Raw genomic sequence first — 60,772 nt, 5'->3', positions numbered from 1 at the left:
GTCCTTAACGGGAGAAGAAAGGCCGGCTCTGGGTCTGGATGAACACGCAGTGATGGATTCCTCTCTCGGTTCCTGCAGCGTCGCCAGACTCACGACACCTCGTCCCCGCCTGTCCCTGCTCCCCCCCCACGCCCATCACTTTGTCACTATCTCCAGAGGTGACTGGAAAACTACACCCCACAACCCCTGAACGTGTCTGATATGAGGTGTGCATGAGGGGACTGGCCAGACACGTGCCTGGTGAAGTTTCCGGGCTGTGGGGTGCATCAGGGGAGGGCTCTGAGAAGGGGCAGGGGGAGCGGGTAAGTGTAGTGGGCAATCACACTCTGGAGCGGGGTCTCTGAAGAGCAGAGGAAGGACCCAGGCGGAAAATAAAGGACATTTCTTGGGTGCTAACTGCATGCCGGAAACTGACCCAATCCTTCCCAAGACCCTGTTCTCAGGTGCTACTCTTATCATCAACCCCATCTTACAGATGAGATAAGTGAGGCACGGGGACACCAAGCTAGGAGCAGCAAGCCAGGATTCAAATCCAGAAGGCCTGGTTCCTGAGGCCACACCCATTACACCTCTTGTCCCCCATTCAGCTCTCCAGAGACCCCAGGGTCGCTGTGGTGGGCTCTGGGCTGCGAGGCAGGGAAAGCAGGAGTGCAGCTGGGGTTGGGAGACAGGAGGGGAGGACACACCCAGCAGGGGCCCAGAACACCAAGCAGGGAAGTGGCCAGGCACCAGGAGGACAGACAGACAGAGCCACCACCAGGAAAGCAGCCAGCGTTCTGAGCATCTACTACCAGCCAGGCACAAATGCAGGGGGTGGGGATGGGGGTCTCTGGCTGCTGGCACGAGGTGATGCTATCACAACAGGGTGGCCTTGGTACCTCCCAGGCCAGGCTCTTCTGCTGAGTGCTGAGAAGGATCTAACAAGGATCTAAGTCAAGAGCCAGTATCACTTTTCCAGGAAGAACAGTGGCTGAGCTCCGCAGCTTTCTGCAGGGAGAGAAGCTGGGGGCTTGTCCGCCCTTTCTCCAAAGAAAGACCCTCCTTGCTTCCTTTAAGACTAGAGTGGACTCCATGGGGCCCCTGAGTGGCTCAGTCAGTTGAGCGTCCGACTTCGGCTCAGGTCATGATCTCGCAGTTTGTGAGTTTGAGCCCCGCATCGGGCTCTGTGCTGATGGCTCAGAGCCTGGAGCCTGCTTTGGATTCTGTGTCTCCCTCTCTCTGCCCCTCCCCTGCTCACGCTCTGTCTCTCTCTCTCAAAAGAAAATAAAGACATAAAAAAAAAAAAAAAAAAAAAGACTAGAGAGGACTCCCTGGTGAGCCTTGGGACTGGTCCCTCCTTGTCCCTGCTAAACCGGTGGCCACCCATCCAGGTCCCGCTTCCTGCTCCACCCCGGATCCCTGAGCCCGTGCCCTTAGCACCCACAGGATATGGCCGGTTCTTTCCCATCCCATAGGAGGCTTCTGTCTATGCAGACTGCTGTGCATGGCTCTGGGGGCTATGGGAGCTGAGCCAGGCCCTGGCCCTGTGCTGTCTGCTCCCTCAGATCGCCAGTGGGGGGGTTGCTGTACCCGAGGGACTGTGCTGTAGGTGCAGGAAGGAGGGGCGCTCCCAATCAGGTCTCCTACCAAGGAGAAAGCTGAGCAAGGGCCACCCCCCACTGCCCAGCAGGGCTCTCCAGCATGAGCGTCAAAAGTGACAGCCAACAGTCTCTCTGGTAATCACGTTGGTCTCACCCTCCATCCATAAAGAAGCGTGGGTGCAAATAATGGCCATTTTCCTGCAGGGCCGCACGGGAAGGAGGCCTGGAAGGGGAGGGACATAGGATTCTAACTATGGTGACAGTCGTCTGACTCGCCGCCTGGCCCTTAGTCCCTTGCTTTCTCCGACCCCCTTCTCAGACACAACCTCTGGACCTGTGCCTTGGGAGTGGCCGTTAGCCCAGTATTTCAATCTGTGCTAAGTGTGGAGCCTGCTTGGGATTCTCTCTCTCTCCCTCTTCCTCTGCCCCTCTCCCACTAGTGCTCTCTCATGGTTCATGGGTTCAAGCACGGTGTCAGGCTCTGTGCCGACAGCTCAGAGCCTGGAGCCTGCTTCAGATTCTGTGTCTCCCTCTCTCTCTGACCCTCCCCTGCTCATGCTCTGTCTCCCTCTCTGTTTCAAAAGTAAACATGAAAAAAAATTAAAAAAAAAAAAAAAAAAAAAAAAAGAATCCAGGGCAGAGTCTCATAAAACTCGGGGAAGGAACCCCAAGCGAATAATTCTGAGCACATCCGCCGAACACTCCGCTGATGCCCATTCACTGGGAGAAGGAAGAAAGGCTCCGTGAAAGGAGCCAGCAGTGATTGATGCGCCTGGGGAGAGGGTGTGTTCACTTTCGGGCTGGCGCAGGGCGACCCGACTAATGAGCGGCGCCCAGAGTGGGTGTGAGAGAGCCACAGTCAAGGCCAGGACAACCCTGTTCAGGTTCATCCCAACAACAGGATGGGGGAGGGAGGCGGGAAGGCTGGGGGTGGGGGGGGAGGGAGGCGGGAAGGCTGGGGGGGGGGGGAGGGGCGTGGCCGCCGCCGCAGAAGGAGCTTGCCTGATGGCGTGGACGCCGGCCTGGGAAGGGCCTGGGATGGCTCACCAGGCCCTTTCACACGTGGTCCCTGAAAGACGACATTGTTCCCTTCATCCTTTCGACACGACGCTATTGAGCACCTTGGGAACGCTGCACCGGGAGTCGAGGGTGGGGGGTGGACCAAACAGAGCTTCCCCCCCACCCCCACTCCCTCCCAGAGGCACACAGGCCGTGAACAAGGCCATCGTCAAACGGACAAGCCGGTGTCAGAGACTGATGCGGGCCACGGAGGCAGGGAGGGGAGCTTTGTGTTGAGGCCTGACGAGAAGGAGGCCACCGAGGCAAGGCTGGGGGCAGAACATTCCAGAAGAGGACGTGGGAAAGGGGGGCCGAGGAAGGAAGCCGTGTGGGTGTTGGAGAAACCATCTCTCCTCCTCCTCCCCTCCCCACTCTCCTCCCCACCCTCACCCGGGTGTAACTCCCACACCAACCCCCGCGGGAAGGGGACCTTGTGGGGAGGGGGCCCCATGCTGTCGGCCTGCAGCCTTGTTGGGTGGTGCCTGTCCTGCTGGTCCTTCTGCTGCTCTGGCGGCTCCCTGGCCACACACGCCTGTCCGGGACCCTCCTCCTCCTCCTCGTACCCACTCAGCCCTCCATCCCTCTGTGCTGGTCTCCCTCCCTCTGCCGTCACCCCCAGCCTCCCTTCTGCCTGTACCCCCCACCCCCCCAGCTTCAGTCAATCACCCGAGTCGGCCGCTGCTGTGGACACCTGTGCTGAGCTCCAGACAGCACGTCCCAACCCGGACAGCCCTCAACGCACACTGACCGGTGTTGGAAGAAGTCACTGTGTGTCCCCACACCGCTTCGTCCAGATCCACTTGTGTGTCAGCGGAGGGCAACCTCACCCACCAATCCCGAATCTGGGCTGGCCTCCCTCTCCCACACGCCCCACACGCAGTCTGTCTCCCAAGTACCTAGAGGTCCTTCCCTTCCCCTTCTCTCAAGTCCCAGTGCCCCTGGGTTAGGTCACTGGTGTCCCCATCAGCCTCTCTGCCCTCAGGCTCGTCCTGCTCCAATCCACTCCCCACATTCCAACCAGCTGTCTTTCTAGAAGGTGCTTCTCATCACGTCACCACTCGTGCTCCTGAACCTGCTCTCGTCCTATAACAAGATGGGACTCACACTCCCTCACTTAGCTGAGTCCTTCCCGCGGAGTCACGCTCCTCCCCCAGCCTACCTACTTCCCGGCCACTCGCCCTGTACCCCAGACCCACAGCTGAGTATCTCCCACGACGTCACGCCACTGCATGTTTCCATGTGCTCCTTCCTTGGCCTACAGCATTCTGATCCCCTTTTCCATCTAGCTGACTCCTAGCTCAAACGCTGCCTTTTCCAGGAAGTCCTCCTTAAAGTATCCTGGGGTCACAGGCCTTGCTGATTCTCCGTGCTTTATGTGTAAGTGAGTCCTCTCTGTAGTGAGAACTCTGTGCTTGTTAAGTGTAAGGGTAGTGACAGTCCTTACAACGGCTCTGCGTAGGAGTAACGCAGGTAAATATTACTGCTCCCATTTTACAGGTGAAGAAGCTGAAATTCAGACGTGCCCCAGGTTACAAGACATCATGCACAGAGGGACAAGGGACCCACGGAGAAGTGTGTTTCAGCCCCCACTCCCATCCTACCCCCGTTCCTTCTCCAGCAAGTAAAAGCAGCCGTTGGCTTGGTGAGGACAATGCTCTTAGGGCCTGGGAAGAGATATTCCACAATTCTTCGTGGGTTCAAGAGAGCAGGTCCCAAAGAACCCAGGGCAAGGCCACGGAGGCCAAGTGTCCTGAGCCCTGGGCCTCCTGCCCAGGACCTGGCATGGATGCCCAGGGAAGCTGAGGACCAACCCCTGGCTGTGTGGGGAGCAGCCTGCTCTGTAGACACCACCACAGATGGGTCTGAGCAGAGACGCCGGTCTCCTTCTGTTCCCCGCCCTTCCCTCCTTCTGTGTTGTGCGTGTAAACATTTGTTCAGAGGGCGGGCCTCGTGTTAAGCGTTCTTACCACTCACTCATTAGTTTTTATTAATTAACCCAACTCACTCATTAATTTTTATTAATTACTTAATAATTTATTGTTTTTATTAATATACTACTGAGCTTTTCTAAATCCTTAAAGAAACATTCTTTGGCCACTATAGCTGAAATTCTGAAATCTCAGTGGGATTTTCAATATCCCACTGTAGAGGAATGCTCTTTGTTTTGTTTTCAAATCATCCGAGTTAGCGCATTAGCCCGCCTGCTGGATTTCCCCCAGCTCTCCAGAGACCCTCCCCTCCAGGCTGGCCCCTCAGATCCCTGAAAGCTAGGCTCTTCAGGGTCCTGGGCATTTTGCTTCTTCCTGTAGACTCTCCATTATCTGTCTCCCAGCTCGCATTCATCCTACAGGTAAAAAAAAAAAAAAAAAAAATTCGCGTGCCGATTTCCTCTGGCTGGGCTCAGAAGGGTCAAAGCACTTGCTCAACAACCCACCCCCCCCCCCCCCCCCCCGCCCCAGCCCACCTGCCTGCAGCCCCAGCTGCCGAGTGCTCAGGAGGACAACCAGCAGGTGTGTGGCACAAGGGAGGGGAAGATGAGGCCATCTGGAGGGGGAGGGATGAGGATCCCCCCTGCTGATTGAGCCCTGGGAAGGTATGTGAGCCGACTTGATCTTTCAAAGGCATTCAACACAACTGGCCACTCTGTTCTCTTTGAAACGTCTTCTTCCTTTGGATTCAAGTTAGAACCAGCCCGTGGTTTCTTCCCATCTCTCTAGGCATTCTTTTCCTGTCTCCTTAGCTGGCTCGTTCTACTCCACCCAGCCGTTAAATGGGGGAGATCGTCGAGACCCGGCCCGCGTCTTCTCGAACTGTGCGAGACCTCAAGGAGACGAGCAATCTCCTCCCCACCACCAATTTGCTGCGGACCCACAAGCCCATGTGCGTAGCCCAGAGCTCGAGCCCCCAGCCAGCGTATCATGGCTTCTCAGCCACCCCAGCCCCTCTTCCGGTGTAGCTCATCTCCGGAGGCACCTCTGGCATCCAGCCGTACGACACAGAAACCTGGTTGGTATTCAGCAGTGGCCCCCTCGCTTTCCCGCATCCCCGCATTGAATCTGTCGTCACGTCCTGTTGATTTCACCTCCCGGTTATCTCTCATATCCACTTCTTTTCATTCCTCCTGTCACCAACCCCACCTCTTCCCTGCTCGCTGCTTGCCAGGTGCCCATTCTTGGCCCCCTCCGTACTGCTCTCCCCACGGTAGCGGGAACCCTCTTTTAAAAATATGGATCCCTTCACCTTCTCCTCAGGACGCTCCAACGGGTCCCCGATGCTCTTGGGAGGAAGACGTTAACATGGCCCTTTATTTCCTCTTGCTCACTTAGCGCTGATTTTGCACCTAAAGATGCATCGGCAGCTCAAGAGAGCTGAGCCCGATTCCCAGCGGAGGCCATGAGTGGATGGGCAGGCCTGAGGCTCTGGCCCTGGGGCTCACCCAAGCAGAGTCCCTGGAGCTTGGTTCGGGACCTGGCTGGGAGAGGAAGGGGGTCACAGACAACCGGGCCCCGTACGGCTTAACCCTGGAGCCCTGCAAACAGGCTTTGCAGCTCATTGTTCCCAGGGCAGACAAGTCACGGCAAGAAAAACGCTAAACAGAAAAATGGATTCTGGCACCAAACCCAGCAGATACCCTGGTGGCGATGTCTGAGGATCCACAGCTCTGACATCTCTGACTACGTGCCCAGCAGTTAACTCAGAGCTGAGTGCCGGCAGAAATAGACAACAAAACTAAACGGGTGTGGGCAGCAACCAAGTAGGAGTGCAGTAGACCATTTTCCCTGCCTGATAAGGCTTCAAGGTATTCCCGTGGAGACGCTTTACTCTGGGAGGGGGGCTGCAGGAGCACTGCCTGCTTAGAAATGGGGAGGTGGGGGACGAAAGATACACAGGATCCAGGAGGAGCTGTAGCAACTCTGGTGAGACACTCAGCTTTCCCAAGAGCAGAGAGTCCTGGGAGTTATGAAAGGGACCATTCAATAAACACTGGGTGTTAGTTACAAGGAGGCGAGCTGCTCCCTGGCCAGGAAAGGTGTCCAGCCTGTGAATGAGGACCATGGAGAACTAGACAAACGACCTCCACAAGTGTACCAGGTACTATTATAAAAGCAACTATCAAGTCAAATAGGAATCGACTTCTCACCCATTAGGATGGCTATTATCTAAACAACAATGACAAAAATAAGCAAAACAGAAGACAACAAGTGTTGGAGAGAATGTGGAGACCGGAGCCCTTCCGCACCGCTGGCGAGAATGGAAAATGGTGCAGCCATGGTGGAGAACGGTATGGTGGGTCCTTAAAAAAACTCAACATAGAGCTATCGAATTAATCCAGCAATTTCACTTTCAGGTAGGCACGCACCCCAAAGAACTGAAATCAGGGATTCATTGTACGGGTATCTGTGCACTCATGTTCACGGCAGGATTATTCACAATAGGCACAAAGTGGAAGCATCTCAGGCATCCAGTGACAGGTGGATGGATCCACAAAATGAGGTGTATGTACACCTATTACTCAGTCTTTAAAAGGAAGGAAGTTCTGACACACGCTCTGATGGGGATGAAACCTGAGGACCTCATGCTGAGCCAAATAAGCCAGTTACAAGCGGACAAATACTGCGTGATTCCACTCCTAACAGAGGAATCAAATTTTTAGAGTCAGAAAGTAGAAGGGTGGGGGCCGGGGGCGGGGGGTGCTGGTGGAAAAGAGGGATGGGAAGTCCGTGTTCCCTGGGGACACAGTTTCATTTGGAGAGATGAAAACGTTCCGGAGACGCACAGCAGCGCGAACGTACCTAAAGCCGCTGAGCCGCACAGTTAAAAAACAGTTGAAATGCTAAATTGGGGTTGTGCATATTTTGCTATAATTAAACGTTTGAGAATAAACTATAAAGATTAAATGGGAATGAGAAAGAAACCAACTTGATTCTCCAGGGTGTTGGGGAGAGAGCCGGCCTGGGGACTGGGGGCAGAAAGAGAGGGAGGGGGGATATTTGCATTTAGAGGTCTGGATGGGAATGATGAGGGCTTAGATCAGGACGGTGGGGAAGAAGACAGGAAGACCAGGGCAGAGAGCTGGAATGTTTGCTGAGCCTGTGGGTAGCAGCCAGATGGATTCTGGAAGGCCAGGATGTTCACTCCGGGGAAGTCTCTCAAGCATCCTTAACAGAGGAAGAATGAAGAGCTGTGAAAATTGTCAGACACTCCTCAGGTAAGCACGAACGTATTTCTGAAAATGCTGACCCTGAGAAAAAGCAAGAGCCTGTAAAGACTGATTGGTGACTGACTGATCAGTGTCAATGCTTTTCCAAATTCTAGCCCCGTACCCCCAGGGGCACATGAAACACATTTAGCTGGCACACAGGTTCACTTCAAAAGGCATAGCCATTTTAATTCTCATCCGGTCCTTTATAGGATTTCCAAGGACAAAACCTCTCAGTGACACGGCGCAAATATCCCCTCTGAAATATGTGAACTTCAGGCCTTTATTTGACAAAGAAAGTATAGGCCTTGGGTTCAGCACCTTCAGCTTGCAACAGTGGCTAGTTCAGGAGTTGATGAGTCTGGCCCACCGCCTGGTTTTATAAATAAAGTTTTATCGGAACACAGCCACACCATTCATTCGTATATTGTCCATGGCTCTTCTGCTACTATGGCAGAACTGAGTGGCTCTAACAGAGAGACCTTATGACCCACAAAGTCTAAAATGTTTAATAATCTGGCCCATTACAGAAAAAGTTTGAGGACCTCTGGTCTAGTTTAATTGCAGTGTTTTGTTTTCAGTGTGTATATTCTAAAATACTTGCTGTCTATTCCAAGTAAGTTTTCCACTGATGGTGACAATAATTCGTTGAAGATAAAAAAAAAAAAAGAACCATTTTAAGAAAATCATTAACAAGATACAGTAAAATTAACAAATCCTTGTAATGACACATTAACACATTAATATGATTTTCTATAACAAATGACAGAAGCAGACCGCAGCTGTGGCCAAATCCTGGGTGTAGCACGTGGATGCCAAGGGCTTGAGAAATGCCGGATTAGGCCAGTGGGCAATGTGGACAGATGTGAGAATGGGGCAGATAAAGAGACTGGGGACCGGAAGAGCATTTCATGAGAATAAGGGGTCCCCATCAAGGTCGCATCTGTGGCCGTAAGGATGGAGAGAGGGCTCAGGGTGTCCTAACTGGACCCACTGGGTATCAGGAGAGTCAGGAGAACAGGGGAAGCCAAGCTCGATCGAGGGGAGAAATGCTAGGGCAGGACAGTCAGTGTGGGTCCCTTCCAACCTGGGGTTTTCCCTACAGAAGCGCCATCGTGGCAGAAGGAAGGCAAAGATGTCCTGACAACCACAATGGTAACACTTGTCAACGTCACCTTGTGCAGGTTCTAAGCACACTTTACACCTGTGAACTCACGTAATCTTCCCAGTAACCCTGTGGGACAAGGGATCATTTTACAATGAGGAGATTGAGGCACAGAGAGGGCACGGGACTTGCCCAGGTCACACAGCTCGTGAGTGGCACAGGCTGGCGTGGCTATGCCCGCCCAACATCTGAGCCCTGACACTCGGGTGGTGACTGCGCCTCGGTCATTCAGATTGTCATGCCCCGGGAACTGACTCTGTGTCAGCTGAGCCTGCCAGGCTGGCCTGTCCCTGGTCCCTCGGTTCTCAGCCTGCCCTTGAGCATCCAGGTCACGCAAGCGCTGTCATCCTGGTGACATCACAGGGAGAGGACAGATCGTGATGACTTTCCACGGGAGGGACAAGGTGTCAGTTGCCAAGAGGAGGCAGATCTGTCCTTGGAGAGGACGAACCTCTCTGAGCCACAGAGGCAGCGACAGACCCCGCAGCCCGAGAAGTCTCAGAAGAGAGGGGGCCGAGGGGGCATCAGGGACCAAATCTAGAAGCCGCAGGCCAGGAGCGGGGCCCGTGGATGTGCCCCACACACTATGTTCGTGCTTCGGAAGGCACACAGATGTCCGTTTGTCTCCTTGCGTTGTCTCCTAACTCTTCACGCTGTGTGTATCAGTCTCAGAGGCGCCTGGGGGGCTCCGTCGGTTACGCGTCCGACTTTGGCTCGGGTCATGATCTCACGGTTCGCGGGATCGAGCCCCGCGTCAGACTTCGCGCTGACAGTGCGGAGCCTGCTGGGGATTCTCTCTCCATGTCTCTCTGCCTCTCTCTCAAAATAAATAAACTTAAAAAGAAAAAAAAAGATGGGGTCAAACGACAGTAGAGTAGACCCCTCATCCAACATAACTGGTATCCTTATAAAAAGGGGAAATTTGGACACAGAGACAGGCACACAAAGAGAATGATGCTCGCATAGGACGGTGATGCACCTGTAAGTCAAGGAAAGCCCAACGCTGCCAGGAAACCCCCAGAAGCAAGGAGAGGGGCAGGGAACAGATTCTCCCTCACAGCCCTTAGAGGGAACCCACCCTGCTGACGCCCAGAGCTCAGACTTCCCTCCTCTAGAAGTTTCTGTGGTTGAAGCCCCCACGTTGGCGTTCTGGGCCACCCAGGGACCTCACACAGCTGTTTCCTACAGTGGCCACTACACCTGATGACGGAACAGGGCCGGGAAGCTCTGTTAAAAGCGAGCACCGCAGACAGGGCTATGTCAATCAAGTCAAGTGAACGTTCCTGCTGGTGACCCGCCCCTGCTCTGGGCTGTGCCTGGCACTCTCAGTGTCCCCAGGGCCAGCCACGCCCTCCTTCCCCCTGCTAGTCCCATCTCCTCTTTGAGCGGCCCCACTCAGAGGGCTCCCTTGTCACCTGGCTTTCCACCAGCCGTCCCTGTCTGTCCCAGCTGTGTAAACATCTAGAGGGCCTGGCACATGGGCGGAGCAGAGACGCGGAGGTGGGCGGTGCCCAGGGCTCTCACGACCTGGGTGGTCCCTCGGGCCCCCCACCCCCCGTTTAGCCCCGCGGAAGAACGGCCACGTGTTGGCGGCAGGACAGGGTGCGCAACGCAGCCCCTTTCCCTAAGACGGAAGAGGGGTGTTTACGGTTCTGGAGGATAAATGCTAAGTGACGTGTGCTGGTTAGCTCTGGACACGAAATTGCGAGTGGTTTTGATTCGATTTTGTTCCTTTTGCTGGGGAATGTGTCAGAGTCTGTTCAGCTGGAAGTGTGTGTGTGTGTGTGTGTGTGTGTGTGCAGGCGTGCGAAAACAGTAGAAATAAACATGGTGAGAAGACCTGGGGTGCTGAGCTGGGGCTGAGTGGCAGAGTGGTCACCCGCTTCTCTCTGACCTGTCACCCGAAGTCAGACAGGATTACAGTGACCAACCACCTGATGGCCCGGGACTCAAGAGACTCTCTTTTACACATAAAAGTCTTCATGGTAAAATCGTTCGCAGGCTCACGGGACTCCTCTGCAAAGGCACCCGGGAGCCAGTGGACAGCCAGACCTGCACACATGCACCCGGGGTTCTACGGCACAGACTCTTGGCCTGCCCCCCACAGGGCATTGCCGTCCGCCCACCGTTCTTCCCGAGACACTCTCCCGGTTGGAGCTGGAGGCAGCAGATGGGAGGGCTGTCAGCCTCTCCAGCACTGGAGGTGCTCCTGTGTGGATACCTAACTGCCTCTGAGCATATATCCAGAAAAGGAGACAGACACCGGTGGGGAGTAGCCTCAGCTACTTCTCACTTGGAGATGCTCCAGATCAGCTACTTGGCCTGAGTCAAGTCTCCTGGAGCTTTGGATCCTAAAATCTCTAACACGTTAATTCTCCTCCCCCCCGCCCAGGACCTTTTTTCTGGAAGTTTCTCACTCCTCCTGGCCTATTTCACACTAGGGAACAAAGTCAGAGCTGTCTATTCATTCTCCTCGACCAGAGAAGGCAGGAGAAAGAGTGGAAATTATTTCTTCCAGTATGTCTGGGGGAAACCGAGTCCCAGAGACGTCTGGTGTGTAGGCCAAGGTCCCGCAGTGAACCAGGGACAGAGGGGAGGCCGCACACCCTGTGAGCAGCCAGTGACATGGCAACATAACCCCTCGGGGATGTGAGCGAGCAGTGTCTGTGGGACATAAGGCAAACGTCGAGTCAGTCAGTCTGGAAAAGACGCAGAGAACCAGACAGATATTTCTCGACTTCTGTTGCCTTTTGGTTCACGCCCGATGGACCACAGCCAGAGGCCAGAGGTCCCCCTGCCCCGCCCACTCTGCCCCATCCGTCTGTCCTCCCAGGTCCCCAGGTCTTCAGAATGGAGACCATCCACGAGGCACATCCACCTTCTCCGGGTCCCTATTTGGTCCCTAGAACTGACGGATTCTTACCGCACCACTTCAAACTCTATGTATGTCAACAGAGTCTCTTCCACGTCTTTTACTTAAAACCTCCCTCTGCACCAGGAAGAGGAGGGCGGACGGGTGAGGGGAACGAAACCCCACCACCAGCACAGGGCTCAGAAGCCTGCCAGGACTTGCCAAGAACTCGAGAGGCACGGGACGAGGCACGGGACAGCCCCCCTCTCGGACACCGAAAATCCCTCCCGGGGCACCTGACCCCTCCCCGGCCACGTAACCCAGCGCTGACCAGTCCCATTAGCACTGATGTCAGTGTGTTTTGGTCCAGACCGCTCCTGAGTCACGAAGCAGTTAAGGAATAGCCTGCCCCACTGGCTGCCGTGCTCATAAAGCTGGCTCCGCGTGTACTTCCTTGTGGCTCCAGACAGCCTGACGTCTCCCTCGTTCGCTCACACCCAGCGGCCGGCCGGTGCGGGCGGCAGGAGGCAGAACCGCCACCCTCCCATGCAAATCAGCCCCAGGGGTGCAGCCGGGTTTCTCCCGCTGCTGCAGGGCAATGCTCCTGGGGAGACGCTGGGGAAAATGCAACCTGGGGCGCTGTGTGCTCTTCCTGGCGCTGGCCCTGCTGCTCGACGCCGTGGGCCTGGTCCTTCTGCTGCTGGGTGTCTTCGCCTCCCTCGATTACTGGGACTTCTTGGTCTACACGGGGGCCCTGATCCTGGTGTTCAGCCTGCTCTTCTGGATCACCTGGTATTCCCTCAACATCGAGGTACCTCTTGAGAAGCTGGACTTGTAGTTTGGCCGTGGGCACAGGAGGAGGGACGCAGGCTCCACAGGCAGCTGGCCGTGAACCTGGGGCTGCTGCGCGGCCGGAGGGGTAGGGGCGTGTTTCCACTCCCACCCAGAACGCCCCACGGGGGAGCAGGTGAGTGCACACGAGGCCCGCCTGGCGGGGTGGCTGGAGAGGCTGAGAAGGAACTGGAAGCCTGCACCCCGGCTGGGGGCTCTGCCCACCTGGGTGGGCACCTATGGTGGCCACAGGCTGTCCTCTCCCCCTCCGGGGCCCATTGTCCTTATGGAGACCACAAAGAGGGTCTCCACGGCCCCCTCCATTTCTGAGACGCCAAGAGTGGTCCCGCCATGCAGAACAGGAAGTTATTCTGTCAGCTCAGAACTTTGGAGAGGAGAGCCCATCTTGATTCTCTGTTGGAAGACCAGCCGGCTGCAGGGTGGGGAGGGGGATTAGCACTGGGAGAGAATGGAAAGCTCTCCAGTGGCCGTGTGTGTCCTAGCACGGATGGAGCGGTGGCGGGGAGCCACCCAGAATGGCCCTTCTCCCTCCCTTTCTGCCCGTACCTGCAGGTGGGACACACACCACAGTGGGGAGGACCTGCCTCCACATCCTCCCTCGGGGCACCTGCCTCCTCTCTCAGCAGCGCCCCCCCCGACACACTCCCATGCGGCCACCCCCACCCTTCACTCCCACCCCCACCCGGCCACGGCTGGCCTGGGAGCCTCAGTGCTCAGGAGACCATGGCGGACCATTTCACCCACCGAGCTGCACTTTCCAGCTGGGCCAGCTGCTTGGTTGACCGCATGTGACCAAGGAGGCAGATCATCGTTAAAGATGTTTCACAGGGACGTGAAGCACCAAGGATAGAGCCGGTCTGGCCCCCGTGACCCTGAATTACGGGCAGCTCTCCCCCAGGGGACTGGAAGGGGAGCCCTGGTTGGGATAACAATCATCATCTCCCCGCCCCCGGTGGCCAGGAAACTGGCACAGCCGGGCACTCCCTTCTAGCACTGGGTGTAAGGATAAAGGTCATTGCTGGGTTGGAAGGAGGAAATGATAATCCTGCCTCTTCTGGGGGATTCCATCTGACCTTTGGAACCAAGAGACCAGAGCAGCCGTTTGAAGAGGTTTTGGGGAGGGTAGCCTAAACCTGGTCCTGGCAGATGAAAGGAAGGAAAAGAGATGGGAAGTCCGAGTGCCTGGGTCCTGCTCTGAGTGCCACCGCTCAATCACTGGGTGACAGTGGACAGGCTGCAATGGGTAGTAGCCTCATCTGTAAAATGAGGACACCATGACCTGCCCTTGTGGTTGCAATGGCCAAAAAGAGGTAAGGCAGAAGAAGGCTTTTTGCACGCAATGTGGTTTTTACAAATGTCCTATGCCCTTACTAAACGCATAGGAGAGGGTAAGCAAACTGATCCAGGCTCCCAACTGAGAGTTGGGGGTACTGAGAGGACCTGGGGTACCTCAAACTGGCAGTGAAGGGGTTAGTTTACACTTTGCATCATGGAACTTCGAAGCAAGAAGGAACCCCTAATGTGTTTGCTCATTCCCAAAGACACGCCGGGCCCCGTGCAAGGCACTGGGGATGCCCTGAAGGGTAAGATACACAAGGTCTCTACCCTCGAGGAGTTTCCCATCAAGGGAGACGTAGATAGTAAGCAAATAGTCCCACTAATGCAGGTACGATAACAGTCAGGTGAAGACTGGGAAGAGAAGGAGTATCACTTCACGGGAATGGTCAACAGAGACGCTGACCCAGAAAGCGGAGTCTCTCAGGAAGAGGTAATGGCTTGAGCAAAGGTCCTGGGGTACCAGGAAATAAAAAGACAGCAGGGAGACTGAAGGGCAGAGGAGGCAAGTGCAGGAGGAGGTTAGGGTCCTGCCTGCAGTAGGCAGAGGCCGGGTCAGGCAAAGCCTTGAAGGCCATCCTAAGGACTTTGATCATTATCTTAATAATAAGAAGTTATTAAGGAGATGTGAGCAGGGGTGGGAGCTTGACATAATTGGATCTATGTTTCCAAAAGACTACCCTGGCCATGGCATGGATGATGATGTTGTGATGGTGACGGTGAGGATGATGGTCACCAGTTCAAGCTCATCTGGGGAGCGAAATCACTTACCCAAACCACAAGGGGTCCCTAGTGTGAGGCTCCTTGCCCTTTACATCCTTTCCGCATTGAATAGAAAGAAGTCCAACAGACCAATGATGAAGAGCATGGGCCAAGACCCAGGCCGTGTGGTTTGAATCCAGTTCCATTCCTTACCAGCTTTGTTTGTGACCCGGTGCGAGCCACATCACGCCCCCATGCCCTACTTTCCAAATCTGTAAAATGTAGATGATGTTAAGGACAGCAGCCCCAGCTTCAGAGAGGATGGTAAGATTAGCCCTGCCTCATGACGATGTCGCATAGGTTAAGCGGACTAATGTGTGGACGGCACTCCAGGAGTGACGATTAAAGGCAGCAACGGACATTCCGTCACGACACTGGCGGCCGATGCATGGCAGAAGGGTAAGACCTTCCTCCGAGATAGACATACTTGAGGTGTTACGATCAATTCTTTTTTTTTTTTAATTTTTTTAGTGTTTATTTTTGAAAGAGAGAAAGAGAGCATAAGCAGGGGAAGGGCAGAGAGAGAGAGGGAAACAGAGAATCCGAAGCAGGCTCCAGGTTCTGAGCTGTCAGCACAGAGCCCTACGTGGGGCTCGAACTCACAAACTGTGAGCTCATGACCTGAGCCAAAGTTGGACACTTACCCAACTGAGCCACCCGAGCACCCGTGTTATGATCAATTCTTAAGACGGTGTATGGCATTAAAGTTTTTTCAGTAGTTACGTGAGAAAGCTGTCCCAGAACACGAGACTTTCGTCCAGGCTCAAAGGGACTTAAATGCTTGAGAACCACTGTACTTTCCACTAAACAGTCATGCAAATGTCTTCTTTTCAGTTCCCAAACTGCCATGTTCTGTGGGACCCTCAAAGCCAGTGTCCCTTGGTCCCTCCATCCCCTGTAATGCCTAGGGCTGGCCCAGAGTGACCAGTCAGTGTGGGCTAGGGCTGCTCAGGGAGGCTGCTCGCTTATGGAGCTACCCCCCGCCCCATGACTTTGGGCACATCCCATTACTTCCCTTTAGAGTAGGAGATTTGGGACCCATGGCAGGTTTGAACGGGGGTCCGAGTAGCCCCCTCAGGGGCTGGAGTGGGTGGACAGCAAGCAGGCAGGACTCGTGCAGCCCTACCTGCCACACACATACCTCTAGAATAGTGGGGTTTCCACAGTTTTGTCTACTGAACTTTCACGGAAGGCTTCCTGTGAACACGGGTTCTGATGCTAAAACGTACTTCTTCTTTTTAAAAAAAATTTTAATTTACTTTTGAGAGAGAGAGAGAGAGAGAGCATGAGTAGGAGAGGGACAGAGAGAGAGGGAGACAGAGAATCCAGGCAGGCTCCAGGCTCTGAGCTGTCAGCACAAAGCCCAATGCGGAGCTCGAACCCAAGAACCATGAGATCATGACCTGAGCTGAAGCAGGACGCCCAATCAAGTGAGCCACCTGGATGCCCCAAGTAAAACGTATTTCAGAAAATGACTCATCCCAATCCCCTTACATTCTGTGACCTTTGGCCCGGGCACAATCTCCAACCATATTCATGATTGATGGGCAGTTCTCCAATTCTCAGAATGGAGTGAAAGAGCACGGACCCCTTTAATTCAGAACCCGAATGTGCCATTCCAAGCTTGTCCTTGGACACTCCCCCCACCCGCTGCCTCCCGAGATAAGCGGGTCCCACCCCTGGCATGAGGTCTGGTATGGAACTCAGGGCAGGACAGGACAGGCTTGGCTGTCCCTCGAGCCCTGAGTCTGTGGCTTCTGTGGTTCTCCGGAGACCAGAGGGCAACCTGGGCCACTAAACCTCAAAGGTCAACCCTCCCCTCCACCCCCACAGGAGTTTCAGAACGAGTGTCTTGTTTTTATAGCCCAACTGTGTGTCAAGGGAGACAACCTGCCATTTGATTTTATCACTCAGTCGCCATATTCTCCTGAGATTTGCCTGCTCCGCATTTCACTTGCTGGGCATTTCTTGTAGATAGAGATAAGCCCCCAGGCAAAGTCAGGTGAGGATTCTTGTCCTTTTCCAGGAGGGTGCATGACTACACCACCCCCAAACACACACACACACACACACACACACTCACACACACACACTCCCTCACACCTGCTACACACACCCCAGAAACAAACACACACTGGCAACAATCAAAGCCCAAGAGCATGCAAGGCTCACAGCTCCGAGCCCAGGAAAGTGAAACCTGTCCTTCACCGTCAACTTTTTCTAACTTTCCACCCACAGAGAGGCGGGTGGACTTGCCAAGTCAGCTGGGAGTATGGCCAGGTGGAGAGGTGGGCAAGCCGGCCCGGCACACCGGTGCCATTTGCACACGCAGGGCTGGGGCTGCGTGGAGGGCCAAACATCTCTCTGATCCCTGGAGGAATGTTTAATCTAGAGGGAGAGATAAAGTAAGTACACAGGGCGTCACAAAAGCACACGGAAAATGCACGCCGCGAGATAAGCTCGGTCGGGTGCGTGGGCCCTGCGCGCCCAGGTGAGGAGATCCTTTGGTTGTGGTGGGGCAGGGGTCTGTGTGTGACTTTGGACGTCTGGCCTGGGTCCCGAGGAGCAGGAGAGAATGTGACAGGCAGAGAAGGCTCTTGGGGAGAGCCACAGGGAAGGACTGCAGAAAGGAAAAAAGAAAATGAAAGAATATTCCGGAAAGAGCGAGCAAGCACATGTGAGTGGGTCAGGGGTGTTCGTTGGAGGACGTCAGGGGCAAGATGAGGATTCCAACACCTGGAAAGCAAGGAGGAGGCTTCGCTGACTTCAGGGACTGGAGAGGGACGTGGCCGGGCTCTGTTCAGTGATAGCAGGTGCAGGCAGGTGGGAGAGAGGTGCGGGGGCAGGGAGACTGCTCAGGAAGCTCGGCGGGCAGGTAGCAAGACGCGGGCAGGAGGTTAGGGCCACGGAAAGCAAAGGAGACACAGACAGCATGAGTGGGACCAGACAGACCCAGCGGACGGCCTGTCCTAGTGTCCTGCGACATCAAAGCTTTCGGAGAGCCCTGCCATGCCTGTGAGGACGGAGGTCAGGGGAGGGCACAGGTTTGCTTCCGAGGATGCGTCTTCCTTCGCACGGGCGGAGCCTGAGATGCAAATGGTACACGGGATGAGAACGGCCCAGTTGGCGTGGAACGTGCAGATTTTAGAGTCAGAAGGAAGATCGGGGCAGGAGGACGGAGTGAGGGGTTGGAGACCCGAGTGTGGATGAGATTGTACAGGGTGAGGAGGTAGACAGAGAGGGGAAGAAAACGGTGTGGGGGAGCGGGGAACAGAAGGAAGGGAGGAGGAGGGGGAACCCTGTTTCTCTGCACAAGATCCCATTCGGAAGTTACCGTGTCTGACATAATGGAACTAACGAGGGGTGGTGCCAGGCTGTGAAACCAAGCGAACCCGCCCGTAAGGTCCACAACCTCTGCACCAGGCCCGGGGATGGCCACGTCTGGCCCGGGGGGCCAAATCTGGCCCTTCTCCCGTTTTGTACGTCGCGTTTTACTGTGACGCAGCCACTCACTCACGTGTGCACTGTCTAAGGTGCTTTATGCGGTAACGCCAGAGCTCCGTGATCGCAGCAAAGACCGTATGGCCCCGTGATGCCTCCGATATCTTCTATCTGGCCTCTTACCGCGTAGTCTGCTGGCCTCTGGCCTGGCCGTTGTTACTTCCCACGGGAGCCAAAGCCAGAACCTTGAGCCAGGCTTGCTTTTGGGGAGTGGGGGGAGGGCAGGCAGGTTGGGAAGCCCACGGAGAGGTCCCCGGCGGTAATAAGGGAGCGACACCCTGCAGGTGACAAAGAGGATGACGGAGGGCATGGTGTCAAGATGGGGGACTGACCGTCGAAGGCCTCAGAGCCGTCAACAAGGCTGTAGTGGCCTGAGGAAAGTTGACTGCACTGGGCCGTGAGCCTTTGTCCTTAGATGGTGGGGACAGAATGGGACCAGCGCTGTGCACAGAGTGGCCGCTGGGATGCACAAAGGGACCAGCACAGATTCATCCCAATCCTCAGTCGTATCTAGAGATGATGAAATGACAGGAATCAGGCTCTGCTGGCCACGCTGATCTTGCAGTAGGATTTTTTTTTTTTTTTTTCAGAGGAGGGGGTTGAGAACATTGAACAGGAGGGTCAGGAGAGAGGAGGAGCCAGGAGAGAGGGGGAGAGGACACTGGAGTCACAGCCGAAGATAGACAGATGTCTGGCCACGTCCAAGGTGGACGTGGGGTGGAATCCAGAGCCCGGGGAACGACTCCGTTAGCTTCGGGTGCAGGGAAGGGGGTGGGGAGAGGGAGCTCAGACTCGATGAGTGCCTCGGTGTTTACTGACCGATTTCTTATTTCCAGGACCTCAGCCGATGCTCACAGCTCAGTTAGGGGCTCAAACACCCATTTTACGGGTTGGGGAGACGGAGCCCCACAGTGGTTCACAACTAGCCCGCGGAAGGGGCGCTATGCAGGGGCAGCGCTAGAATCCAAACCTGAGTCCTGCTGACTCTCAGAACCACACACGGGTTTGAAATGACATAGTCAAGTCTCTGGCTGACAGCTTCCTTCATTTATTCAACACAGGTGCTGTCTGACAGAGTAGCATCAGAGCCCCGGGAAGATGTCTTCTCTTGGCCGCATGCCATCTACTAAGTATCTGGGAGGAACCAGAGGCTTGCAAAGCACCCACCAGGACGCCCGCGAGTGGCATGGATGTCAGGCTTCCGGAAGGTTCCAGTCTCCACCAAGAGTCCGGCACCCCTGCGCCACGGCTGGCCCCCCAGCCGTTCGGGGATGGCCCCAGAAGCCTTCAAGTTCTCAAACTGGGGCTCTGATGGGAGCGACCTTGCTGTGGGGTTCAGAGGCCAACTCTCGTCAAGGTCCCGTTAAGGACTAACAGCCAGAAGTGAGCACAGGAGTCCAAACGGGGCCTCCCGCAAGCACACATCAGGCCGTGTGGCTGCTGCTTCCCCTCCCCGGCTGTCTGGACGGGCCGTGTGAGCCCCTGAAGGGCTCCGCCTCACCCATCTCAGGACAGTGCAGGGTGGCCCAAGGGGCATATTCTAACACGCTGGCTGCAAAAGCAAAGCGTAGCTGATGCTGTGCGATGTGTGAGGGACGCCGCTGTCCTCCGTGCCTCACACGGTTTGCTATGAAGGCAGCCCCGTCCATTTGCACAGCCAGGCTGCCCGGGGGGCTCACATTGAGCTTTCAGTCAACGGAAGGCCTCCTCCAGGCGATACCCTGACAAAGGTAGCGAGGCCCGTGCTGTCCTCGTGTTCTCCGTTTCTCGATCCTAGCTAAGAGCAGGACTCTGTTTTTATCTTAAGTCAGTTGCGTCCAGTCAAACGCAGCCCGGCTCGGAGGCTCATCCGATGTGCGCTTGTCCCCAGGGCTCGGCCTGCCTATGTAATTTATGTTTCTCCTGGTCTAATTTTGTACTTTTTATTTATATTTCACCCCGAAAAGTGTAAGTGTTCCCTAGAAGCTGCCTCAGATGTTCTGTGCTATGAGGCAGGAACCTAGCTATAGAAGTAGGTTTGACCTTTGACCTTCTGCTTTAACAGGATGCGCCGTATTTCGGGGCGTGCATGCTCCCGCAAGAATCCTCCTCAACCGCCACAGCTTTACAGCATCCCCTGCTCAGAAGTTTAACCTGCTTCTGTGCAAGTCCTGGAATTCAACATTGGGCACAGCACTGTGGATGGAGACAGTGCCTGGGTTGTCCTGACACCATGGAATCTTCTGGAACTTCTGTGCTTGAACACCAACCCAGCCTCTCAGAACGAGGCTGGGCTCCGAAGCCATCACGAAAGGAACATTCCAGATAAGCCATTAAGAAAAAAGATTCCCCTCCTACTCCAGAAGATTCCTTGACCATCTGCACATGTAATCCTACCGATTCTCCCGAGTGGACATTTCTTTGTGTTTCCAACCTGACTCCCCACGAGCGAGGAAGCACGTCCTCTTACCGGAGGTTCTAACGTCAGCACGGAAGGAAAAGTCACCCGTGATCCACATCACCCTGAACAGCTCCTTAGGAAGACGCTGTGTTGGAGGCCCCGTTCACTTCCTTTCCTTGGTTTTTTATCCTAGAAACGGAACGGGTTTCCCTTCCTTCCCTTGGAGCCAAATGCAACAGCTGGCTTTCATCTGCGTTGTTCGAGACAGGCAAATCTTGAAAGAGGGGGAGCACACGTTCTCAGAATCTGAGGGGCCGAAGGAACTGAGATGGGCAGAACAGCGGCGGGTTCCGGCCTCCCACATCACGCCCACTCCAGGGACCTGCACGCCGTACTGGGACCTTCCCCCACCGCCCTCGTTTTTGTGCACCTGCTATTGGGCAATTTAAATGCGTGCATGACGGTTCTCCATTTAAGTGCGCCTGTTGGTTCAACTCCTGGACCGTCTCCCAAATTAGAGGGCGTGTTTCTGTGGGACGGGAGGTGTCTGACCGCCGCTTTTGGAGTAAATCTGTGATAACAGCTGTCGTGGGTGCAGCTGGCTACTTGCTGGCCCTGGAATTAGCCCCCCAGAAGAAAAGGGAGGTCCACGCGGGAGGGCGTCAACCGTCCGGGATCCCTAACGAAGAGCCAGAATGGAGAGGGGCACAGTTAGACAACGCACGTGGAAACTGGGGGCAATCCCTCTGGGGCAAGTCTTGGTCCGCCACTGATTGTGTGCCAGGATGATACTCGGGGACCCATTAGGGTGCAGAATGAGAGAACACGAGAACAGAGCCCAATCTCAGAGAGCACGAGACCGGCACTTAAAATGTTGGCGGATCTCCGGGGGCTCTTGGTAAATGCAGATTCTGATTCAGGAGGTCTGGGGAGAGGCCAAAGGCTCTGCATTTCTAACAAGCTCCCGGGTGACGCCATGGCTGCTGGTCCACGTGACACACAGAAGCACAAAGATCGGGGTGCCCGGGGTGGGGGGGGCTTAGTCGGTTAAGCGTCTGACTTTTGGTTTCGGCTCAGGTCATGATCCCACGGTTCGTGAGCTCAAGCCCCGCATCAGGCTCTGTGCCAACCTCACGGAGTCGGCTTGGGATTCTCTCTGTCGCCTCTCTCTGCCCCTCCCCCGCTCATGCACACGTGCACTTTTTCTCTCGCTCTCACCCAAAATAAATAAATAAATAAATAAATAAATAAATAAATAAATAATCTTTAAAAAGAGAAAAAGAAGAGCAAAGATCTTGAGCAGCCCCGTTATTTTGAGGATGGGCAGAGACTGAAGCCGGCGGGTGAAATGACTTTCCCAAGTTCAGGCAGCTGCAAAGCAGCAGATGCAGAACCGAAGCCCAGAGCCCAGAAGCCCAGATGCCCAGGTTACCCAGGCTGCCCCTTTCCCCTCCGTAAACTGCTGACTGGCTTCTCCAGGGCCCTGCTGAGCCTCGGGCACAACAAGCAATCAGGGCCGCCCCAGAGGAGGTGAGGCACCCTCGTGCTCAGGAGCCACTGTGCCTCGGGCCTCGACGTGGCTGTGCTGCGTGCCCAGGAACACTCTCCTGACCGACCGGGCGTCCACACTGCTCCGTGTCACTGCACATGCCAGAGCCGTGAGCGCATGAGTGCCTGTCACGCGAGGCGAGGCAAGGCGAGCCAGAGAGGGAGGAGGGAAACAGGAGGGGCCGAGTTTCTACGGGCGGGACCGCATGGAGCTGGGTTCGTCCTCCCAGAAAGTTCTCCCAAAGGGCTCTCCAGAACCATCCCTGCAGTCCCTCCTCCTTGGATGGTGGCTGGGCTTTTCCAGTGACCCAGACTCTCAGTGGAGTCTGCCACTGACAGGCTGAGTGACCTTCTAGGTGATCCTTGCCTATTAGAGGGTAAAAATAATGGCATCACACACTCAAGGATCAAAGGTGACTGGGCATTCTTGGCCTTCTGGGAATCCCACAACCTCTTGAAGGGGCAGACACCATGGAGAGCATCTCTGCTCCTTGGTAGGAATCAACTGTAGAGCTGGAAATTTCAGACCCCTGATGATTCCAGGAACTTCGCACCTGTCATTTATAAAGCTATTTGAAGTCAAGTCTGGGGCCCCAGCGTGGCTCCGTTGGTTGAGCGTCCGACTCTTGATTCCAGCTCAGGTCATGATCCCAGGGTCGGGGGATCGAGCCTCACGTTGGGGTTGGGCTCCGCACTGAGCGTGGAGCCTGTTTAAGATTCTCTCCCTCTGCCCCTCTCTCCCTGCTCATATTCTCTCTCTCTAAATAAAACAATAAAAAATAAATAAAGTCAAATCTGCCACCAATAGGCAAGTCAGCAGTTCACACAGCCTTGGTGCTACAGTTTACTGTAGGGACCCGCAAACTCAGGGGAGCACGGGCATCCTTGGGGAAGGGTGGCTCCAGCCAGGCTCGGCAGCCCACCCACGGTCAGTAGCCTTGAGGCTCCTGGGAGTCAGCTCATTTCTCGGTGACGTTACGGTGCGGTGGTGAAAGGGGGAAAGTGATCCTGAGTCGGCCGCTGCTGAGGCCAGCCTGGAAAAACCTTTGCATGAGGGACCAAAGAGCCTTCTAGGTAAAAACCAACCCTAAGGGGAAAGGGAGGCTGACAGACAAGCTCAGGGTGGTAACAGAGACTGAATGTAGGTGTCCTCACCTTTGTTCATCCTTCAACAATCTCTCTTTGTTTGTGAGAGAAGGATTGTGAGACAGATTAGACACTTTGGGGGCAGGTGGTAGGGGGAGGGCTGTGTGTGATACGGGGATTCACATCACAGCACCTAGAAGCATGTGGCATAGACTTGGGCTGTGTTAGTTCCCTGTAGACACGTGTTAGCGAGACAGTAGATGTTAATAGCTGTTTGCACTCATTTATGCTGGAAACCGAACGGTGCCGGGAATGCCGAGGTTTCGCCGTATGACCAAGTGCTCTGTCTGTGTGTAAGGACCGGGCACCCAAGGCCCTCTGGCATCCTGCAGACGGCTCCTACTGGGAGATCCTTTAGCATCTGAAGTTGGTGACTTGCCGGGAAGGGAGGGGGAGATGAGGGACAGAGTGCCACGGCCTCCCCCCACTTCTCTGCAATGCCCCCACACTGCCGGGCTTGGTTCCCCCAAACTCCCCGAGTCGGCCTGTGAAGAAAGAACGTGCATACAGATGATACTTCACAGGCTGACCGCTTGGATGTGCATTTGGCCCACCTCTGCTTCCGGTTGACAAGCGTCTTCCGGCCTTTGCTTCTTTGCTTCTCCTCCTTCTCCAAGCTGACTGCTCCCGTGTCAGCCCCCGCCACCAAATAGCCATTTTTCACCAGCTTCCCTTCCAGCCCAGGCCGCAGGCCTCTCCCCAGGTGACGTAGGCAGTGGGCCTCTGGAGTCTGTTCCCAGGGGCACTCCCCCCTCCACCCCGGCACACACAGCCTCGGCCCAATATCCTCTCGTTACGACTCCACCTTTCAGATCAGCCCTCCTGGGCCCCAGACCAATCCCTGACTTGTGGTCCAAGTTCCCACAACCACATCTACCTCCCCGACTAGAGCCCTCCGGAGTCTGAATTCTGGCCCCTGCTCAGGGCCTCTCCTTGTCTAGGCCGCCCGAACTGTGTCTCTGCAGCTGCCTGGGACCAGCAGCGTCAGCCTCGCCCGGGAACTCCTTGGAAGGGCAGTGTCTCCGGCCCTGGTTGTGTTACCAGCTCATCCGGGTTCACCTGCCCCCATCCAGGGGGTTCCAGTTCCAGACCTACAAAGTGAGAGGCTGTGGGGTGGGCCCAGCAACCACATTGACCAAGCTCTCCGGCGCATTCTGACGCACGCGTGCTCAAGCCTGAGATCTTCTACGGGGACAGATCTTTGAAGCTGAACTGGGAGCCTGGAGGCTGTCCTCCAGGTGACCCCGTCTCCTACATCTCCCCAGGCACCAGAGAGCAAACCTTACCCACCGTCACATGGCGTCCTGCCGGGCTGCACCAGCCCTAGGCGGCTCTATCAATCAGCTGTGGGGAACTCTGCGTGCTGGCCAGCCCATACTGTCCCCAGTGGCCTGTGACTAGTGTCCTTTCCTGGCCAGGGAGTTGGACTGGTTTTTCTTCCAGTCTTGTCTGCATTTCAGTCTTCAAGAAACTCAGGTTTCCCATTGCTTAGGAAGAGAGGCGGGGGTCGGGGTCGGGGGGGCGCCTGGGTGGCTCAGTAGGGTTGAGCATCTGACTCTGGGTTTCGGCTCAGGTCATGATCTCATGGTTCAGGAGTTTGAGCCCCGCGTTGGGCTCTGTGCTGACAGTGTAGAGCCTGCTTGGGATCTCTCCCTCTTTCTCTTTCCCTCTCCCACCTGGACTCTCTCTCTCTCTCTCTCTCTCAGATAAATAAATAAACTTTAAAAAAAAAAAAAAAAAGGAAGAGAGTTGGGTGTGGGAGGCTGTGGGGGTGAGGAGGCTGGTGCAGGAAAAAGGAGGCAGGAGGGAGGAGAAGAGTCCGGGGAGCAAAAGGGAGAGGCCCTGAGGGAGTGAGATGATGGGGGAAAGGATGGGGTGGGGAAGGGTGACCGAAGAGCCATGGAAGAGAGAAATCGAGTTGGAAGCAATTGGGGAAGAGAGCATCTCTCAAAGTGTGGTCCTGGGACCCTGTTTGACAGGTAGGTTCTCAGTCTCACCCTAGACCTTCTGAACCAGGGACTCTGGGAACTGGGCCCATTTGTCTGCAGTGCAAAAAAAAAAAAAAAAAAGAAGTCCCCCTGGGGATTCTGACACAAACCTCATTTTGAGAACCGCTGGGATGAACGGCTGGCTGTATTATTTGAAGCAGCCGTGCTTCCCCACGATCCTGGGTCTTTCCAGTGTTTTTGAATGTCTGCCTTGGGCACAGTGGCTTGGAAGAGAGGCCAGGATGGCCTTGATGTGACTCTCACACATACTGACCGCCTCATGCTCTTGACCTAACGACTCCCTGCACCTGCAGAGACTGTGCCCCCCCCTTGCCCTCCGTCACCCCCAATGCCCCACCATTGGTGCCACCAGCCTCCCGCAGCTCTAACACTGAGCAGCCTTTCCCCGGAAGGTCCGTGGGCCTGGAAAGAACCCTCGGGAGCCTCTGATCCTGCGTTCCTCCTCAACTGATTCAACATCAAGGCCCTCCCTCCTTTATTATTTCTTCCCTGCATCTCCCTCGCCTTGAAATATGTTGTTTGCCAAGGAGACTAATCATTAAGGAATAATTAATTCATTTCCCCATGATTTATTAATCAAACAGCCATAGATGGGTATGCAAAGAGCAGAAAACAGGTGTATTATGATTTCCATTAGAGTTCTGAAACCTTCAAAACAATCCATTCCAACTGCCACGAGCCCCGAGGGATCCGGGGAGGAACAAATGAAACCATAGACTGCAGATCTCAACCGCCTGCAAAGAGCAACCAGGAGAACGAACTCACAGGCTGTTGGGCGGCTGCTGTTCTGCCCCTTCCTGCCCCCCGCTTTCCCAGCAGGAGCCCCCTCGCTTTGCTAGCGTCCCTCCCTGGTTGCCTGGGAGGCTTGTCAACCAAGGCATCAGGACGCAGGGGCGACAAGGGGCAAGACCGGGGTGGAGCTGGGAGAGGCCTGCCTCCAACAAGGAATTTCTCGAAAAACTTTGCTCTTGAAAAGTCGCACAAATGTTGCCTTTTGCTCCATGACACATTTGTCTTGCTCACTACTTTTTAATTAATGTTTATTCATTTTTGAAAGAGAGAGAGCACAGGCAGGGGTGGAGCGAAGGGGGGGGGGGGGTACACAGAATCCGAAGCAGGATCCAGGCTCTGGGCTGTCAGCGCAGAGCCCGACACAGGGCTCGAACTCATGAACCATGAGATCGTGAGCTGAAGTCAGATGCTTAACCGACTGAGCCACCCAGGCGTCCCACTACCTTTATTTTTTTTAATGTTTATTTATTTATTTTGGGAGAGAGACAGAGGGTAAGCGGGGAAGGGGCAGAGAGAGGGGTGGGGGGGAAGAGAGAGAGAATCCCAAGCAGGCTCCATGCCGTCAGCACAGAGCCTGATGCGGGGGCTTGATCCCATGAACCGTGAGCGGAAATCAAGGGTCGGACGCTCAACCCACTGAGCCACCCAGGTACCCCTTGTTCACCACCTTTAAAATATCCCCAAGTCTTCAACTGGTTTCATTTCACCTGTGGGTTTACCTTCCCCACACTCCTGACACAGACCCCAAGGGGGTCACACAGCACAGGTGAGAAGTGGTCCTCATGGTAGGTAGCAATCCGCCCCCAGCCCCTGGAGGCTCCTCAAGCCCACGGCATGCAGATGCGCCCCAGGCCCTCCAGGCAGGAGGCCGGGCGGGTCCAGCCACACCTAGAACCCCCACTCACGATCAGGGAGCACCTCTCTTGCCCGAGCACCTATGTTTCCACGTGAGAAGGCTGAGGCCCCAGCACGTGAAACAACTCACCCAAGGCCACACAGCCTGCTACTCACAGAGCCTGGATGGGAACTTAGGTTTTCCCTCCTTGTCTGCTGCCCCATTTCTCCTCTCTGGGTGGACACACGGGGCGGCCAGTGACACAGGACTCTCTCAAGGCCCGAGAGGGCTGCTTGGTGGGTCAGGCTGTGTTCAGCGAAACTTCCGGAGCCCCTTCTATAGGATGGGAGGATCAAGGCCAGCACGACGTACTTCAGACGGCTGTTTGAGAAGAATGCTGGGCGACACACGTCAGGGGCTTTGGAAAGGTACAAACAAGCCAGCGAAGGCCTGCGCGTAGCTTCGCTCATTCAGTCCCGTCCTTTCTCTCGCCCCGTGTGCGACTCTGGGAGGCTGACTCTGACAGTGACGGCCAAGGCGGCCCACGAACCACGTGCCCCGACACGTGGTCTCTAAAGCCAACGGAAGGCATCGATCAAGGGTCGCGTCACAGTGCTGTGGGCACGTCACGGCCTTCACCCAGGACTTCAGGGGCCTGAACTGCCTCCGGTAGAGAAACCCACTTATTGCCCTCGTCATTTAGTTGATATAAGCTGACTGTCAGGGGTCAATTACCCACCCACAGCAATGGGCGGACGCCTATAAATCGCCCCGCCCTCCCCCCAGCCATGCCCCATGCCACCAGTGGTTCAAACCGGAAAGAACCCTGGTTAATTACAAACGTACCAATCAATATAGTTCTACTTAAGTTCTAGACATTTGTACTTCCATTATCCTTCATTCCCAAACCCTGCTTGGTCTGCCTGACTTGGCGAAAGAGAGTCTTCATGCTTTTCATGTACCAACTTTTCAAATGGGTTTGATAGGCGTGGTGCACAGAACAGAAAACGAAAAACAAAACACCCTGCTTCCCCACAAACCAAGGAGGCTTACAAAGAGAGCTCAGAGAAGGTCTGGGATGGAATCAGAGTATAAAAGCAAGAAAGGGAAATCGAAGAGGAGGATGGCTTGGAACAGGCAGTTAAGTGCTTCGAACCCAAACCCGACAAGCTAGCCGAGTGGCCTGAGCTTGTGGGCTCATTACTTACCTTGTCCATAAATAGACCCTATTCTGTATTATAAATAGCTTTGCACTTGAAGAGTTTCTGAATGTGCTAGAGCGGCCGGGAGGGGGCGGGATGGAGGGAGGGGGCAAAGCTCATAAATCCAGAGCCTGCCCTTCCCCCAGCACACACATGCTTCCAACTCCCTGAATCCTGGAGGCCGAGCAAGAGCCACACAAGAGACATCCACACACATCATTTCCAGCAGTGGGGGCTTTAGTTTGGAGTGCAGTCTAGGACTTAGCATAACATAAAGCACCACCATTTGGTGGCAACCCCCACGAAGCAGAAAGCTGATAGGTGATTTGACTGTCTTGCAAAGTGTAATGGGGAGTTTCCCCTCATTATTGCAAACACACACACACACACACACACACACACACACACACACACCCTGTGGTCCCTCTCCCTCTGCTGGTGGCCCTCCACCTGTCTTTCAGACTCAACGGAGGTAGAAAGAGCCTTGGACTGGCTGTGAGACCTGGGTTCTAGTTTTTTGTTCTTTGTTTTTTAAGTTTATTCATTTTGAGAGAGAGAGAGAGAGAGAACAAGCAGGTGAGGGACAGAGAGAAGGAGAGAAAGAATCCCAGGCAGGCTCTGCACCATTAGCACAGAGCCCGATGTGGGGCTTGAACTCACAAACTGCAAGATCATGACCCGAACCGAAGTCAGATGCTTAACCAACTGAGCCACCCAGGTGCCCCCTGGGTTTTAGTTTTAACCGTGCGTCTCACTGGCCAAATAACGGTTTCGCTAAACTCCCTGGGAGGCTCCAGTGTCACCTGCAAAGTGGGATCTTATACCCATCGAGTGAGATAATGCATACGACAATAACTAGCTTTCGTTGTTTACCACGTGCTAGCGCTTTGCATGGCTTATCCTCTTTAATAGTTATTATAACCCTGCAAGGGTGTTATAATAGATGATCCAGAGGTTCAGCTAGTGACAGGCAGGTGTGGGATGGGAACCACGCAGGCTGACTCCCCAGCACTGTGAGATCTCTAGAGCCCACTCGGCCTGCAGGTCCAAGGTGGACATAGGTCTACATTCAGTGCGTCGGGGTTCCGCACTATGACGCAGATTCTTTTCCCTCCCCAGGCCCCAGCATTACTGGTAGGAGCATCTGCATTTTCATAAGCCCCACCAAGTGATTCTTATATATGCCAAAATTTGAGACCCTCTGGATTAGGAGTAAATCATGAAGTTTCACTTCTGGCCAAGATGGAGGGACAGAGATGGGATTTACCCTCCTGTCTGGAATGACCAAAAACAAACAAACAAAACATGTGAAATGACAACTTACTTATAAGACGTTGGGCCTCAGGTAATGAAAGGTGGAGATACATGAGAGACGGGAAACGAATAGGGTTATCCCAACAACTGCCCTGTCTTGGTGCCCGGAGGGAGTTCCCAGGCCACGGTGCAGGTGGCGGAATCCAAGTGAAGGCCGGCAAATGTCCGAGGTGACAAGGAAGGGAGGGTTCAAAGGTAACAAGGCGGCAGAGTTTAAGAACAAAGTACCACAGAGAAGAGCTGTACAGAAAGAGATCCGCAGAGGCTCCCAACTGACTTCCTGGCAGGCACGGATTGGCAAGGGTGGGTGGAAGGAAATTACCTAAGGCTGCGGAAAGAATCATCTGAGAAGATTTTTTTTTTTAAGTTTATTTATTTATTTTTGAGAGAGACAGAGACAACGTGAGTTGGGGGAGGGGCAAAGAGAGGAGGAGAGAGGGAATCCCAGCCAGCTTCCGTGCTGTCAGCACAGCGCCCGACACAGGGCTTGAACCCACAAAACCATTTAGATCGTGATCTGAGCCGAAACCAAGGGTTGGATGCTTAAACGACTGTGCCACCCAGGCGCCCCCCATTTGAGAAGGCTGTAGATGGCACAATAAAAGGTGTTCGATGGGGCCAGGAAGAGTATCTGTTCCAACAAACCGCTCTGAAAACTCACACATTAAGGGGAATACTCGGAAGGGTCTTGCTTCCCTAGTGGCCAGCACTGGTTCTAGGCTGAATGCTACTGACAAATTTAAAGGCAAACCCCCAAAGGATCAAATAGTTTCCAAGCAATTTAACTGTGTCACAGAACAAAGTGTTCTAGTTTTTAACTGTGCAACTCGCTGGCCAAATGACGTCGTCACTAAACTACCCTTGGAGGCTCCAATGTCATCTGTAAGGTGATTTAACCATGTTACCGAACGAAGCTCAAAAATATTTAGAGGAGTACAGGAACACCCAGCACCAAACAAGTTAAAGTTCACAATGCCTGGCACCCAATAAAAGATTATGGGAGATGCAAAGAAGCAGGATAATATGACCCAGAATTCAGAGAAAATGCAATCGTAAGAAAGTAAAAGAAAACTGTACTAAGGCATGTCATACAGAAATTGCTCAAAACCCAGTGAGAAACTGAAAAGCTTAAAAGTACCAGAGAAAAGACAAGTTACCTACAGAGAAACAAACATAACAACGACAACAGATTTCTCGTCAGCAACAATGAAAGTGTGAAGACTTTAAATTTATTTTTTAATGTTTATTTTTTAGAGAGACAGAGCACAAGCAGGGCAGGGGCAGAGAGAGAGGGAGACACAGAATCCGAAGCAGGCTCCAGGCTCCAAGCTGTCAGCACAGAGCCCAATGCGGGGATTGAACCCATGAACTGCGAGATCATGACCTGAGCCAAAGTCGGAGCCCAACATGGGGATCGAACCCACGAACTGCGAGATCATGACCTGAGCCAAAGTCGGACGCTTAACCAACTGAGCCACCCAGGCGCCCCGGAAGTGTTAACACTTTAAAGTGTAGCAACGTCTTTAAAGTACTAAAGAAAAAAAACCTGACAGCTAAGATTTCTATATCCAGCAAAAATATCTTTTAAAAACCAAAGGCAAAATAGAGATGTTTTCAGAAATTCAAAACCTGAAACAATTCATCACTAGCAACACTACAGGAAATTATAAAAGAAGTCCCTCAGGCAAAGGAAAATTACATGAGATGGAAATACGGATCTACTCAAGGAATAAACGTAAAAAGAGTAATAACTATATGGGTAAATATATAAGATTTTTAACGTATTACTTAAATCTCTTTAAAATATAATTAACTGAGCCTGGGTGGCTCAGTGGGTTAAGTGTCTGACTTTGGCTCAGTCATGATCTCACGGTTCATGGGTTCGAGCCCCGCATCGGGCTCTGTGCTGTCAGCTCAGAGCCTGGAGCCTGCTTCGGGTTCTGTGTCTCCCTCTCTGTCTGCCCCTCCACACTCACGCTCTGGCTGGCTCTCTCTCAAAAATAAATAAACATTAAAAACATTAAAAAAATTATTTTAGAGAGAGAGCAAGAGTCAGTGAGAGGGACAGAAGGAGAGAGAGAGAGGGGATCTTAAGTTGAGGGACTGAGGGACTGACTGATAAGCCCCCAACATGAGGCTTGATCCCATGACCCTGGGATCATGACCGAGACAAAATCAGGAGTCAGACACTCAACCGACTGAGTCACCCTGACAGACACCTCTGACAAAGTAGATTTTAAAGCAAAGAAAATGACCAGAGATAAAGAAGTTCATTTCATAGTGATCAAGGGGAATAATGCATTAAGAAGACCTAAAAATGCACCTGATTAACAAAGCTTCAACATACATTAGCCAAAAACTAATGGTACAGCAATGAGAAATAGACGAATCCACAATAATAGTCCTAGATCTCAACATCTTGTCACAATAACTGATAAAACAAGTAGATAGAAGAACCAGCAAGGAGATTCAGCACTTGAACAATATCAACAAACTTGACCTCATTGGCATTTATAGAACATTCCACCCAACAGCAACAGAATATATTCATTCTTCTAAAGTGAACATAGCACATTTACCAAGACAAACCATATTCTGGGCCATAAAACAAGTGTCGATAAACTTTAAATCATTCAAATCCTACCAAGCACATTCTCTCACCACAATAGAATTCGGTTAGAAACTAATTACAGAAAGATATCTAGAAAATCTCCCAAATATTTGGAAAGTAATTATTACATGTTTAAATGGTTCATGATTCAAAGGAGAAATTAGAAATTAGAAAGTATTTTGAGTTGAATAAAAATGATACCCCACAGGGCGCCTGGGTGGCTCAGTCAGTTGGGCGTCCGACTTCAGCTCAGGTCATGATCTCACAGTTTGTGGGTTCGAGCCCCATGTTGGGCTCTGTGCTGACAGCTCAGAGCCTGGAGTCTGCTTTGGACTCTGCGTCTCCCTCTCTCTCTCTCTCTCTCTCTCTCTCTCTCTGTCTCTCTGTCTTTCTCTCTCTCTCTCTCAAAAATAAATAAACATTTAAAAAAATGATATACAACATATCCAAATGTGTGAGATTCAGCTAAAGAAGTGCTTAGGAGGAATGTACAGTTTTGAATTCTTATATTAGGAGTTAAATAAACAACCAAAACTTCCATCTTTAAAAAAAAAAAAAAAAACAGCAAAATAAACCCAAATGAAGCAGAAGGGCAGAAAAAAAGAAAGATCAGACTAGAAATCAATGGAATAGTAAATTAAAAAAAAAGAAGAAGAAATCAATGAAACCAAAAGCTGGTTCTTTAATAAATAAAATTCATCAACCTCTAGCCGGATGGATTAGGCAAAACAGAGACACAATTTATCAACATCATAAGTGAGAAGAGTGATATGCATAGATTTTATAGAGATTTTAAAAATATTAAAGGACTAACACAAACAACTTTATGCCAGTAAGTTGGACAAATTAGGTGAAATGGACAAATTCCCTGAAAGACACAAACTATGAATGCTTACTCAGGAAAAAAACAAAATCGATAGCCTGTATCTATTAAAGAAATTGAATATTTAATTTTAAAAAAACATCAGAGAAAGGACATTTCTTTACACTGAAAACTATAAAATACTGCTGAGAGAAATGAGGGCTCAAATAAATGGAAAGATACATCTTATCCATGGGTCAAAGGATTTAACATTCTTAAGAGGTCAGTTTTCTCCAAATTGATCTACAGAGTTAAATGACCCTAATAAAAATCCCAAAAGACTATTGTTTTAATTGGCAAATTCATTCCAGTATTCATATGGAAATGGAAAAGACGTAGCATCACCTGATTTCATGACTTGTTATAAAGCTGGAATAATCAATATCATGTGGTGAAGGCACCAAGAAGAAAATTCAATCAACATAACAGAGTCCAAAAATAGATCCAGAGATATATGAAGGACTTTTTTTTTTTTATTTACAAAGGTACAAAGGCAATTTAGTCAAGAAAGGGTTAGGGGCACCTGGGTGGCTCAGTCGAGTGTCCAACTCTTAATTTCATCTCAGGTCTTGATCCCAGGATCGTGGGATTGAGCCCTGTGTTGGACTCTGCACTGAGCATCAAGACTGCTTAAGATTCTCATTCTCTCTCTCTCTCTCCTTTTCTCTCCCCCGCCCCCTGGTCTTCTGCCCCACTTATAAGTTCCCTCTCTCTCTCTCTCTCTCTCTCTCTCTCTCTCTCTCTCTCTCTCCAAAATAAAAAAATAAAAGGGTAGTCATTTCAATAAATAGTATTGGAATAACCAGATATCCACATTCAAAAAATGATCCATGTCTAACACCTTGTACAAAAATAACTCAAAATGGATCATAGATCTAAACAGGATCCTAAAAACTAGAAAATTTCTAAAAAACAAAACAAAAATATTTGTGAACTTGGGGTGGGCAAAAGTTGTTGGACATATCAAAAGTACAATCCAAAAAGAAAAAATTAATGTATTAGACTTCTTAAAAATTAAAAACATTTGTTCTGGTGCACCTGGGTGGCTCAGTTGGTTAAGCGTCTGATTTTGGCTCAGGTCATGATCTTGACGTTTGTAAGTTTGAGCCCCACATCGGGGTCTGCAATGACAGCACGGAGCCTTCTTGGGATTCTCTCTCTGTCCCTCTCTCTCTCTGCCCCTTCTCCACTTGGGCGCACGCTCTCTCTCTCAAAAGAAATAAACTTAAAAAGAAAAAGTTTGTTCTGCAAAAGACACTGGTAAGGGAATTGGAAAACTTTGCAAATCACGTTATCACATAAAGGACTTGTACCTAAAACATATAAAATACTCACAAATTTTAACAACGAACAAGCAAACAAAGCAAAATGGGCAAAAGACACTTCACCAGACAGGAAGGCAAGTAAGAACATGAAAAGATGTCCAACGTCATTATCCATTAATAGGCACATTAAACCCACAGTGAAGTATCCTTACATACGTCTTAGGATAATGAAAATGCGAGAGACTGACGTCCCCAAGAGTTGGCAAGGATGTGGACTAGCTGTGATTCTCACACATTGCTGATGGGAATGTAAAATGGTACAACCCCATTGGACAAGTGTTGGACAGTTTCGCACCTTAAACAAACACCTACCAGATGACCGAGCCACTCTAGTCCCAGCGATTTACCCAAGAGAAAACCAAATACACATCCGTACAAAGACTTGGAGGCAGATATTTGTAGCAGCTTTAGTTGGAATGGCCAAAACTTGGAAACAACTCAAATATCCATCAACACGTCAACAAGTGAGTACATACACAAACTGCTGTGTGATCCATACAGTGGAATACTCCTCAGAAATAACAGAATGAATTACCGATGAAGGCCATGATGGGGATTCATCTCCAAATGCTAACGCTAGGTGAAAGAAGGCAGGTGTAAAAGAGTATGTATTGTGTCATTCCCTCTACATAAAACCCGAGAAAGTGGAGACTAAGCTATAGTAATGGAAAACAGATCCCCGGGAGGGGGGCAGGTGGGAGGGAGGGGGTTGGACAGGGAGAGAGGGATTTCAAAATTTAGTGTAGGGATTAAGGGGACAAAGTGCCTACTTTACCCCATTCCAGATTCCATAGCAGATATTGCCAATGTTTGGGCATCGTGATGTTTTCCTATGTACCTGGGCACGTAGGACACCCATTTATGTTTGTCCCAAGCCCTTCTCCTTGGGTCTTCCATCATGCAACTGAGAACCTGGCACTCACTTCCTCATCTTCTCTGCAGAAAGGTCACATTTATCCACTACAAAGGCTCAGACTCCCGCCCAAGGCCAGCTTGGGTGGTTTGAGAGGTGTCTGGGAAATTCACCACTTTCCCCCTCTTGCCCACCTCCCTTTGCTGTAGTCCCTTTCTGTAGTCCTGGTCTCCCAAAACAAAGGGCTGGCAGAGAGAACATGAGGGCAACAATTGACCACAGGGATGACAAAATTGACTTGTGGGCAAACAGATGGGCGGTGGGGGGGGGGGGGGGGGGCGGGGTGCTGTTCATTGGGGGAGGTAAGCATGATGGCGGAGATCTTTGTCTATTTGGTTCTTTGAAATGTTCGAAATACCTAGAACACTATTTGGCACATAACAGATGTTCAATAAATACCCACGGAAGGAATGAACACTAAACATCTTAAGTTCTTCTTCTTTCTCTTTTTCCCATCAAAGGACCGTTTGTTTTTTTCATTGTTTTGTAGCTCTGCTTCTCCACTGAGAGCAAAGACCAATCTAAGATCATCTGTTCACAGCCTATCATTGCACTGCAAATGATTTCAAATCAGGGCCTGGCAGATTGGGGGCCATCGGAGGTATCTTACCTGAGACATTTGGTACTGACAGTATGGAGCCTAGGATGGGGACGGGAGGGGGCCTGACAGAAAGTGCCAGACTTCTGAGTCCTGGGAATGCTGAATGCTGGCTTTTGGGGAGTTGGACCCATAGGTCTCTGGATTCTGTTGAAGGGTACTAGCGGTGTCTTTCTGTGATTGTGGGTATGTCATGAAAATTAAACTACTTCAGCATTGTTTATCAGCTGCATGATGCTAACTACCTATTTACATGAGCTACTTACCATTAATGCTGGATTAGCATACACACAATGAAATTGCACGTACATCAATCGCATCTACGTCAGATGGATTCCAAGGCTTCATTCGAGTAGGAAACACTATGAAGGATTTTGTCTCCTAAATGGCTCAAGCATTTGCCCACAACTTTAAGAGGCTTCGTTTAGCGAATTTCAAATCCCAGCCAACATTAGCCACTGTGAAATAACATGATATCTGGGATTTGCTTTAAAAATGATCCGGGAGGGGCGCCTGGGTGGCGCAGTCGGTTAAGCGTCCGACTTCAGCCAGGTCACGATCTCGCGGTCCGTGAGTTCGAGCCCCGCGTCAGGCTCTGGGCTGATGGCTCGGAGCCTGGAGCCTGTTTCCGATTCTGTGTCTCCCTCTCTCTCTGCCCCTCCCCCGTCCCGTTCATGCTCTGTCTCTCTCTGTCCCAAAAATAAATAAAAAACGTTTGAAAAAATATTAAAAAAAAAAAAAAAATGATCCGGGACAAAAAAGGGGCTGGAGGGGGAAGGGTACATGAAACAAGATCAATGAAATCGATTTGGTAACTGTTGGGAGCTGAGTGATGGATGTTCATTAAATAATTACCTCTATTTCATGTATGTTTGAAAATTAGCTCAATAAAAAGATGTGGGCGGGGGGGGAGGCTACTTTGGCATAGCTTAGGAGAGTATAGACCACACTCAAGGAGACCTGGAGATAGAGATGTCTCAGTTACTAGACACCTGCATTTGCACATTTGCACCTCCTATAACCAAAAAGTTCTCACTTGAACAATGAATTCTCAGTGATCCATTCTATCTATCTATCTATCTATCTATCTATCTATCTATCTACCTATCTATCCATCCATCCACCACCTATCTACCTAGCTTATCTATCAATCTATCTACCCACCTACCTATCCATTCATCCATCCATCCATCCATCTATCCACCCACCTACCCACCTATCTACCTATCTTATCTATCTATCTATCCATCTATCAATCATCTGTCTATCCATTCATCCATCCATCTATCTAATCTCTATCTATCTATCTACCTATCTATCATTTATCTGTCACTCTTGGATCAACTGAATCAGAACATCTGAAGGAGGGGCCAAACATATTTTAAGGAATCCAGGTGACTCTAATGTGCAGCCAGAGCTGAGAAACACCAGTAAGGGAAAGTTTCTGAGGGTGAACCTCAGGTCAATATTTTTAGAATAAAACAAGCTGCTTTTACATGTCTGTGAGGGCACAGACTACACATAGGGAGGCCTGGGTGGCAGTAATAATCACCACCATTTATGAAGTGCCTCATTCCTTTATGCACAGAAACTCTTGTCACCTCACAGCTTTCTTATAGGGAAAGTATGGCTAGAAGAGGGGAGGTAAATCTCACAGAATCAAATGGCTTCCAAGTGGCTGGGCTGGGATTCAAACTCAACCATCCAAGTCTTTCTGCTCCAACAGAAAAATCAAGAGGTCCATGGCTCTTGAACACTCTCTCCTCCTCAGCCCACCAGGTTTCTTCATCTCCCCAGTCTCACCCGGATAACCTATTTCCTCACTCTTGTGACATTTCAGCCAAAGCAACATCTTCTTCCCCGTTTCTCCAGGTTTCTCCCATTTCTGCTTATGAATGTTCAAAATCAGTTACTAAATGGCAGCCTACTGTTGCCAACGCCCACTTTGGGTATATCTATAAAAATCTGTCCTTTTTTCCTTTATTAAAAAACATGTTCACCACATTCCATATGTCATGTTTCTAGCCTTGGATTTCTAGCCAGGTATCAGAGTGGTGGGACATCAAACGGACAGAGCTGAGTAACCAAAATTAATTCCAAAAATAACTCAAGTTCTTGACCACAAGTTTAACGTGTAAGATGTATGATAACTGTAATATAACGGGAAGGGCCAAGGCACCTACATCATGAGAAGGTCTCCATGTTCTGTGAGAAGTGGTACAATACTGATTCTAAGTAAAGTGAGAGCAGGTACGTGCAGTATGTATACTGTAAGCTCTAGAGACACTAAAAAAAACCCTATTTTAAAAAAAATTTTTAACGTTTACTTATTTTTGACAGAGAGAGACAGAGCGTGAGCAGGAGATGGGCAGAGACAGAGGGAGATACAGAATCAGAAGCAGGCTCCGGGCTCTGAGCTGTCAGACCAATGTGGGGCTCAAACTCACGAGCAGTAAGATCATGACCTGAGCTGAAGTCACACACTTAACTGACTGAGCCACCCAGGTGCCCCTAAAAAAAAACCCATTTCTGAAAAAAAAGGTAGAGTCAAAAACACAAAAGTAAAATTGAAGTGGAATTTTAAAAAGGCAGGAAAGTGGAAACCAGGGAACCAATTTTAAAAAGAGAGAGTCAACAAAGAGAAAGCAAATAGTAAAATGGTAGACCTAAATCCAATACATAAACAAAAAGATACTGATTATACCAATGGATTTTTTAAAATTATCCAATTATATATTGTTTACAAAAAACTCATTTCAAATATGATATTAGTATGTTAAAAATAAAGGGATGGGAAAAGATACAGCGTGCAAACATGGCCACCAAAAAGTTGGAGTGGCTATATACATTATAAAATTATAGTAAAGTAGAACGAGCAGATTTCAGAGCAAAGAAAATTACCAGGGATGAAGAGGAACATTACATAATTATAAAAGGGTCAATTCACCAGAAGACAGAACAATCATAAATGTATATGTACCTAATAACAGAGCTTCAAAAAACATAAAGCAAAAACCTACAGAATGGAAATGCGAAAGAGAAAGGGACACATTCAGAGTCTGTTAGGAGACTTTACTTCCTCTCTGAGTAACTGAAAGAACTAGTAGAGAGAAAATCACCCAAGTGTCAACCATAAAGTTGGAATTTTCCATCAGCTCAGAACTGATAGAACTGAACAACTATAAACCAACTGAATCTAATTAACATTTATAGAACACTCCACCCAACAACAGCAAAAATGAATGAAAAGACATTCTTCTCAAGTACATGTGGAACATTCAAAAGACAGACCATATGCTGGCTCATAAAACAAATCTTAACAAATTCAAGTGAATTGAAATCATACGATGTATGTTCTCTGATCACAACAGAATTAAACTTAAAATCAGTAATAGGAAGCGACCAGTGTCTTTAGTCCTTCCATGCTTTGGGGGTGGGGCTGAGGGCTCAGCTCAGCTATCAGACCTCCAGTCTCTAGTTTGCTCCGCCTTGAGGCCCTGCCCACCCTCTCACTTATTTGCCGGTGAAACATGCCTTTCAGACCCAAGGCAACCCTAAGGAGATCCTCACTCCAGGACAGGGAACACTCAGGGTGGCTGGGACCAGATGGGAACATGGGAAGAGAGGCAAATTAGGGAAACAGTGAGGGAGGTGGGAGCCAGGATACCTGGGAGTGTGAGTCCCCCAGGGAGCTGTTAAAATATACAGATGTCCCAGACTCCAACTCAGGCTTTACGAGGTCCAAGCACTAGAATGTATTAGAAGCCCAAGGCAATTAAAAAAAATTTTTTTTAATATTTATTCATTTTTTGAGAGAAAGAGAGACAGAGTGTGAGTGGGGGAGGGGCAGAGAGAGACAGAGAGAGAGAGAGAGAGAGAAAGAGGGAGACACAGAATCCAAAGCAGGCTCCAGGCTCTGAGCTGTCAGCACAGAGCCCGACGTGGGGCTTGTACCCACGAACTGTGAGATCATGACCTGAGCCGAAGTCAGGCGCTTTACCGACTGAGCTCCCCAGGCGCCCCTCTCCAAGGCAATTTTAATGTGCAATCTGGGTTAAGAAGCTTCCTTAGGTCAGGGATCACCAAACTTTTTCCATAAAAGGCCAGATATTAAACATTTTAGGCTTTGCAGGCCACATGTGACCACTGTCACGTCTCCCATTCCTCCTTACCCCCCTCCTTCTTCTCCTCCTTCTTCTATAATCCTTTAAAAACGTGCGAACCATGCCTAGCCCATGGGCAATACAAAGACAGGCAGCAGGCTGGACTTTGCTGATCTCACTCCTAGGTCAATGACCTTGAAACATTAACCCTTGGACTAGAAATGAGCAGACTCTGTGGCATATGGGCAAACACTGTGCTCCACGTGAGGGACACAAAGGTGAATGGCACACATCCCCATCTCCAGGGAACGGGGGAAAGGAAGGGTTTCCGGGTGGCTTAAAAGGAAGTTCTAGAAAGAAGGGAAGACAGGAAGGTGTTGTGAGAGGGGATTGGCAGGGAGCTGGGTGATGATCCTGAGGAACTTGCCCACCAAAGGGGAGGGCATGAGTTGAAAGAGGGAGACTGACAAGAGATCACAGTGAACCGCCTTGTTCTAGTGACCAGAAGACACACAGACTCCCAGCCTCCACTCAGGCCAGGCGCTCTCCCTGCCCACACTCAGTCACCACTCAAGCTAACCTTCCCGTTGGGGCCAGTGAAGACATCACTTTGACAGCATCCGGCAATTTTCCCAGGAACCTCTTTCCTTGGTCCCTAACTGAGCACCTCATCTGTGCCCGCGAGCTCCCATGAGCCTAGGAAAAGGACCGTTGGGGATTTGGACTCCTAGTCAAGATGGTGGGGTGGGGGCGTCCCCTCCCTCTCTGTATCTATTCTTTGGGATCTGACACAGTGAATTAAGGCTGCACTGGATCACTAAAGAATCCCCCAGCCTCCCCTGCCACAGAAGATTTTATGGAACAACATGGACCAGCCCAAACTGTTAGTCCCCTCCGCAGAAGCAATTATTAATCTTTGTCATGTGTGTTGTTCCAAATATTTGGTGTATTTATACCAAATGGGCCATAACACCCACCACTGTGTATTTCAGATGTCTGTTCAAACAGTTAGGGGTGGAGAAAAAAAAAAAAATCAAACAAACAGCCCACTTAGGTTCTCGTAAGAAAACCTGATGAACGCTGCTGGGTCAGCTGCATGAAAGTATTGGGTGATTTCATGCAAAGAAATTCTGTCCACGGGGCTCAGTTTCAAAGAGAGCGGGAATGAAGGGTTGAGTTTCCTTGCCAAAGTCTCTCTTCCTTAATTGCAGGAAGAGAAAACTGTCAGTCAGCTTTTACAATTACCCGTCCCCGGGACATCTCCTGATCACTGATCACGGAAAGGCAAGAAAGCTAACGTGACTTGCAAAGAATGAGCTCCTGGGGGAAGAAAATCAGATTCTCCCCCTTTAATGCAAGGGGGCGGGGGGGGGGGGCAGGGGGAGGAGCAGAGAAGGCTAGATTGATGGAAGAAGCAGCTCCAGGACTGATCAAGTCTGCACAGGAGCCAAGCAGGCCTCTCCCTGGTTCACTGCCAGCAGCAAAGCTCCCTGTGTTGCCATGAGATGTGAGTGGGCAAAGAGGACTTCAGGCCCCAGAAGGAGGGTCTATGTTACTATTGCTGGACGTTATCAGGAGAGGAGGAACCGGAAACCCGGTCTCTGCCCAGAATGAAAGCCCCACCTGATCGGGCAAAGACCCCATGAGAAGGGTATCTAAGGGCTTGTCTTGATATATAAATGCTTATGTCTGTAAATAATCTTATTTTCATCCAAGAGGGCAAAACAGGTCCTCAAATACAGATCAGGCACCACCCAGTGGCAGCTCCTGGAATTACAAGCACAGGTGTTACTGGATTTGGCTACTTTCTTGTAAAGCTAACTCCCAGAAGTGAACAAAAGTACAGAGCACCGCCAAACCCCAGCTTGTGTTTCACTACAACCTCGCTGTAATTATGCACCCAGCTCTGGCCTCATGTTTTGGTGTCTACAAAGGGCTGACACAAATAATGCTAATAATATTCCCTTGCATCCGCGTGGCCTTCCTTTCAGAATGTACAAAACTCTTTCACATAAATGACCTCAAACCATGGGCAGCAAGTGGGCAGGAAGGCATAGTGACCAGGGAAGTACCCAGAGAAGGGACAGGAAGGCGTAGTGACTACCATCGTATTAAGAAAGGAAATGGGGCGACTGGGTGGCTCAGTCGGTTGAGCGTCCGACTTCAGCTCAGGTCACGATCTCACGGTCTGTGAGTTCAAGCTCCACGTCGGGCTCTGGGCTGATGGCCCAGAGCCTGGAGCCTGCTTCCGATTCTGTGTCTCCCTCTCTCTCTGCCCCTCCCCCGTTCATGCTCTGTCTCTCTCTCTCTCTCAAAAATAAATAAACATTGGGGCGCCTGGGTGGCTCAGTCGGTTGGGCGTCCGACTTCGGCTCAGGTCACGATCTCACGGTCCGTGAGTTTGAGCCCCGCATCGGGCTCTGGGCTGATGGCTCGGAGCCCGGAGCCTGCTTCCGATTCTGTGTCTCCCTCTCTCTCTGCCCCTCCCCCGTTCATGCTCTGTCTCTCTCTGTCTCAAAAATAAATAAACATTAAAAAAATTTTTTTTTTAAAAAGAAAGGAAATAAAGGGGCACCTGGGTAGTTCAGTAGTTTAAGCATCCGACTCTTGATCTTGGCTCGGGTCATAATCTCATAGTTTGTGAGTTCAACCCCACATCAGGGTCTGCTTGGAGCCTGCTTGGGATTCTGTCTCTCCTTCTCTCTTGCCCCCTTCCCTGCTTGTGCGCACTCTCTCTCTCTCTCTCTCTCTCTCTCTCTCAAAAAATAAAAATAAATAAAAACTTCCCAAAAAAAAAAAAAAAAAGAAAGAAAGAAAGGAAATTAAGAACCAGAAAGACAAAGTAACCTGCTCAAGGTCAAAGATGAGTTAACGGCGAAGCCAGCACTGAAACCTCCCCGGTTCAAGTTCAGTGAGGCTCCCTCATGATGTGCCCCTCACAGGTGTGGCTGACCGACACACCTGGCTGTAGCTCGAGCCACCTGAGGAGCTCCAAAAACATCCCAGTGCCCAGCTCCCACGTCCAGGAACCGATTTAACCAGCGTGGGGGTAATACCTGGTCATCGGTGCTTCATAAAACTCTGCAGACGAGGCTCGGGTGCAGCCAGGGTTGAAAACCATGGTGCTGGAGAAATCGAACAGAAGGAGATAAAGGAATGACACTCAGTCTCAGAAAGCTTTATCACCACTAAAACGCCACATACACCAGGGACTGTCTTAAGCATCACGGAGGCGGAATCCAGAACCGCCCTTCTGAGACCCATCCCTTGGTACACACGGACACATCCAGACGCACACGGACCTCTGCCTAAGACACACATGCAAAGTCACATCCAGACACACACACACGTATGACACCTCGATGATAACATAAAGGGTACATTATGCTTTTCTGTATTAGGACTGGCCCTCTTTTGTAAATAATTCATACCCACACCTCATGGGGGACTACTGGGTTCCTACCACTCCAGGATTATAGGACCCGCCCCCTCCTCCCCCCCCCCCCCCCCCCCCACTGCCTGCTGCATCTACTGGATGTTCTTCGTCACCCGTGTCAGAGAGCAGAAGTCGGGAAAGTCTCCCAAGCCCTGGCCCATCCCCCGCTTTCTCCCATCTGAGGACTACAGCGTCCAGAGAGGTCTCGGGTCAGCCCGTCCACACCACCCAGGAACAGGTTGCTGAGTCAGCAGGGTTAGCTGTGGGTTCGAGGTCAGTCTCGTCTCTACACCCAGGGCTGGGAGACAGCACCCCCAATACGGCTTCAGATCCTCTGGGCACCAGGGCAGAGCGGTCGTTCATTCATCCAGCTAATATTTATTAAGCACTTGCTATGTGCCAGGCCCTGGACAGTGAACCAAACACACAAAATCCCTGGCCTCGGGAAGGTTCCACTCTAGTTGGATGGGCAGACAGGGGCGGGGGGAAGGGAAGATAAAAAACAATACATGTGCACATTAGCAAGGAATTGAGGCTAAGAAATAAAGTAAGAAAAGGAGCTCGGGGGCTCAGGTTGGGGGAGCCTGGGTGGCTCAGTCAGTGAAGCGTCCAACTCTTGATTTCGACTCAGGTCATGATCTCACAGTTCGTGAGAAAGAGCCCCACGTCGGGCTCTGTGCTGATGGTGCGGAACCTGCTTGGGATTCTCCCTCTCTCTCTGCCCCTCCCCTGCTCATGCTCGCTCACTCACTCACTCTCTCTCTCTCCCCATCTCTTTCTCTAAAAATAAACAAATAAACATTTAAGAAACAAAAAGAAAAGGCAAATCCACAGAGACAGAAAGTGGACTGTCGGCTGCCAGGGGAGGGGGGAACGGAGAGTAAACTCTTCGTGGGTACAGGGCCTCTGGGCAGTGAAGACAATGTTTTGAATGGACGCAGTGTTACGGCCTTATAGGCAAATGCAGGCCTGGCCTTCTGGGCCCAACAGTGAGTCCCTGACTCCTGGGCGGTGAGGAGTTCCCGCCCACGGGCCTGGAGCCGATGGTCAACACCCGGTTCAACTGAACTTTCAAGAAAGCTGGGAAAACAACACAACACAGCCCATCAAGCACAAAGACGGAAGGGTAAAGATGGCCAGGACACTGAAGAATCCAAGAACTTCTCTGAGAGGAAAGGCTGTAAGAACTATGAAGTTTAGGGGTGCCTACGTGGCTCAGTCATTTGAGCTTCCAACTTCCGCTCAGGTCATGATCTCACGGTTCGCGGGTTCGAGCCCCACGTCGGGCTCTGTGCTGCCAGCTCGGAGCCTGGAGCCTGCTTCGGATTCTGTGTCTCCCTCTCTCTGCCCCTCCCCAGCCCACATTCTTTTTCTCTCAAAAATAAATAAACATCAGAAAAAAAAAAAAAAAAGAAATAGGAGGTTTAGCCAGACAAGTAGAAGACAGAGGGATGTCTTCTATCATCCAAACACTGGAATGAAACCAGATTAGCTCTGTGTGGACCTAGATAACAGAATTAGGACAAATGGACGGAAATGTAAAAGTGGAGGTTTTATTAGATATGAAGAAAAACGTTCTAAGAACTTACGATGTGGGGGCGGGGAGGCAGCTAGCCCATACGAGTGGCTTTGTCAGGAGAAAACATAAGGGGGTCCCCTTGGGACGAGACCCTTCACACAAGCCCACTCTGAGGCTGGCACAGCCTGGAACTGGGGCCCAGGCCCAGGGAGCTGTGCCCTCGCCTATGAATCGGCCACAATATGCATGACCCGGCTGGGCAGCCCTGTGTGTCAGCATGACGGGCTGCTCCTGGACAAGCAGTGGGTCCAGAATGTTCCAGTCACTATGGCTGTGTAACAAGCCACTCCAAAGCTTAGTGGCTTAAAAACCATAACGTCGGGTGCCTGGGTGGCTCAGTCTGTTAAGCGTCAGACGTCAGCTCAGGTCACGATCTCACGGTTTGTGGGTTCGAGCCCCGCGTCGGGCCCTGTGCTGACAGCGCAGAGCCTGCTTGGGATTCTGTGTCTCCCTCTCTCTCTGCCCCTCCCCCGCTCATGCTCTGTCTCTCTCTCTCGAATTAATAAACATTAAAAAAAATTTTTTTTAAAACCTGTAACATCATTTATTTTGTTCACAGACGTGCAAAACGGGGCAGGGCTCGGCAGAGATAACCTGTGTGTGCCCCACTCTGTGTCGGATGGGGTGGCCTGGAGACTGAGGGCTGGGACCCAAGCTGGGGCCACCCCAACACATGGCCTGTTCACGTGGCCCGGCCTTCCTCACAGCGTGGCTGCTGCGTTCCAAAGCCACGCGGCCCAAGACAGAAAGCAGCAGGTGTCTCGCCTTTGAGGACCGGTGTCCGAGGTGACTTTGTGCCGCTCCCCCCTCGACCTAGTCCTCGATGCAGTTCCCCCTTGAAGGAGGGGGAACGGACCCTGCCTCCTCACTGGGGGCCTGGCAAGGTTTTAGAAGCACATGCAGAACTCTGACGAGTGTTGTGGCCTTTTTTGGGGGGGAAATACAACCTGACACGTGGGAAGAGGCGACGTGAGCGTCTGTCCGGCAGGAGCCCAAGGACACACACAAAGAGGCAGATATGCTCACCCTGTCCCACAAAGCCAGGAGCCCGGGAGACCCACAGGCCGACACCCCATCTTTCCGCAGGCCAGCACCGCAGGAGGCCAGAGCCCCAGTGAGCCCTCAGTGATGAGAGGCCTCTTCTGTCCTATGCAGACGCGGGCTTCGAGTCTCTAGCGATCCCCTGACACACACCGCAAGTTCGAACCCCCAAGCAGGGACGCTTTGCAGGAACACATGAGAGATGCACCCTGACATCTCTGTAACTCTCCCAGAAGCGTGGACTTTCGGGGTGAGCCTGCACTGGACCAAAGCCAGTTCCGCTGCTGTGTGTCTTTGGGAAAACTCCCGGACGACTCTGAGCCTCAGGTTCCCTAGCCTGGGAAAGGTGGAAGGTATGGAGCTGCCGTGGGGAGCATGTGACGCCCGGAGCCCAGCTTCAGAGCCCAGCCCCGCGTGCTGCTGAGGACGGTGCTGGCAGAGGGCCTCCCACGGAGAGGGAGGCCGCACCACGTGGCTGGCACGCGGCCGTCTCGCTGGCCCTCTCTGGGTACAGCCATGGGGACGCCTTGCCACCCCCACGATGGCCGGGCCACGCGTGTACCACACCCACAGCGCAGCTCGCCCAGATGCGGCATCCCTGGATGCAGAGCCCTCCTTTCCAGAAGGTCACCTTCCCAGCAGCTGAGCTAAGGGGAGCGGCTGAGTCTAACGGGATTAGGTTAATGAGGTCGTGGCCGGGTGGCCTGCCCGTGTCTTAGATGGTTGCATTTTCCAGCTGGTGATTAAGAGACAGGCCCTGCAGGACTCGGGCTCATTACCATGTAACTGAATCTCCTCCCAGATGCCAGCCGAGGCACGGAGAGGTTAAGTACATCTCCCAAGGCCACGAAGGCCGGCAGGGCTCCTCGGGGACAGTTCCGGGATGCTGGAAAGTGGCAGGCACCCTGGGGACAGCACCTGAGCCCGGAGCTCTTTCCGTCCACAGATGGCGGCCCGAGGACTGCAAGGGGGGGGGGGGGGGCGCTGTCCCCTTGTCCTCAGCATCAGCCCAGCGCTGCCCGCGGGCCTCGAGCCCAAAATACGGGCTTGGGGGCCTCGCTGAGAGGAGTGACAGCAGCAAGAACCTTGGAGGTGGGGTGGCCGGGCCAGGGTCCTTCAGCTGAGCTGCTCGGGAGGCTGGAAGGGATCAGGAGGCAGTGCAATGAAGCGGCCAAGTGCACGGCTCGACACCCAGCCTCTACCATTTACTGGCTCGGCGCCCATGGGCAACGTACTACCCTCTCTGGGCACCAGCTTTCTCATCTGTACAGCGGCGATAATAAATCAACTATCTCATAGGTTTACAGGAAACATTTAAATGTTTAAATGTTTATTTTTGAGCGAGAGAGAAAAAGTGAGAGAGAGAGAGAGAGAGAGAGCATGCACACATGACTGGGGGAGGAGCAGAGAGAGGAGGACAGAGGATCCCAAGTGGGCTCTCCACTGCCGGCACAGAGCCTGACGCGGGGCTCGAACTCACTAACCCTGAGATCATGACCTGAGCTGAAGTAGGACGCCTGACTGACTGAGCCACCCAGGGGCCCCTTCACTTTTAAGTCTTCAATTTTAGCCGTTGGTTCATGATTCAATTTCAGGTGGATTAAAGAATTGAGTTTTCGGGGTGCCTGGGTGGCTCAGTCGGTTAAGCGGCCGACTTCAGCTCAGGTCATGATCTCGCGGTCCGTGAGTTTGAGCCCCGCGTCAGGCTCTGGGCTGATGGCTCAGAGCCTGGAGCCTGCTTCCGATTCTGTGTCTTCCTCTCTCTCTGCCCCTCCCCCGTTCATGCTCTGTCTCTCTCTGTCTCAAAAATAAGTAAACGTTAAAAAAAAAAAAAAAAAAAAGAATTGAGTTTTCAAAAAGAATCTAAGAATTAAAAGATAGGAGGATGTGAGCTCTCGGTCAAAATTTAAGACTCTGTGAATCAAAAACACTACAAATAAACGGTAAAATTCAATGTTACATATTCTGTATGACGCATAGAAGAGATGTGAATATACCACAGTCTGCATTCATTCTGACATACACAGGATTAATGACCCTGCATTATAAATAAAGTTTAAAAATAGATACTAAAAGACCACTGTCCCGGGGAGGAAAAATAAAAAACAAAATGTATGAATTGCAAAGGAGATACACAAAAGAAGAAAGGCAAGCAGTTGGCAAACTGTAAAATGTCTATTTTTTAGTAACCAAAAAAAAAAAAAAAAAAGTAAAATAAAACAACTACAAGGTAACTTTGCATTGACAAAAATTGGTTTTAAATAGTAATATCTGGTTATGAGGAGAATGTACAGAACCTGTTTCTGCAGATGGGAATTTATGTGGTTATTATCTTTAAAAAAAATTTTTTTTAAATGTTTATTTATTTTTGACAGAGAGAGAGAAAGACAGCATGAGCGGGGGAGGGGCAGAGACAGAGGGAGACACAGAATCCAAAGCAGGCTCCAGGCACCGAGCCGTCAGCCCAGAGCCCGATGTGGTGCTTGAACTCATGAACTGCGAGATCATGACCTGAGCCGAAGTCGGACGCTCAACCGACTGAGCCACCCAGGCGCCCCTGTAGTTATTATCTTTTTGAAGGAGAATTTGGTGTTAAAACCTGGCACATTTTTAGCCCAAACATTCCACTTCCATAAATTTTATCCAGGAAAAAAACCATAAATGTGTACAAAATGTATCATCAAGATGACTTACAGAGGAGGATGCTGTTGGTTTCGTTAATGATGCCATATGCATTAAGGTAAACACGGGGGAGTCTGTTAGAGGGACACATAGACAGCATTTTCTTTTTCTTTCTTTCTTTCTTTTAAATTTATTTTTGAGAGAGAGAGAGAGAGAGAGAGAGAGAGAGCACGCGTGAGGGTGGGAGGGGAAAGGGGGCAGAGAGAGAGGGAATCCCAAGCAGGCTCCATGCTGTCAGCACAGAGCCTGACGTGGGGCTCGAACTCAGAAACCACAAGATCATGACCTGAGCCAAAGTTGGACACTTAACCGACTGAGCCACCCAGGCGCCCTGACACTATTTTCCAAACTGGCCACCTTCCCCAAGTCCAGGGGGTTCCCTGAGCAGATTCAGCAGCTGCCCGTGGCGGGGGTGTGGGGGACCAGTAGCACGGGAGAAAACCAGGGGCCAGGATCAGGAAAGACTGGAAGCTTCCAGTCCTGTTTCAACGAGTCCTGTTCCACCATTAGGATGGTGGGGGCACGTGACAGAGCGCATGTGCGAGGATGCTCATGAAAATGCTAGCTCTCGTGTGTACAGGTTTGGAGTTATAGCTTTTTTGCTTCTTCTCCCAGAAAGTGCTTTGATAGATTACTGAGACCCCCCGCATCTCTTTCGGAGGAGGGAGGGTCGTCTGACACTGACCCACATTCCCTTTTAAGATGTCCCGGCAGTCTAGACGGAGCCAGGCTTCACCTTTGGCCTACTTGGCAGGTCGGATTTATCTCATCTACAAATGCGAGACATTTAGGAGATAACGTATCGATGTCAAGATTTGGGGATCGTTAAATCCAGCCAACGGTCTCCCGGGAGCTGATGGGAAGATGCTGTATTATCTATCGCTGGGAAACCGGCATCTCACAAGCCCCGAGGACAAGTATCTCGGAAATGGGGTGGAGAGGAGATTGCCTGATACGCCAGCCATTCCTCCTGTTTCTTTTGATAGAAGGGCTGCTGCTTACTATGGGGTGTCCTTGCTCTTTCGACGGGAGAGGGCAGGACAGCAGAGGGAGCTTGGAATGCGAAAAAGGGCTCGGCCTTTATAAAACGACCTCAGATTTATCTCTTTTGAGCTGTGCTTGAGGCTACATTATCCATTGGGCAGCCATCAAAGGTCCATGAAATCTCCAGCGTCCTTTTCAGCCCGGGGACACCAGAGCTACCGACGGAGTGTGTTTTGTGAGGGACTAGGGGGCTGAAACGGTGCAGATCGACATGTCCAGGTCGACTAGGGGGCTCTCCCACAGAATGTAGAGGCTGGACGTGTTCTCTATCTCTGCTGTCCTCTACAGCAGCCACCAGCCGCACGTAGGGAGTGAGCCGTTTGAAATACGGCTCAAGGGGAAATCCATGGGTCTGGATGTTGTTTAATATCAACCAATCTATATTTAAATAGCCAGGTGTAGCTAGTGGCTCCCTTATTGGGTGGCTCGGCCTGGCGGTTCAGAGCGCACAGTCTGGCTTCGTACGGCCTGGGTCTGAACTGCAGCTACCCTCACGCCGATACTGGACGAGTTGCTGAACGTCACGTTACCTCTCTGGACAGTGGGGTGATGCCAGGACCCAAGCCTCTCCTGAGAATTACCTGAGCTGCTCTGTCTGTTATTTATGTGCGTGACATCCACTGTCCTCTCTCTTCCATCCCACTCTGTCCTCCAGAAGCAAGATCCCCACGGACACATCAGGGACCCCCTTGTCTTGCCCCCTGGCTTCCAGTTGGGTTCAGGCACCGAGAAGTGCCCACAGGAAGCTGGAGGGCAGGGGGAGAGAGAGGTAGCTTCCTCCCTGCCTGGTCGCCATGCCGAGTCCCTCTGCTGGAGGCCAGGGCCCTGCCCTCCGGGCGGCTCTCCCAGCACCACCGGCCCACATCTTGGTGAAGAGTCTCTTTACTAAGGTCTGTTAGCTAGCTCCACTTGAGGGTGTTTTCCATTTCCTGCCAGAGCCTGACAGGCAGGGTTAATGCCATTCCCGTCCTCATCACTCCACCACCCTCCATTATGACCACAGGACATTGTGCAGCTGTGTCCTAGGCTCGTCGGCCCCACTGGCTTCGTCTTTCTGACCAACCCCTAAGTCTTTTTTTTTTTTTTAATTTTTTTAATGTTTATTTATTATTGAGAGACAGAGAGAGACAGAGCATGAGCAGGGGAGGGGCAGAGAGAAAGGGAGGCACGGAATCTGAAGGAGGCTCCAGGCGCTGAGCTCTCGGCACAGAGCCCGACGTGGGGCTCGAACTCACAAACCGAGCGAGATCGTGACCTGAGCCGAAGTCGGACGCTCAACCGACAGAGCCCCCCGGGGCGCCCCTGACCAACCCCTAAGCCTTATTCACTGACCTCAGCTGGCTGGTTGGGGTCTTCAGAAGTGGGAAGATGATCATTAGAAAACAGGGGTTTTCCCCACCAGAATCCCTACCCCCAGGGGACTGTCGGATACACTTTGTTAGCAAGCTCATGCCAGAGAACATTCTAGTTGCTGCTTTTCTGTGCTTCGCGTGAGAACAGTGGAAGCTTGAATCCGTTACCCGTGGCCCAGTGAGACCAGCACTCCCCCCCCCGCCCCCCACACCAGCCTGAGCCCTGGTCACGCCCCTAATCATGGGCCATCGCCAAGGACTACTGGCATTCACTCTGTGTCCCTAAGGAAGAAACACAGCCGTGTCTCTGCCCACGTCAGGCCTCACTGGCTGGAGAGCTGGCCAAGGTCGGGAGCTGGCTGCTAGGTGCTCAGGGTGAGGACCAGGCGTGGGCATGATGGAGAAGAGGGGACAACAGCTTCGAGCCCAGAGGGGTGGGTCCATTGTGCCAGTGAGCACTTCCTGCTTGCGAGGGGCCCAGAGCATCTGGGAGGGTTCGTGCGTGCAAGTGGGAGAAGTCAACCCAGGTCAATATAAGGAGAAAAAAGTAATTAATTGGGAGGATATCGCGTGGGTGCCACAACGGCCACAAACACTCGAGAGTCAGGTTCTGGGGAATGGGCGGCTAAAAGGCAGGCCCGACCAAAATCATGCCAAAGAGCCGGTCGTGTGGCTTCTGTCCCCCACATACTGGGCTCCCAGCTGGCCTCCTGCAGGTGCCATCGCCTAAATGCATTCTGCCCCCTCCCTGCTTCTCTGGGTCAGCAGCTCCTGATTCAGAGTCCCAGGTGGGTGGGACTGGTTGGGAATCAAAGCCACTTGCCACGTCCCTGCTGCCAGGGGGTTGGGAGGACAGTTGAGACCTTGCAGCTTGGGCTTTGTCTCCCACCAGGACACTATGGCAGGGAGCCCCCCAAACATAGGGGTGAGATCCTGGACAGCCATTGCCACAGGGTGAGACTGCCTGTGGCCTGGAGGAACCGCGAGCCTGCAGACCGGCCAATGTCAAATACTGACTTTATCGTGCGTAAGAACCAACCGGGGCAGGTGAGCAAGCTTGCACATTCGCCACTTTTTAAAGACCTGGACCCCATCCGCCGATGATGGGGTCTGGAAATACACATGACACTGAGGCAGGTGGTCCCCAAACTCGCACAGACACCCAAGCAGATGCCAGTACCTTGCCCAAGTTGCTCTGAGGGCACAGAGGAGGCTTGGATCTAACCCACAGGGAAAAACGGAGTCTTGAAGAATGAGGTGGGGGGGGGGGGAGGTGAGGAGGAGGAGGAGGAAAATTCGGGCAGAGGGTATGGGATGAACCCAAAGCACTGCAGTGAGGCCCAGCATGGAGGCATAAAGGAACTCAAAGAAACGGAGACTGACAGGAAGCCAGAACAGGGTGAGGCCTGGGGGGTGGGCAGCGTCTGGGTTAGCCAGCAGCCATCCAAGCCAATCCAAGGGGGTCCTGCTTTCTCTTTCAGCCAGTGTTTTCAAACAGATCACGGCTCACTCCTGGGTCATGCAATCAGTTTAGTGGGTCGTGGCCAGAAGTTTTAAAACGTGATGTAGAAGAGAAACTCAGGTTAAGTATCAATTCTTGGAAACTCTGCTTCAGTTACAGAAATAAGTGTGTTATAAAGTCAATTGCAATGTAAAATAAAAAATTTTTTTAAAGTTCATTTATTTTGAGAGACAGAGAGAGAAAGCGTGAGGGGGGGGGGGGTGTGTGGAGAGAGAATCCCAAGTAGGCTCCGAGCTGTCAGCACAGAGCCCGATGTGGAGCTCAAACCCACAAACCATGAGATCATGACCTGAGCTGAAATCAAGAGTCAGATGCTTAAGTGACTGAGCCACCCAGGCGTCCCAGTAAAATAAATGTCTTACTATAGGTCAAGGTACAGAAGTTTAAAATCCACGGTCGTGGGCAGAAACGTGGTTTGAAGCTTTTTAAAAAGAATGGTATGATCGGGGCGCCCGGGAGGCTCAGCTGGCTGAACATTCGACTCTTGATTCTGGCTCAGGTCATGATCCCAGGGTCGTGGGATCGAGCCCCAGGTCAGGTTCCACACTGAGTCTGGAGCCTGCTTGGGATTCTCTGTCTCTGACCTTCCCCACTTGCCCTTTCTCTCTCTCTCTCTCTCACTCTAAAATAAAAAATAAAAAGAATGCTAGATGATTAGATATGCAGTATCGTCAAAGACCCCTCTGCTGCTGGTTGCATGTGGACAAGAGCAGAGAAGAGACCCTTCGGGACAAGCCTGAGGCCCATCTACAGGAGAGATGCTAAGGGCCCAAACCTCAGCGGTGCTCACCGGAACAGAGAGGAGAAGTTCCAGGCAAGATCGGGAAAGTCAGCGCCGGCTGGAGGCCTGACCAAGAAGAGGACAGGCCCCCCGTTGCCGGGTGGGTGAGTAGGAGGACGATGGTGCCATTACCCGAGCTGGGGGACAGCGGGGAGATGCCGATTTGGCTCGCAGCAGAAGCAGACCAGGTGCAGAAAATGAGCTAAGGGCTGGACACTCTGATCAGGGAGGCCTGTGGAACCTGACGGGGGTTAGCCTGAGACGTGAGCCACCTGCCCTAAGCTAAGCCATCGGACACTGTCCCCGGGATCGCAGCTGCGTTCACTCTGCAGGGCCGCCCCGGACAGAGTCGCGTTCCTGCTCTGGAGGGCCCTTTCAGAGGGCCGGTCCTGCGGTTTCCGGCTAAATCAGTGAGCTCCCTGTCCCTGTCCTTTTTGGTTAGGCTAGCCAAAGCCGTTTTCGGTTGCTTACCACCAAAGAGCTCTGACTGCTAAATGGCACCCACTCTGCGGGTCTCCCAATGTCCGCGGCATTCAGGCGCCACCGTCTCAAAGGCGTTGCAAACTGCGAAGTCCTGATCAGATGTAAGGAACGTCTCCCTGAGCCCTTCGTATCCACTGGTGCTAGGATGCCACCCGTCCCTCCACCTGCTGGGAACCTGGGGCTCAGCTTGGCGCTAGGGCAGGCAGGAAAGGTTGGAGATGAGATTCGGAATGGTCCCGAACCGCCCCCACACAGAGCGATCCACCGGAACCGTCTGCATTCCGTGCTACCACCGCCCTTTACAGACGGGACAGAGAGGCTGTGACGGTCAGGAGAAAGGGGGAGGAGGGGGACCAGGCACAGGGACGGAAGCTGCCACCTCGGGCCGAGTAGAGGCAGGGCTCATAAACAGGTACCGGGGGTCTTTTCTCAGAGCCCTCTCTGGCCCCGCCGGGGACTATGTTAATTGGCTCCTCTGTGCTCCCACCGCCCCTGGGCTTCCCGAGGGTCCTGGCTTTACTGTCTCCTCCAGGCAAGCACAGTGTATTCACTGTGCCCTCCATAGGGTGCCTCGCACTCCGCGGGCCCTGCAGGAACCAAGTGAACAGCGAATGAGGGATCCAGGGATCCTTCCTCCTGCCCAGCGGTGGCTCCAGTGTCCCTCTCCCACCGAAGCACCAGACCCAAATGCTGAGTACGCACAGCACCGCGTGGCCTGGTGACCCCAGAATCTGCCTTCCTGGTCCCTTCCCTCGGGGCTGTGGGCAGGGCTCCCGTTTACTTGGTGCATAAGCAGAAGCCAGGTCTGGTCCGGGTGAGGCGAGCACAGTTTGGTCATGAATCACACAGCAGTGGAAAATCCCCAGCCCGGCCCCCAGCTTGCCCGGGGCCTCGGTGCCTGGCTGGCAGGTGCAGGAAAGCTTGAGACCAGGAGCTCTGAGCAGAAACCCCCTTATCCAGCTGCAGCCTGGAGGCCCCGTGCGCCAGGCGGTCTGTGCCCAGAAGCCCCCTTCATCTCCGGCCCTGCCTCTTTAACATCCGGCAGGGCAGGGCAGGGGGCTGGGGGGGGCGGGGGGAAGGCACAGGCCTGGGGTATCCCACCCCCACACAGTCCACCAGGCCCCTTCAAGGGTCTGGACAGAGGTCAGCAAACGTTTCCTGTCGAAGGCCACGTAGCAAATGTTTCAGATTTCGAGAACCAGAACTACTCAACTTTGCTATTCTAGCAAGAAAGCAGCTTACACAGCAAGCCGAAGAATGGGCCGGGCCATGTTCCAACAGGTCTTTAGGTATAAAAACAGTTGGTGAGGGGGCGCCTGGGTGGCTCAGTCGGTTAAGCATCTGACTTCGGCTCAGGTCACGATCTGGAGGTTTGTGAGTTTGAGCCCCGTGTCAGGGTCCAAACTCTCTCTCCCTCTCTCTCTCTGCCCCTCTCTCACTTGAGCTCTCGATTTCTCTCAAAAATAAAATTCAAAATAGTTAGTGGGCTGCAAAGTAGGGTTAGTGGACCTGCCAAGTCTCCCACAGAATCCCCCCCAACCCCCACCCCCAGGGCAGCGTCTAGAGCCGTGGTTCCCAACCCAGGTGATGGTGTCCCCCACGGGACACGTGGCAATGTCTGGAGACAGTGCATGTGAGAGCCCCCTCTCCCCCGCAACAACAAAGAATCATCCAGCCTAAAATATCAACAGTGCCCAGGTTGAGAAGTTCTGCTTTATTGCAGTAGGTTTCAGAGTGTGGCCGTTATCACCTGGGAAGCCATTAGACTCGAACTTTTTCAGCCCCTCCCCTGTCCCTACTGGATCAGCACCTGGGGATGGGGCCTAGCATCTGTATTTTAAGTCTTTTTTTAACGTTTATTAATTTTTGAGAGACAGAATAGAGACAGAACACGAGCAGGGGAGGGGCAGAGAGAGAGGGAGACACAGAATCCGAAGCAGGCTCCAGGCTCTGAGCTGTCAGCACAGCTCCCTTCAGTGGTTTCTCCACCCCTTCCCCACCTTAACTCCCGTAATTCCTCCTTTTAGAGGAAGATCAGCCCAACTGAGACCAACGATTATACCAAGTTGCAAATAAACACAACCCAGGGAGGTGAGAACTCCTGTCTTTTCTCTGCAAGACACCCGGCTAGGGAATGGGGGTGTGGGGAGGTAGCTGGAGGCAAAGACAACCCTCCTTGCCTTGTCCCCCACCCCCTCCACTCATACTCTAAACTACACAATATGTATTACTTGGATATTCCCCAGGGTAAATTTTCCTCCCGGCCATACTTTCTGTTGGATTCCAAGAGTGAGCCAGAGATTTTGCTCTTTGCGATTTAATTACAACGTGTTTGCTCCATGGTTAAGAAAGTGGCTTCACCACTTTTTCACCACTTTTTCAAACACCAGGGTGTTTGTGTGGCTCAGTCAGTTGAACATCTGACTTCGGCTCAGGTCATGATCTCGTGGTTCCTGATTTCGAGCCCCGAGTCGGGCTCTGTGATGACAGCTCAGAGCCTGGAGCCTGCTTTGGATTCTGTGCCTCCCTCCCTCCCTTCTGCCCCTCCCCTGCTCATGCTGTCTCTCTCTCAAATAAACTTTAAAAAAATTGGGAAAAAAAAAACGGCTTCACCACTGTTCACACCTCTTAAAAGGCCCTTTGCTGGACTTTTGAAGGATCCCCTGGTGGGGCTGCCCAGCCCAGGGCGGGGCGGGGGGGGGGTGGTGGTGAGGAGGCCCCCACTGCTTGGACAAGGTCCATTCGACCTTCCCCTCTCACTGGGGCCCAAATGGGGCCAAAAGGGAGGACACATCAGGTGCATCAGAAGAGCCGACGGCACAAATGCCATTTGCATTCTGGGTGGAAGGAAACTGCCTGAGCCTGAGCCGTGCATGGTCTGTTAGCTCTGAGGTGGTGGGAGAAACACATAGCTGGCCTCACTGGCCAGCCCCTCGGGAAGAGACGCGTAATGTCCTCGGTGCAGCTGACGTATAGGGACGGACAGAGTCAGAAAGAAAGCTACCGGTCCGTGTCCCCGAACAGATCATTCTGGGATGAGTTTCTTTGCCCAAGGTGACTCACCTGCCCTCACCCAGCCTCGCCCAGCCACACCCAGCCACAAACTTGCCAGTCCCTTAGGTGGGTCCCAGAGTGCCACTATTGGGAAACACGACACATCAGGTCAGGTCAGTCCCAAGTTCCAAGTCCCAGCTTCAGCCCTGGTGCCCGGGGCTGGGGGGTGGTGGGGGGGGGGGGGGCGCACATTCTCTGGCTGGGGTCTGGGAGTAATCTGGAGGCAGCCAGCGGGGCTGATAGAAAAGACGGACAAACCCTTGACTTGTCAAAGCCCTCAATGCCGTTCACAGCAGACATGTGCTTGGGGACGTCGGTCACTTCCCTGACTGCCACTCTCCTCATCTGTAAAATGGGACGTTGCTCTGGACTGGACTGCAAGGCTGCCAAATGTCTCCCACATGTGACGACACCCTACGGGCCACCCCCCCCCCCCCCCCCGCGCTCCACCTGCCTGCACCACAGACTGCCTGGCGATTCCTCCCGTGTGCTCGTATTTTATGGGATATTCACAACGCCCTTTAGCTTTCCCGTGAGTGTAGGGTTTACTGACCAGATAAAAAGAGAAATCTGGAGGTCAGGATCTGTGTTTTATTTTTTTAAATTTTTTCTTTAAAGTTTATTCATTTGTTTTGAGAGTGAGAGAGAGAGAGAGCACAAGCAGGGGAGGGACAGAATCCCAAGCAGACTCTGCCCTGTCAATGCAGAGCCCGATGCACGGTTCAGTCTCACTGACCATGAGATCATGACCTGAGCCGAGATCAAGAGTCAGACGCTTAACTGACTGAGCCCCCCAGGTGCCCCCAAGATCCATGTTTTACTTATTTATTTTTTAAAATTTTCTAATGTTTATTTATATTAGAGTGTGAGCAGGGGAGGGGCAGAGAGAGAGGGAGACACAGAATCCGAAGCAGGCGCCAGGCTCTGAGGCATCAGCACAGAGCCCGATGCGGGGCTCGAACCCACGAACCCTGAGATCATGACCCGAGCCGAAGTCGGACGCTCAACCGACTGAGCCCCCCAGGTGCCCCAAGATCTGTGTGTTAAGCTCCACACTGCTGCACGGCATGTTGGATTCCTGTGTCAACCACCTTGATATTTCCAGATTAGTTGCGTGATAAACATACATGGTAGATAGAGGCACAAAATATATCCACTGAGTGAGCGAGTGGGTGGGTTTAAATCTTGTAGCTCTTCCTGAGAGGACCCAGGACAGCTCCCCAGGCTCTTGTCTCAGGGCCTCTTCAGGGAACAGCCCCAGTGGGAAGGGCAGAAGCAGATGGCTGTCTCCCAGCGAGGAGGGCCAGCAGGGGGGCCCGCAGCTCCCTGGAGCAAACACGCACAGTGCCCCACAGTGAGCGTGGAAAGACCCTTTGTTTCCTCTGCCCTTTGTGTGCTACCCACCCCCCGTAACCCCCTCCCCCCCAGGGATGCAGGTACCTGTGCAGTTGCTAGGGAACCATCTCTCTGAGCACCTAGGGGAAGGGGCTGTGCTCACCAGGGCTCAGGAGCCTGTGCCTGCTCTCCGCTCCAGGAGTTTGTGGTGGGACCAGATGAGGCCTCCCCTGGACCATCACCTGCACTAACTGAGGGCTTTCTGCCCCCCCCCTCCCCCCCGCCACACATACACAGTCAGGTGGTCGATCCAGGAAAGTGGGGAAAGTGAGATGCCCGGGATGCCCTGGAAAGAAACGATGGCCGCCAGTCCCTCCCTCGAGGGGAGAGAGAGGGATGGGCACTCCATCCTGTCCGGTGAGGCAAGATGATGATGGCAAGGCCACCAGCTCAGAGACGCTGGGAGATGTTTGGTGGCATCTGTTCTTTGGTGTGAAGTCCCCAAGGGAAGCAGAGAAATGCTCTGCTTTTTAGAACCACTGAAATCAGGGGTTCTCAGCCAGGAATATTTGCCTCTCTGCCCTCCCTCGGGGGGGGGGGGGGCATTTAGCCACCTCTGGGGACATTTTTGATTGTCATGACTAGGAGGTGCTACTAACATCTAGTGGGTAAAGGCCCAGGACACTACTTAGCCATCTTACATCACACAGGACAGCCCCCACCCCAAAGGAAGAACCAATCCAACAACTTCTGCCTACTAGGCTCCTCCTTCTCTTTGTTAATCCCTGCTCATTGTTCGGATCTCCTCTTGTCCAATAAGCCTTTCCAGGAACCCCAGGCTGGGTCAGTGCCCACCCCACTCCCCTTTTATTCTCTCACCAGCACCCTGCACTCAGCAGGTGTCTTATTCACAGTTCATCCCCAACACCCAGAATGGATAGCCTGATGAGCGCATACGTTCGGTCTCATACGGTTCTTCAAATCTTTCATTCCTTAGCACAGTTGTCCCAGCATTTTAAAATTTTTTTAATGTTTATTTAATTTTGAGAGAGAGAGAGAGAGAATGAGCAGAGGAGGGGCAGAGACAGAGGGAGACATAGAATCTGAAGCAGGTTCCAAGCTCCGAGCTGTCAGCACAGAGCCCGACATGGGGCTCGAACCCACTAACTGTGAGATCATGACCTGAGCTGAAGTCAGATGCTTAACTGACTGAGCCACCCAGGCGCCCCTGTCCCAACTCTTTAGACACATGTCAAATGCCTCAAAGGCGCTTACTGAGACTTAATAAGCATAGGTCCCCTCCCCTGCCAGCCCCACCCCTCAGCCCCTAGCCCAATGTGAAGCATAGGAGTGGACAATCAACAGCAGTTTGCTGCCTGCTTCCTGCCTGGCCTGGGCCTCCAGCCCACTCCCGCCAGGAAAAGGAGTGAAGGATTCCTGTGCATCTGCAGAGACTGAGAGCCAGGAGCCTGGACAGGACCCCCAGAGCAGCGAGGAAGGAATTAGCTCCAATCGCATTAACGTGGTTCTCAGGAAATGCTGTTGAATTAGAGGTTACAGCCATGCCAGCTGCCTCTTTTTAATAGGACACTAATGCTCATTCTGAGTAATTGCTCTATTTGCAATGGTTTCTTAATGTTCAGCTTCTGGAGACCTGAGAGGAAAGCATCTTGTGTTTCCAGTAATCAGCTCTCTGCTGGGCAAGGCAGGAACCCGAGCTGGGGAAAGGCCCTTCCTGGCCAGACCGGGGGACCCACAATGCAGACAGCCTGAGGAGGGGGCGGGGGCTGGGTTCCCTGGCCAGCTCGTGTCGTGCTCCCAGGACTTTGCAGAGGGTCAGCCCGTATAGGCAGAGGCAGGCAGGTCTCTGTGCACAAAAGAGCCTCACTGAGCCTTCTCTAGGGCTCCCTGCATAGTTATGCTGCTGCCTAAGGCAAGTCCCTGCTAAGTGTTCTAAGGGCGTCCGGCACCTCTCCCAGCATAACATTTATTATGCTTACCATCTTGATTCTGATAGCACTTCCCATCTTGGTCATTAGAGTAATTAAGGTTCATTGGCGGGGAGAAAAAGCAAAGTGTACAGAAGGAAACAGATTGTATTGCCACAGCACTCGATGATCATACCTCTCTAACATATTTTCTATGCAGACGCACACGTAAAGATCTGAAAACACCATTTTAAAAAAAAAATAGGGCTGATCACACCATCCACCCTGGTTTTTTGTTTGTTTGGTTTTTTAACACCAGGATGGCCATGCTTCATTATAATTGCTTATACAATTGTCTGCCTTTCCAATGAGTGTCTGCTCACTGTGGACAGCATCCATCAGGGAGGAAAAATTTTCCTCTACCCCTCAAGATTCTTCTGGCTGGTCTAAGAATTGACGTGAGAACAGATTAACCGAAGAAAATAAAAACGTATTGATGTGCATACAGGGAATCCACATAAACATTAGAGATTCCCAAGACACTCAAAATGAGGTGTATATGTCATTCTGGACTAAGGAGAAGGGGGCAGGG

General features: G+C 52.1%; 1 protein-coding gene across 1 annotated transcript; it reads left to right on the top strand.

The window, feature by feature from the left end:
• Positions 1–12,250: 12,250 nt before the first annotated feature.
• TMEM238L (transmembrane protein 238 like) lies at positions 12,251–20,166 on the top strand. Its single transcript, XM_060647281.3, has 2 exons — positions 12,251–12,822; positions 19,367–20,166. Exon 1 carries the CDS (start codon positions 12,454–12,456, stop codon positions 12,691–12,693), a length of 240 nt encoding a protein of 79 aa, XP_060503264.1. The 5' UTR covers positions 12,251–12,453; the 3' UTR covers positions 12,694–12,822; positions 19,367–20,166.
• The last annotated feature ends 40,606 nt before the right edge of the window (positions 20,167–60,772 follow it).

This window comes from Panthera onca, chromosome E1 (assembly GCF_046562875.1).
Source record: "Panthera onca isolate mPanOnc1 chromosome E1, mPanOnc1 haplotype 2, whole genome shotgun sequence".
In the NCBI taxonomy this organism is placed as follows: Eukaryota; Metazoa; Chordata; class Mammalia; order Carnivora; family Felidae; genus Panthera; species Panthera onca.
Note: the sequence above shows the minus strand (reverse complement) of the source record. Positions and strands in the feature narration are given on the sequence as shown.

Bases quoted from the DNA above. Each gene is read 5' to 3' on its own strand.
- TMEM238L (XM_060647281.3), top strand. From the start codon at position 12,454: ATGCTCCTGGGGAGACGCTGGGGAAAATGCAACCTGGGGCGCTGTGTG.